The sequence below is a fragment of the Miscanthus floridulus genome, chromosome 17, assembly GCF_019320115.1.
Source record: "Miscanthus floridulus cultivar M001 chromosome 17, ASM1932011v1, whole genome shotgun sequence".
NCBI classification, from domain to species: domain Eukaryota; kingdom Viridiplantae; phylum Streptophyta; class Magnoliopsida; order Poales; family Poaceae; genus Miscanthus; species Miscanthus floridulus.
The window spans coordinates 10798188-10869689 of NC_089596.1; the positions used below are offsets into that span (position 1 = coordinate 10798188).

General features: G+C 44.5%; 4 protein-coding genes and 1 pseudogene across 5 annotated transcripts; 2 read left to right on the plus strand and 3 right to left on the minus strand.

Moving 5' to 3' along the window:
* Nucleotides 1-2391: 2391 nt before the first annotated feature.
* On the plus strand, nucleotides 2392-4501 carry LOC136515206 (uncharacterized). Its single transcript, XM_066508869.1, has 3 exons — nucleotides 2392-2446; nucleotides 3167-3865; nucleotides 4234-4501. Exons 1-2 carry the CDS (start codon nucleotides 2392-2394, stop codon nucleotides 3808-3810), a joined length of 699 nt encoding a protein of 232 aa, XP_066364966.1. The 3' UTR covers nucleotides 3811-3865; nucleotides 4234-4501.
* Nucleotides 4502-19992: 15491 nt separating this feature from the next.
* On the plus strand, nucleotides 19993-23839 carry LOC136518920 (UDP-galactose/UDP-glucose transporter 5-like). The gene is made up of 6 exons (XM_066512607.1): nucleotides 19993-20067; nucleotides 22186-22295; nucleotides 22619-22710; nucleotides 23180-23266; nucleotides 23364-23432; nucleotides 23765-23839. Exons 1-6 carry the CDS (start codon nucleotides 19994-19996, stop codon nucleotides 23837-23839), a joined length of 507 nt encoding a protein of 168 aa, XP_066368704.1. The 5' UTR covers nucleotide 19993.
* Nucleotides 23840-27013: 3174 nt separating this feature from the next.
* LOC136516525 (protein-tyrosine-phosphatase MKP1-like) lies at nucleotides 27014-31595 on the minus strand. 2 transcript variants are annotated; one of them, XR_010774081.1, is made up of 4 exons: nucleotides 31462-31595; nucleotides 29085-31370; nucleotides 27378-27544; nucleotides 27014-27263 (listed from the first exon to the last, which is right to left on the minus strand). XR_010774081.1 is itself a non-coding variant. In XM_066509932.1 (3 exons), the coding sequence occupies exons 2-3, from the start codon at nucleotides 31326-31328 to the stop codon at nucleotides 27491-27493; spliced, it is 2298 nt and encodes a 765-aa protein (XP_066366029.1). In that variant the 5' UTR covers nucleotides 31329-31370; nucleotides 31462-31595; the 3' UTR covers nucleotides 27014-27490. The 2 variants fall into 2 exon arrangements, 1 of the variants encoding a protein (XP_066366029.1); XM_066509932.1 differs by having other exon boundaries at nucleotides 27014-27544.
* A 4644-nt stretch (nucleotides 31596-36239) lies between these two features.
* On the minus strand, nucleotides 36240-48638 carry LOC136517627 (beta-hexosaminidase 1-like). Its single transcript, XM_066511251.1, has 15 exons — nucleotides 48245-48638; nucleotides 48058-48144; nucleotides 47487-47522; nucleotides 47231-47342; nucleotides 47053-47123; nucleotides 46836-46966; nucleotides 46700-46716; nucleotides 46335-46383; nucleotides 38565-38665; nucleotides 37853-37912; nucleotides 37374-37407; nucleotides 37187-37285; nucleotides 37043-37102; nucleotides 36666-36916; nucleotides 36240-36569 (listed from the first exon to the last, which is right to left on the minus strand). Exons 1-15 carry the CDS (start codon nucleotides 48590-48592, stop codon nucleotides 36394-36396), a joined length of 1632 nt encoding a protein of 543 aa, XP_066367348.1. The 5' UTR covers nucleotides 48593-48638; the 3' UTR covers nucleotides 36240-36393.
* A 2598-nt stretch (nucleotides 48639-51236) lies between these two features.
* Nucleotides 51237-54182, minus strand: LOC136516665 (11S globulin seed storage protein 2-like; annotated as a pseudogene).
* Between the last annotated feature and the right edge of the window lie 17320 nt (nucleotides 54183-71502).

Here is a 71502-nt window from a genome sequence, read left to right on the forward strand (position 1 = left end):
GTGTGGCGACGCTCCCCCTGCCTGTCCCTGCGCGGCGGCGCACCTCCCTCCCTCTTCCACCACCTCCACCAGATCTGACCCCCGCGCGGGCGGATCCGACGACGGTGGCGCACGGGGAGGCCGGATTCGGCCCCGGCGGACAGATCTGGCGCGCGACCCTCCTCTCCCAGCGCGGTGGCGCCCTGCCCTCTCCCTCTCCCAGCGTGGCGGCGCCCTCCCCCTCCCTTTCCCGGCGGTGGCGCCCTCCCCCTTCCTCTCTCGGCATGGCGGCGCTCCCCCTGCCTCTCCCTTTCTCGACGACGCTCCTCCACCCCTCCACCTGATTTGGCCCCCGCGTGGTGGCGGCCTGGGCGTGGTGGCGCGGCGTGGTGGTGGTGCGACGTGGTGGCGGTGCGGCGTGGTGGCGGCGCGGCGAGGAGAAGACGGCGGGTTGTTTTTTTTCTGAAAAATTGTTTGCCAAGTGTTTTTGGGTACTCGGCAATGTCTTTGCCGAGTGCGCGACAAAAAACACTCGGCAAACTAGCGTTTGTCGTCAAAACGTTTACGGAGTGTCGTTTGCCGAGTGAAACACTCGGCAAACCCTTTGCCGAGTGTTTTTGGTGCTTCGCCGAGTGCCCCTGACACTCGGCAAAGATCCTGTATCCGGTAGTGCATATCCAAGAGTACCCTATTTCCCTTCTCAATCCTTAGTTTTTAGCGAGATGAGAAAAAAAACCTCTCCAACAACTCCTAATCCATGCTCCTAAAATTTACGCACTTGGAAAATCCTCCCCAATCGCGCGTAACTTTGCGCGTAGTCGTGGTCGCGCGGATACTGCTTTCCCATGCGTATTGGTCGGTCAATCTAAATGTGGAAGAGTATGGGAAAGAATAAAGAGTAGGAAAGGGTTACTGATGTAAATATACGAGAGCGAAAGAATATATAAAGGTGGTTATGATAATTTAGAAATAGTATATGATTTTTTATGTAAAATTATTTTCTATATTTTAGGAGTAGATTACTGATGAAAACTCTTGGAGATAGCCTTTTTTTGCCTCCTAATATTTTTCTAGGAGTTGTAAAACTATATGTTTTTTTTTTAGGAAAAAATAAGATACTGTTGTAAGATGCACTAAGCCCGCGGGTCGTTTCCAGGCGGGAAGATTTCTGCTGGCGTGGTGCTTCGGGCCGAATGGCCGGACCATAGCACGCCCCTCATTTTTTGCCTCTTTATTTACATGCTTTGTAAATAAAAGTATTATTTCTACATGTACATGGCAGACCCTAAAGTAACTAGCTTGGTTGGCAGCACGTGCTTGTGTAACGCAACATGGGAATTGATTGATACTTATCTAAAGTGTTCAAACACCTCTGTAATTCTGGGAGGCCATGTGCGTCCAATGCGAAAGCAAATTTATTCGAACTAGAGAGGCCATACGTTTCAACTTACCTTGTGTTTGTGTGTGTTGCAAGATAAGTAGGGCCTCAAGCTTTACCTTGAATTCTTTTTTTTAGGCAATCAACTGGGGGTTGAGGGACCGACTTGAATTTTTCTCCATTGATTCGGGCTAGCCGGTGATGAACGGTGTTGGGCACCGAAATGTTTAGTACATGGTCAGTGCCCTGAGTAGCAAATAATACAGAGGAGCGAGCTTAATTCATCGAGAACAAATTGCACCAGCTATTCAAAATGTGGGTCAAGCGACGTGGGAAGCAGTGACTCCAGAGCAATGTTTACGAGTCGTCTAGTCGAACCCGGTCGTCATGGGACCGACTAGGACGATTAGTCACGATTAAACAGATGACTTGTACAAGTCGACAGTACCCATAATCGGTCACCAGGGACCGATCAAACGACTTGTAATCACTGCTCCAGAGTCTGTAGTCCTCCATGCAGGCGATGGGCACAAGTTCCAGGTTTGGAACTTCGCTTCGGAACACCACACCATGACGTACGGTTTTTCCAGAGATGCCAGCAGCATAATAGGACGAGGGTGGGGAAGAGCTGGTGAGGGACAGTGTCCGGTCTGCTAATCTGCCATAGCTGGGTCGTGTCCCAATGCGACCCATCAACAGCTTGTTCGGTTGGCTGGACTGGATCGTAGATTATTTTCTGATGGCTGGTTTGGTGTGAGAGAAAAATACTGTTCCAGTTTATAATCCACGATCGTATACGATCGTACGATCGTTTCCTGCCTGCCGTCCCGCCGTATGTGATGCAGTTCCGTAGCATCTTTTGCAATATGAGATCTCGACAGGAGTTAGTGTTTATTACTATGACACGTTACCAGTTATACCAAGCAACGCTGCCAGCTAGTAACGGTCCTAGCAGCACAGAGTTTTACTCTCAAGTTTCAGGCAAGTAGATCACAGACGATCCTGACAGGAAGTGAGTCCATGGCAGCAGGGATATGGCCCGGCCCTACAGCATGCTCTCCTCACCAGCGTTACTTGACAATTCTTCAAGTATATATCTCTAGTAGCATTGCTAATGTGCAACCTGGTTGATAGAGAAATCCACAGTACTTGATGACCTCGACAACTTGCATGGGTGTGTGATAGTGGATCCTCTCGTCATAGCATGGCAGCTATTCCGGCAACTATTGTACTGTACTGTACTGTAATATTTTCAGTAGCATGATTGTTTATCAGATCATAGCATCGATTAGTATTTCGTGGCCTAGGATCATATTTGCAGTTTGATACATGGGCAATAGTTAATTTGCCTCTTCAACCATGTGAATGTCCTGAACAGTCTCCTGAAGTGATAACAAAGTAGTTACTCGTAAGCAAGCTAATAATCTCACAGCATCGCGGCCTGTTATACACGGCCCTTGTCTCTTTGCACATCTTCCGCACTTGTCCTGCCCGTCGCCCAAGCAGTCCGAAGATGGAGCACGTTCCTGGACAGGCCTTGCCTTGCACATTTTTGGTGATGGGGTCAGGAGGTGGTGGGCGTGGTGGTGGGTAGGCAATAGTGGCAGGGTGGGTGGTGGTTCTAGGTGGCTCAGGAAGAGGACGAGGTAACGTGGTGGGGGATCGAGGAACGGGAGGAGGATGAGGAGGAGGAGCCGGCGACGTACCGTTGGCCGGGACAGGGATCCAGGTCGTGACGACCCCGGATCCCGAATCCCGTGGAGTCATATCAACGCAACGGGCTGGTTGGTGGGGAACCCGGCAGATGAGCGCGCGGCCGCCTTGTTCAGGGTTGGAAGGAGACTCGTGTTCAGCGGCACTTCGTCGAACACTTGGCGATCGTGACCCTTCTCCAACCGCCGAACAGCAATACAAACGTCATCGAGCACACCATCGACCTCGGGGCGCCAGGAGTTCAAGGCCTAGGTGGCCTCCTCGAGGTTCATCACGCGGATGTCGCGTTCGTCCTTGACGGGGTTGACGCGGAGGCGCTCCAGCTCGGACAAGCGCTGAGTGAACTCGGCGTCGCGGTCGGTGTAGCTGGCTACGAGGGTGGCGAGACGGCTCTCCACGGCGTTGATCTGAGGATCCGCCCGGGCAGCCTCCAGGTCGGCGATGCGGCGGGAGAGGTCGTCCGCGTCGGCGCCGCGGGACGTCTCCAGGGCGTCGATTGTGGTGGCGCGGGTGGTGAGGCCGCGCTCCAGGTCGGAGAACCGCCGGTTCCAGTGCTCATGCTCGTCGTCGAAGCGGCGATTCAACTACGGCAGCTTGTCGAGGATGAGTTTGAAGTTGGGCTCCATGGCACCTCTGGCTCGCTGGAAACGGGTGTAGTGGTGGTGGGGATTGGGGTCGGTGTCCAGGATGCAGAGAACGTGGAAGCTGATACCAAATTGTTAGCAATCAGCCAGGAGTGAGGGAAATTGGAAGAACTTGGAGAAGGGAGAAGAACGAGCAGCGAGCGATAGCGAGGCGAGTACTCTCTTTCCCTCTCCTAGTACATATAGTCTACTTGAGCCATTCTGGGCCGCTGAGGCTGAGCAGCGTGTTGGGCCGGACGGAGCGCTTTGGCCTGGATGCAGCAGACGTCTCGGCCTGCTCTGGCTCCTTGCTTGGTTCATCAGGTTCAGGCTCCTCGGGGGCACTGACAAACCACCAGGTATATACATGCATGCCATGTCCGTCGTCCTTGTTCTTCTCACTTGGAGCAGGTCGTTGAGCATCGATCAGCTTCACGTCCTCGAACTCGCCGTTGAGCGTGGAGCCCAGGATCGCGGCGACAACGTCTGCACATGTATATTAGCTTTCTCGGGGTCCATCACGTAGTGGCCTTCAAGCAGGCGATTGCGATGCGACTGGTTAGATCGAGCCGATTCGTCGTCTAGTGGTACGTGGAACACTGTCGTCACTAGCAGACGCCGTTGGTCTTCTTGGCGAGCACAAACTTCTTCCACGCCCGCCTCCGTCACCGACCTCTGCGTCTCGAGCCGCTCCGACTTTTTCCTGACCAGCTGTGCCGGTGGTGGAGGGGGCGGGAGCCTGGACGGGAGCGCGTCCAGCTGCTGGTAGATCACCTTCTCGATATGATGTCGAGAACGAGGCGCTCGATCGGCGAGGGTGCGGCTGAACTCCTCCCGGTCCCGGATGACGACGCGGAGCACCGTGACGTGCTAGCTGCGCGTCGGGGGGCATGGTGTAGGCCGGCACGATCCAGCCGAATCGGCGCAGCATGTCGGAGATCTCGAACTCGTCGTGCCGGCTGCGGTTTGAGGGAGAAGCCACCAGCGAGAAGCCGGCTGCATGCGGTTCTTTGATGCAGATTTATCTTCTTTTTTCATTCGGTATCTGTCAAGTTTGACAGCTTGTTCCCTTGCTGCTCCATGGATGTTCCCCGAGCAGAGATCGAGCACTGCATCTGCATGCTTCCAGTCCAAACCAGTGACAAAGCATGCATGCCTCAACTCGCTTTGCCCTTCACCTCAATTGTTACCACTGTACTTGCACTAGCGATACCGTGCATTCACAAACATGACAGGGTATACAGCCGTATATATACATGTATTAGACATGCATCTCTCTTATATAATAGGCCAACGTACGCTCTCTCCGTCCCAAATTAAATCATAGAGTTGCCCCAAGCCAAATTATTTATGACATAAAGTTAATTAGTACTCCCTTGTATAATACCATGAAATATATTTTGATAGTGTACTTATTCAGTGTCTTGGATCTTGCTATTGTTGATGCTATAATTTGGCCGGCCAGGTTTGTTGATAAATTCGGCTTTATGGCTTATATTTGTTTGTTACCCGATGAAAGCCTGAAATATATCCAAAGGCCGGGTGAATTCGTGAACAAGATAAATCGATCGATCATTAACAAGCATTTTGATTATTCTATTAGCTACTCAAGCAGCAGGATTTACGAAGAGCAGTCTTGGCGGTGTCTAACCAAGGATGCATGTGTGTCAGATCATCAGGCGCAGCAAGTTAATTATCTCCTCGGTCCAAAAATCTGCAAAGCTTTGCATGGTTTAAGGGTCAAATCAGTCATTATACAAGGAAAGATTATGCATGCACCAAGGCAATAAACAACTCTCGTAGGGATAGGGATACCATTGGCTGAAAGTACCGTTAGCTGATTTGTTATGAGAGAAAAATATTATTCGTTGGCTGAAAAAAGTATGGCTTATAAGCTAAACGAACATGACGATTATTGTTTATTACGTGGTAAACCAATTATTTGTACATAAGCATTATATTGTCTTGCTTCTGCGGTCACGTGTTGCTATTTAGTAGATGGATTGAATTAATAGACTGCACTATTGTAACATGGTAACCGAATGAACAGCTCTGTTTTGCTACACGAAATGATCTGCAGCAGCTCTATTTTTGCAGCTGAAAAAACACAACGAGCACTTATCCTATACGACTTCAACGCCGGCAGCAAGCAAGTGTTGGTCATCTGGCCCGTTCCTTGTTTGCTTTCTTCGTTCTTTCTTCACTTGCATACTCCAGCATGGAACGCCCCTGGGCTATGTTACAACTCTTAATCAAACGTGTCAACTAATTTAGATTAATTATGAATAGCATATATAATTTGGCCGATCATGACATATTTTCTAGCCAAATTACACCATCAACAGTTACCCTTTCTATAAAGTTGGTCAAACTTTATAGTGTCTCCAGGAATTTATTTATTTTGGAAGGGAGGTAGTATATTGCTGTTAAGTATCATAACTCAAGACATTCTGGATCCTTTTCCGCACCGCGTTCGCCGGCGTCTTGACTTACTACATGTGTTTTCGTGTCGGTGTTGTGTAGGAGAAGATCATGAGAGGGTTCCGTGTGGAATGGAGAAGGAGTTCGTCAGATACTCCCTTTATTTCCTTGTTTTTTGTAATCTGTAACCGCATCACACCACATCCATGCATGGTGTCTGGACACCTCTCGCATGTTACCTCTCCATCTCGTCTGGATCTGCACGCCTGTTGATTGATTTCTTTATTTGTAAAATCCTGTGCAGGCAAGTAAGAAACCCTTGGACCCTGTGGCTCCCCTACACAAATATGGCGTTGTCTCCATATATATATATATATATATATATATATATATATATATATATATATATATATAGGGAGAGGCTATTCAGTAGCCGGCTACAAAATAAGTTATTCTGTAGCCACCTCCATTTACTATAATTTTATATACTAATTTACGATAATGTCAATACATATTTACGATAGTTGGGTTACTATAACACATGGGGATATTTACCGTAACGTTATATTAAACCACTTAGTAAGGAGTTACTATAATCTCGTAAATTAACATAGTAATTATTGTAACTCAAAGTGTATATATATATATATATATATATATATATATATATATATATATATATATATATATATATATATATATATATATATATATATATATATATATAGCTGGCTATAAAATAACTTATTTTGTAGCCACTTTGAGTTACAATAATTACTATGTTAATTTACGAGATTGTAGTAACTCCTTGCTAAGTGGTTTACTATAACGTTATGATAAATATCTCCATGTGTTATAGTAACCCAACTATCGTAAATATATATTGACATTATCGTAAATTAGTATATAAAATTATCGTAAATGGAGGTGACTACAGAATAACTTATTTTATAGCTGGCTACTGAATATACTATATATATATATTGATAAAGACACTCAAAAGAGTGTCTCATATCTGATATATATCGAGGAAAACAAAGACTAGTACAGAAGATGAATAATAAGACATAAAACGACATCTGAAAAATAAGAGTACATCAAACATCAAAACGCTCGTCTTCTTCATTCGATCATCCAAAGAATATCAAAAGGAAAAAGAACTAGAACAAATGGAAAAACATATGACTATCCTTGAATTTAAAAATACATACTACATGCACATCATATTTACATCATGAAATATAGAAACTATAGAAGTAAAACATGAAAAGGAAAAACAAAAGAAAATCAATTGGTTTGAATAAAATAAAAAATAAAGAAAACTAAATTAATAAAATCTATGAAAACAAAAAAGAAAAGAGAAATAAGGAAAAATAAAATAATAGCAAACAACAATGATTCAGAGGTTCCAGTTCTAGTTGGAGGTTAATTTAATTTGATTAGGAGAGTGGAAGAGAAATCTTCAGGGAATGTTAATACATTTTGGATGAATGCCTTTAATGATTTTGTAGCTAACACTGAAATGAGAAAATTACATAGAGCTGGAGGTCAATATACATGGACCAACAAACAGATCAAGCCTATTATGGGGATGTTAGATAGAGATTTTATGTCTGCTAATTGGAAAAAATCATTTTCCTCTAGTTATTACTGCTCAGTCTGCCACTAGAATTGGATCAGACCATAATCCCCTGATCGTGGAAGCCTGCCCTGTGAGAAGTGCAAGGTCAAAGATCTTCAAATTTGAAGCAGCTTGGATCAAACAAGAGGGTTTTATCGACTGGATTCAATCTAAGTGGCCAGATAGACAGAGAAAGAGGAGTATAGATGCATGGCGGGTCATCTCTAATAAACTCAGGAGATGCTTGAGAGGTTGGAATGGAAATTGGGGTGGTGATATGAAGAAAAGAAACAGGACCTGCTTTTGTTAATTCAGTCTTTGGATGACCAGGAAGCTGATATCAGATATTTAGAGGATAGAGAGTGGGAACAAAGGTATGGATTGATGGAAGAGCTTATTGATATATACAACAAAGAAGAAGTGATGTGGCAGATTAGAGGTGGAGAGAGATGGCTGCTAGAGGGAGATGCTAACAAAGCCTATTTCCATGGTGTGGCTAATGAAAGGAAAAGGAAGTGTCTGATAAGGTCTCTACCGATTTTTTTAAATTTTTAGCCCCTTTTTTTAAAAAATATTCACACCTAGATCCTTGGACGTTTTATTTTCGTTTCTAGACCCAGAACTCGGCGCCATGATTCACGGCGCCGAGGTAACACGTCTCGGCGCCACGAGCCATGGCGCCGAGCATCAAACTCCGGGTTGACGTGGCAGACGTCGTGGCGTAGACGTGGCACCTCGACAATAGTCACCGGAACTTATATCTTTGGATCAGATGCTAAATACATAACGGCAATGTTCAATAAAATGCATATGAGAATTATTGTGCAAGATGAATGTGGTGGTCTCAGTAATGTTTTACATGTTTACATATATTTCCTTGGTAATCAAGATTAGTGCCATCTTATAGCTATATTATCTTTTCTTTTATTGATCGATAGATCTGGGGCACAATAATAATGAGAAAGAGGTATGGCGGAAAATATTACTTCTTTGCTTGACTCTGGGTTGCGCATTGTTCATTCTATAACCGGTAATTTACTTGTTTTTTTTTTCGAAAGCGTGCTTGGCACATGCTTCATTAAGAGAGGTTAGAGTTGGTACAAATATACATAGGACTCGCAAGTAATCCCTCGATTACCAACGAAATCCCACAGGCACAAACGGATAGCAAGAAAAACACGAGTGGAGACCCTCCCCCTAAAAAACGCAATGACTAAGCCTAATACAGGAAGACGGGCACATCGGTAGCCGGTGGTATAGTGAAGACCACAGAGACGACGAGGCAAGCTTCAACCTCGGCGGCAAAGCATCCGCTAGAGAACAGACCACGGTGGCAAATCATCCACCCAAGACGACGACCATCAACGCGGTTGTAAGAGACCGTGACGCCTAAGAGGGGGGGTGAATTAGGCAACTTAAAATTCTACTTCTAACTAAGGCCTCTAATTTCACCTAGTCAAAACCTATGCAGAAAAGTAATCTATCTAAATGTGCAACTATGTTTTTCAAGGTGTGTTGCTATCTCTACCGCAAAAGAGTGATGCAACCTAGGTTCCAATCCTATCAACTAGCCTATCAACTAAGCTAGGGAAGTAAAGCACACAACCAAGGTAGCAATGTAAATGCGGAAGGTAAAGATGAGGTAGAGGTGCAAACTCCCGTAGACGACTCCGGTATTTTTACCGAGGTATCGAGAAGCGCTCAAGCTTCCCCCTAGTCCTCGTTGGAGCCCCTCGCAAGGAATCCCTCGCAAGGACCAAGCTCCCGGTCGGGTAACTCCGTGGATAGCCCTGGACCTTCCCCACGCGCAAGTGAGTCTCCGGTGTGCCTTCCGGCAAGCCTCTCCCAGACCGCTCCCCGCCGTCTTCACTATCATGCTTCCGGCCAAACCACCACGGGCCTTGTTCCCTTCGGTACAAGGTGGCGACCACACCACAAACGCGGTTGGTGTGATCTCGCAAGACTACAAGTCCCTCCGGTGTACAACAATGGTGCGTGCAAGCACCAAGTGATAAGAGGTGTGCAAACCTCACTAAACACTAGGTCTAAACCTAGAGCAAACGCATAAGCGATGGTCTGATCAACCTAAGCACTTCACAAAGCACCTACGCTAATCACCTAATGAATCACTAAGCATTATGCAAGTGAAGATCGCTAAAATAGTGTATCAACAACCTTGGTATGTTTCCTCAGCTCTCCACACCTCAAATAGCCGGTTGAGGGGTCTATTTATAAGTCTCATGGAGAAAGTAGGCATTGGGGACAAAATCCAGCTTTCTGCTACTGACCGGACGCGTCGGTCGTCCCGACCGTTGAGCGCGCGCATAGAGATCGGACACACTGCCAAGTCCGGTCATCATCGATTGGACACGTCTAGTCGCATTTGCGCCACTCTGGAACCTCTCTGGACATGATCAAATGCTGCACTTTGTGCGTTCGGTCATCTAGTGCCGCTGTGTTCGGTCCTCACTGAGTTATTGCCGCAACGATAAACAGTGAAGTCATGTGTCTGGTCACTGCCTCGCTCAGCGTCGGTCACTGCTGCTGACGCCTGCTGTTGCCGAGCAACTGATCGGACGCGTCGGTCACCTTTGTGGAGCTTGTTTCTTCGCAATCTTGCGTCCGGCTTGGTTCTCATCTTCGTACTTGGACTTTGCTTGATATCTTAGGACTTCTCTTGTGCTTCTAGGGTCTTGCTTATGGTGTTGATCGTGGGATCATCATGTCGCCTTCGTCCAAGTCACGTCTTGCACCCTATTGAACTACAAAACAATTACTTATAAATTCATTAATCCAATTTGGTTGTGTTGGTCATCAAACACCAAAATCCAAAGTAAATGGGCCTAGGGTCCATTTTCCTTATAATCTCCTCCTTTTTGGTGATTGATGACATCACGACCAAAGCAAGCAAATAATAAAAATTTTGGAATTTAAAAACTATTTACTTGCTAGGATGCAATGCAAAGGGCAAGGTTATATGATGCTAAAAGATACCATATGTAAACATCTTTGAAAACTTATCTTGCCCTTGCAAATGTCCACATGTGGCATTATGGATTTAAGCCTCTCCCTAACTCCATAATCCACTATCCTCACTTTCTTGGACCATTACCACTTGTAAATTATTATGATAAGGCTTGCTTTTAGTCCTACAAATTCTCCCCCTTTGGAATCAAACACCGAAAAGGAAGACATTAGTAGCACAAGGGAGGGTCAAACTTTGTGATCCTTTGTATGTGGAGTGGAATAGGTCACAAAATTTGACTCTCACATTACATAGACTAAGCTCTCCCTAAATATATGCATACATATGATGGAGAATGTAGTATATGCATAATTGGCAAATTAATGCTCAAGGGAGGTTAATCTATATAATTTTGAAGAAAGCATATAAATACCAAAGTAAAATCAACATGATGATATCGGTTTAGAAATACCACATATGGAAACCAATTTGATTTATACCACTTGCAATAGGTGGTGGATATTTGAAGTATGATGCTTAACTCCAGGGACTCCATTTTCCTTGCAATGAGACTACTACACACATGATAAGCTTGAAAAGGTGTTAGTCTCAAAGCATCCAACTTGTAGAGTAACCTCCCCCTATATTTGTGCACACAAGTATGGAATACTTGTAGAAGACATGCACATTGATTTTAGAATAAAAAATACCACTTAAAAGATGACATCACATGAATGTGAGAATCGTTTTCGAAAGTGATATTCGGGAGAAATTATCTATAATTTGGACTTTGGCACATATTAGATGAACAATTGTAAAACAAGCTATGTGTCATGCTCCTAAATAATTTAAACCATGTAGGTTTGCTCCAAGGGTTAAGAGTAAAACCGAGCAAGCCTACCATAAGATGTACCTAGTGTATGCAAGACAAAAGATTAAACATGCAAATGCAAACCTAGGCATGAAAAGAAACTAGATGCTAATTGAAATTGCAAGAAATTAAATCTAGTTACATAACATGGAAAGGGGAATTTGGGTCCATAGTATTCACTAACCCACTTGGCAATTACCTTGTCCATAATGATGCACCCCATGAAATACACCTATACTTTGCCAAGTCTCTAAATTCCCCGAAGTCCATCGGACTTCTCACTTCCCTTTTAGGATCTAAACCTTCTTGGTGCTCTTCATGTTGGAAATTATATCCTTTGGCACCCAAATACGTTTGGCCCCATTGTTGGCTTGCTTGTTCACCTTGATAGCCACCACCTTGTCATTTTTCTTCTTCTTCAAGAGATAAGGTGTGGAGGCCTTTTTGCCCACCTTGTTGGTGTAGGTGTTGGAGAGCTTGCTTGTTTCCTTTTTGTTTTTCTCTTTCTTCTTAGCTCCTCCCCCATTCTTCACCTTGCACTCATAGGAGTTGTGGTCTTCCTTGTGGCACACGTAGCAAACCATAGTTTATCCTTCATCAAACTTCTTCACTCCCTTAATGATGTTATCTTGATGATGTTGGGCTTGCTCTATTTTGCCTTTTACTTGAGTCAAGTCCTTGGTAAGGCGAGCCACTTCTTGCTTGAGTTGCTCATTCTCCATTGCAACCTCTTGTGTGCATGTATCTACAACAACTTTTTCAACACAAACTTGGTTGCACAAAGATGAGTCTAAACATAAATCATTGCAAGAAGTAGAAGCATCCTTTTTAGACATGTCAAAGATAGAACTTTTCTTTTTAGGTGCCTTGGTGAGGGTTGTACCGATGGCTTCAAGATTAGCAACTTTATTAGTTAGCTCATCACAATATTTGCACATGGTTTTTATTTTAGCAAGCAAACTTTTATAAACATCTTGTGAGCTAGCTAACTTTTATTTTAATTTTTAATTTTTCTTTACAAGTTGCTCATCATTGATCGTGCATGCATTTGTTGTTGCACTAGCCTCAAGTTGTTCAATTTTATTAGATAGTTCAATATTGATATTAGCAAATGTCTCATATTGTTCAAGCAAGGTTTTATATGCTTCTTGTGAACTATCTAGCTTTTCTTGCAATATTTTTAGCTTCTTTTGTTGGCTAGTTCAAGCCTTAGCATATTTAAGATTTTCTTGCACAAGTTCATTAAGAGAAGGCATTTCATCATCACTATCACTCTCACTGGAGGATGAGCTTTCATTACCTTGTGCCATAAGGCACACACGAGAAGAGCTTGATGATGAGTGCTTATGGCCTCGCCTCTTATGATGGTCTTCTTTTTCACTTGAAGAATCATCCCATGACCTTATTGATGTGAGGGATTTTTCCTTGCACGCCTTCTTCTTTGTCTTAGGTGTGAGCTTGTTTGGACAAACTTCCACAAAGTGCCCCAACTCGCCTCATCCATAGCATCATTTCTTTCTTTGCTCATTTCTTTGATTAGTGAAGATGAAATCTTGAATTTGGATGGGCACACCCTTGACATTGAGCCTTTGGATCATCTTCTCCACCTTGTTGATAACTTTGATTGATTCTTCATCAAGGTCAGAGGTGGAGGAAGAAGATTGATCATCATCACTTGAATCTACATCATCATCATCATCATCATCATCATCCTCATCTTCTTTTTCATCTTCACTTGAGGAGCTTGAGCTTGAGCTTGTCTCAACTTGATTGCCCTTCATCTTCTTTTTCTCACTACATGCGAGAGCTTTGCCTTTGCTTGATGATGAGGCTTCTTCTTGACCCATCTTCCGTGACATTTCATATGCTACTATCTTGCCAATGATTATGGCCAGGATCATGGTGCTCAAGTCCTCCATGTTGTGAAGGATGGTGATGATGCTTGCATATTTCTTTTGTGGTAGCACGGAGATGATCTTCCTCATGATGTTCGCATCATCTAGCTTCGTTAATCCTATTGTCTGGAGCTCATTGATAATTAGATTCAAACGAGAATACATAACACAAACAAGCTCATCATCATTCATTTTAAAGAAATCATAATTTTGTTTAGCTAGACAATATTTTTGCTCACGGACATTAGTTGTGCCGTCATGGAGCTCTTGGAGTTTTAACCAAATTTCATGTGCCATATTTAAAGTGAACACTTAGTTAAACACATCCATGCTAAAAGATTCAAACAAGCAATTTTTAGCTCTAGCATTGAAATGAATTTATTTTTCTTCACTCTTTGTGGGTTTATCGAGAATCTTAATAGGTTTCATCTCATCACGAGTGACTCTCCAAATACCTAAATCTATCGCCTCAAGGTGACAAGCTATTCTAGCTTTATAGTAGGGGAAGTTAGTGACATCAAAGTACAGAGGCCTAGAGGTATCTATCCCAACCACTCTAAATAACGTCGGCTCAACGACGGTGAAGCCAAAGGTCCAAATTGAGCCAACCTAGCTTCGATACCACTTGTAAGGGACCGTGATGCCTAAGAGGGGTGGTGTTGACAGAATATTGTCGTCAGTCCACTGAGGGGTATCCCGTGATGGTAGATTTGTCGGTGGGGGTGCACGTAATCAGGAACCGGATGGTGACACAAGGCGCAAAGACAACGATTTAGATAGGTTTGGGCCATCTGATCGACGTAATACCCTACGTTCTATGTCTTTGGTGTATTGTATTGAGATGTAGTAGATAGATCTTATCCGCTATGGGACCCCTGCCTCTCCTTATATAGTCTGGAGGGACAGGGTTACAAGTAAAGTATCCTATTTGGTACTATACAATAGCTTGCAGTGCACACCAAGCAGCGTCGTGCATGCCTTAATCTTGTGGGTCGGGCCACCTCTGATGGTGCGGCCCATATCTTGTCTTGAGGATACCGAGGGGCATACCCCCATAGCTAGTCCCCGAGCCTGACAGTAGGTGACGTAGTCGCATGGTGCTAGGGTCAGAAAGTAGAAGAGCAGCCGAGCAGGCAGCCAGTCCTTGGGCGTAGCCTCGAGATGAGAACAAGCACATTCACTGCAAGGTGAAGTGTGCCCACTTAGTCCCTGAGCCCACTGGAAGATGAAGAATGAATCTTGTAGCAGGGTCAAAGAAAAAGAAGTCTGAAAGCTTGCTAACATCGTCTGATATGCGCGTATCAAGACCCCAGACGTGCTGCCCAAGATCAGCACCCTGATCCGAACATCATGGAGCAGCTTAGCACACCGATGAGACGTAGCAAGATTTAAGGAGAGAGGAGTCCCCGGCGTCGCCAACGATGTCCGAGCACCAAAGAGCGAGGAGTCCCCGGCATCGCTGGCGATGTCCGAGCACCAAGGAGCGAGGAGTCCCCGACGTTGATGGCGATATCCGACCACCGAGGAGCGAGGAGTCCCCGGCGTCGCTGGCGATGTTCGAGCAGCGAAGAGTCCTCGACGTCGCTGGCGATGACCGAGCACTGAGGAGCGAGGAGTCCCTGGTGTCGCCGGCGATGACCGAGCACCGAGGAGCGAGGAGTCCCTGGCGTAGGCAGCGATGTTCGAGCACCGAGGAGCGAGGAGTCCCCAGCGTCGCTGGCGATGACCGAGCACCGAGGAGCGAGGAGTCCTCGACGTTGTCGGTGATGATCGAGCACCGAGGAGCGAGGAGTCCCCGGTGTCGTTGGCAATGACTGAGCACCGAGGAGCGAGGAGTCCCTGGCGTAGGTGGCGATGTCCGAGCACTAAGGAGCGAGGAGTACCCGGTGAAGCTGGCGATGTCCGAGCATTGAGGAGCGAGGAGTCCCCGACGTCGCTAGCAATGACCGAGCATCGAGGAGCGCCTAGCGTAGGTGGCGATGTCCGAGCACCGAGGAGTCCTCGGCGTAGGCGGTGAGGTCCAAGCACCAAGGAGTCCCCAGCGTAGGCGGCGAGGTCCGAGCACTGACATAGCTGACGACATCCGTGCGGTGAAGTGTGCCCACTTAGTCCTCGAGCACGAAGTATTCGTGTGCCGAGGAGTAACCGGCGTAGCTGGCGATGAAGCATGAGCGACGAACAGTCTGGTCAACTGGTCGGCGGCGAAGTGAGCATTAAGTAGAAGCGACCAGTGAACAGTTCGATCAACTGGTCGGCGACAGAGTCCTTGAACCAAGTAGTCCGACCAGTTGATTGGTGGAGAAGTCCGAGCACCAGGTGTTCCAATCACCTAGACAATGATCCTGCAATACAAACATGTAGAACGGGTAGTACAAGATGTAAAAATAAATGAACTCTGGAGAAAAATCAGCAATGGTGATGAAACGGTGTATGCAGTTCAACGATCAGTTGGCGTGAAAATATATTTATGTTTAATATAAACCGCCCGAACAGTTAATGTGTAGCTGAGTCTCCAGCCCTAGCTAGCACGTTAACCATAACGCGGGGCGCGGAGCCCGTGCACGTGTAGGAAGAACGAAGCGTCGCTAAGGAGCCATTGCCGACCACCCATAACGCAGAGGGCAGACGCTCGTGCACGTGTAGGGAGGAGCCGGAGACAGGACCGTCTCTGGAGGCGTCTGAGCATCAACATGACTGTTCAAGGGTTCAGAAAATCGTTTGGAGATCAAATATGGAGAAAATAGTTTGGAGAAACATTATGGCGATATACGAAGATTGGAGAATATTTAGAAAAATATTAAAGCGTGACTTAGCTTTGGATGGAGCATCTGGTCGGCGGCATATGGTGTTATCTGGTTGGTGTTGAGGGCGAGCAGCTGGCGGGCGGTGAGTTGTTGGTGAAGATGACCTCGGAGGTGGTTCCGAGATCGGATCTGCTGTCGCAGGGGCTGGTGTAGCCAGCGATGAATCATCATCGTGGACCAACATGGATCTCCATGAGATTTACGATGAGAACGCGTTGTTGATTTGAGGTCTATCTGGCTCGCCATGGGATCAAGCGCACACCCCTACCTGGCGTGCTAACTGTTGACAGAATATCGTCGGTAGTCCACCGAGGGGTATCCCGCGATGGTAGATTTGTCGGTGGGGGTGCGCGTAATCAGGAACCAGATGGTGACACAAGGCGCAGAGACAACGATTTAGACAGGTTCGGGCCATCTGATCGACGTAATACCCTACGTCCTATGTCTTTGATGTATTGTATTGAGATGTAGTAGATAGATCTTGTCCGCTAGAGGACCCCTGTCTCTCCTTATATAGTCTAGAGGGACAGGGTTACAAGTAAAGTATCCTATTTGGTACTATACAATAGCTTGTGGTGCACGCCGAGCAGCGCCGTGCACGCCTTGATCTTGTGGGCCGGGCCACCTCTGATGGTGCGGCCCATGTCTTGTCTTGAGGATATCGGGGGGCATACCCCACAGGTGGTGAATTAGGCAACTTAAAATTCTACTTCTAACTAAGGCCTCTAATTTCACCTAGTCAAAACCTATGCAGGAACATAATCTATCTAAATGTGCAACTACGGTTTTGCTAGGTGTGTTGCTATCTCTACCGTAAAAGAGTGATGCAACCTAGGTTCTAATCCTATCAACTAGACTATCAACTAAGCTAGGGAAGTAAAGCACACAACCAAGGTAGCAATGTAAATGCGGAAGGTAAAGATGAGGTAGAGGTGCAAACTCCCGTAGACGACTCTGGTATTTTTACCGAGGTATCGAGAAGCGCTCAAGCTTCCCCCTAGTCCTCGTTGGAGCCCCTCGTAAGGAATCCCTCGCAAGGGCCAAGCTCCTGGTCGGGTAACTCCGTGGATAGCCCCGGATCTTCCCCACACGCAAGTGGGTCTCCCGTGTGCCTTCCGACAAGCCTCTTCCAGACCGCTCCCTGCCGTCTTCACTATCAAGCTTCCGATTGAACCGTCGCGGGCCTTGTTCCCTTCAGTACACGGTGGCGGCCACACCACAAACGTGGTTGGTGTGATCTTGCAAGACTACAAGCCCCTCCGATGTACAACAATGGTGCGTGCAAGCATCAAGTGATATGAGGTGTGCAAACCTCACTAAATACTAGGCCTAAACCTAGAGCAAATGCATAAGCGGTGGTCTAATCAACCTAAGCACTTCGCAAAGCACCCATGCTAATCACCTAATGAATCACTAAGCACTATACAAGTGGAGATCACTAAAATAGTGTATCAACAACCTTGGTATATTTTCTCAGCTCTCCACACCTCAAATGGCTGGTTGATGGGGTCTATTTATAAGTCCCATGGAGAAAATAGTCATTAGGGATGAAACCCAGCTTTCTGCTACTGATCGGACGTTGCTGTCGTCCTGACCAGACACGTCCGGTCGTCCCGACCGTTGAGCACGCGCGTAGAGATCGGACGCACTGCCTAGTCCGGTCATCATCGACCGGACGCGTCCGGTTGCATTTGCGCCGCTCTGGAACCTCTCTAGACATGATCGGACGCTGCACTTTGTGCATGCGGTCATCTAGTGCCGCTGCGTCCGGTCCTCACTGAGTTGTTGCCGTGACGATGAACAGTGAAGTCCGTGCATCTGGTCACTGCTGCTGATGCCTACTATTGCTGAGCAACTGATCGGACGCGTCCGGTCCTCATATGGCTGCGTCCGGTCACCTCTGTGAAGCTCGTTTCTTCGCGATTTTACATCCAGCTTGGTTCTCATCTTCGTGCTTGGACCTTGCTTGATATCTCGGGTCTTCTCTTGTGCTTCTAGGGTCTTGGTTATGGTGTTAATCGTGGGATCAACATGTCGCCTTCGTCCAAGTCATGTCTTGCACCCTGGTGAACTACAAAATAATTACTTGTAAATTTATTAGTCCAATTTGAGTGTGTTGGTCATCAAACACCAAAATCCAAAGTAAATGGGCCTAGGGTCCATTTTCCTTACAGCGGCAAAGCATCCATGGATGGAGGACTATCACTCTCACAGCAGCAAAGCATCTGCCTGAGAGGAGAGACCGAAGCGACATCGGCGGCAAGGCAACCGCCCGAGCAACATGACGGCAAAGCATCCGTCCAAGAATAGCAATAGCGATAGCGGTAAAGCATCCACTATAGAGAGCAAACGACTGCGGCAACACCAACCAACTACTGGACAAACCGAAGCGAAGGGTAGAATGAAGCACAATCAGACTTAGCACAAGAAGCAATTCCAGGCAGGGAAGCAGGAGCAAGGGCACGACAGCAGGAGCGCTCCAACGATGTCTTCAAGAAGGGTACTAACATCCCCAAACGCCATCATCGTTGACAGGAGCGCACGGGGATTTTCATCCCAGAAACCAATCCCAGCGACCCAAACCGTGAGGACAAGCTTCAACGACGCCTTCAGGAAGGAGAATGACACAGCCTACGCCACCACCGTCAGCCCATAGCAAGAAGTCGAGCAGGGTAGATACCCAAGCATAGTAGTCGACATTGTGGGTCAGGGATGGGGGACGCCACCGTGCCAAGTGACTCCAGCCGGTGAGCAGTGAGCCACGACTCTAGCCGCTGCCTGATCTCCAACACGCCGACGCATGTCGACGCAGGCTCCCAGATCGACCGTCCACTGCCGGCCGCCGGCCGTCGTGCATAGGAGGCAGCGGTGCCCACAACCAGAGGAGGATGGAATATATGGTTGGAAGGGCACCGGAAGGCTGGGGCTCCGGCCACCCCTGCAGCAAGCCCACTGGGGGAGGCAACCACGGCACCGGCACTGCCCTCCGCAAGCTAGGCGCCCAGCCAGCAGGCTAGCGCCGGCCAACACCAGGGCAGGCAGAACCACACGCGCACCTCCGCCGCACAGGGCAGATCCGGTGAGAGGGAGGGCGGATCCTGCTCCGGGGGGGGTGGCGGTCTGGCTCGCCGGCCGGCCAACCCGCCGGAGATGCTCGAGGTAGGGCAGGGTGGAGGAGGGGTGGGGATGGGGGGAGGAGGAGGAGGAGGAGTGGGGATGCGACGGGAGCCCTTTTTTCGGTCCGTCGCGGCGGCCGGAGAAGAGCCGGGAGGGGGGGTGGGGCGCTGGTGCGGCGGCGGCTGACCGCCCGAGTTGCCCCGCGGGGGCGCTCAGGGGAGAGAGCTGGCTTAACTCTCTCCTCTTCACTATTTAGCATCGCGTGCTTGCATTCCAGTATGAATTGTCTACTACTATAGAAAAAGAATCGGAGAGCACATAGCTGTTTCAATTACTATCAATCTTGCATTGCATTTCAAGTAGAACAGGCATAGCACAAATGTTAGGGCTGAACTAGTTGCAGGATGGAGATAGGATTTTATCTTCCAAAAATATATTAGTTGGTTAGCATATCTTCCAAGAATTCTAGCTTAGAAGAATTACGATTTGTCTCAAAGACAACATATACATCTATATACTTGATATGCACCAATTCTTCTGCCAAAACAGTTGGGTATTTTCTGAAGCTATTCATTTTCCTTCTGTCCTTCACTCATGCAGGCATCGATGGATGTGAGTCCATTTAATAAAGGCAGAGAAAGCACTATTTGGGCTGTTTCACTCATGCTCGGTTATCTTGGGTATGACTCTCTGCTGCTTCTTTCCATGCTAAAGAAAACAACAAATAACATTTAAAGTCCTGATGCAGCTCATGAAATCCTGTAATAACTCAGATTTCTGCATCTTTACGATTTCTGGTAACCTGTTTCTATTTTCCATTAGGTGATGTTATGATGCTACTACTCTTTTATATATATATATATATATATATACGGTAAGGCTATTCTGCAACTGGCTACAGAATAACTTATTCTATGGCCATCTTGATTTACGATAATATTTATACCAATTTACGATAATGACAATACACATTTACGATACAATGGTTACTATAATTCAAAATGATACTTACAATAATGTTATAGTAAATCACTTATGAGGGAGTTACCATAATCTCGTAAATTAGTATAGTAATTATCGTAACTCAAAGTGGCCACAGAAAAACTTATTCTACGGCCAGCTACAGAATAGTACGTGTGTATATATATATATATATATATATATATATATATATATATATATATATATATATATATATATATATATATATATAATGTCGCCCGGGGGTCCCCACCTGTATATATTTCAGTTTGGCCCCAATGGACTGAAATCAAACGGTTTCATTTTACATCATAGTTGAGATTTATTGCTAAGAAACTTAAAACTTATTACATTTTAGATTGATTAGCACCAAAGCCTTGGTTCATGATTACTGTAAACAGTGAACACCAGACATTACCTGTGCTTCTTGTGTCCACCGGCAGCCTGTAGCTCCAAAGTTGCGCTTCATTGCTGCATAAACTGAGGAAGCGTCTCATTGCCATCGCTTCCCTTTGGAATACAAGGTCATTCCTTCTGTTCCATAAGAGCCAGCAACATAGGGTGACAAAAAGGCATCAAAGTGTGCTGCCGCTGCCGGGATGTTTTCAGGGCGTGCAAGCATGTGAATATCCTCCACAGAGCAGAGTTGATGTTGTTTGTCTGAAGCTGGAGCAGCTCCCAGAAGACCTTTGCAAAGGGGCACCCAAACATGATGCGCCATGCCGTTTCGATCTCTTGTGAGCAGACTTCACATGTATCATTGTCAGTTATCTTTTTCTTGAATAAATTCTCTTTGGCCTGAATTCTGTTGTTGAGCAAGAGCCAAGCAAAGAATTGGACTCTGGGCAGAGCACGGCTTCCCCCAAATAAATCTGGCTCGAGCATCCTGCTCTGCTGCTGTCCTGACTTGAGCAGTTTGTAGAGTATCGATGTGTGGAGCTTGCCATCCTTTGCGATGAAAGGCCGATTTCTCAGGGAGCGGGTCCTCGCAGCCCAGCCCAAAACTCCCACTGAACCTAACGCAGCCCCTGCCGCGTCCGCGTCGCCGTCGCACCCCGTCCCCGAGCCGAGCGGCGTCGCGACCCACAAGTAGCCCATGCGCGGCCGGCCGGCACGCCCTCCGGCGCTCCTGCTGCTTGCTACAGCCTTCACTGCTGCGTCGTAAGTAGTTTTTTACTCTGAATTTTATTTAGATAGCTGAATATATCAGCTTCAACGGTGTAACATTGAGGGCCTCTTTGGCACGACTTATGTCGGCTTCGGCTTCGTCTATTTTGCACAAATCGAGGCACTGTAGCGTGAAGCCGTTTTGTAAGTCGGGGTTAAAATGAACTAGAAGCCGAAAAAAGCCAGTTTTTCTGGCTTCACCGGTGAAGCCGTTTTGGATGAGCCGTGCCAAAGGGGGCTTGAGTTATATTAAAATCCGCCAGCCTGGATCTCTTAAACAGACGAATAATGTATGGCAAGATTTCTAGCCTTCTATTATTTAGCGCCCCCTGCCTCCGCCACTGATTGGCAGCTATCTTAGACACTAATACATGTATAGGTATGACTGCATGAAGGATTAGAAAAATGGCTACAGAGAGATACCTGATTTAATTTCAAAAGTTTTCTACCGTATGATTTGGTGTATTCCAGTAAAATACTTGAAATTTTCCCAATATAAGGACTTGTACTACTATTAGTATCTGTATAGATCATACAGAGAACTAGTGGCTGATAAACTCACAGGGTTTTTACTTTCTTTCAGTCATGTTTGACACTATAGAACCTACCTAATCTGACCCCATGTACGTTCTTGTGTTCTCGATGTCCAGTTTTGATGGGTTCACAAGCACGTTCCAAGATAAACTCTTCAAAGGGTATGACATGGAAATACACAACCAAATATTCTACACGACGGTGTGCTCTTGTCTTCTTTTCTTTTTTTGACAGAACTGGAGGGGCCATAGCCCCTACAGAATTTTATTAACCATTAATTAAACCAAAAGTCCAAAGAAAGAATACAGTAAGCCAGAGCCAGAGCGAGTTCAGACAGTTAAGAAACAAAGAAAGTTTGAGTGGTATGAATTATGATCTATGTGCTACAACCAAAGTTTAACTTAATTTTGTACTAGGTCCAATATGCTGAAATTGGATTAGTAGTTCTGGACTTCCACCAGTTCTACCATTTTTTTTGCTACACTATATCAACCTTATTACCGGTTGTGATGATTGTGCTTGCACATCTCTTATACTTTTCCCTTTTTACAGGGCTGATTCTCCAGAATCATCTGATTCCAACTTTAGATTTTATGTTTCGTCACCCAGATTGCTTCTATGATGTTCTAATCCTGTCCAGCGTAAGACTTACCTCCTCATCTTTTAACATGCACTGTTGCTTGCTCCCTGTTTCGAAATGTGCCAGTTCAGAATGTAAAGCAAAGTCCACTTGAGCATAGATGTAAGTGTTAGATGCAGGGTTAGCATGACGAACAGAAACGAAATAAATATGTAGATAAATAGACATTGTGAAATTTTCAGTAGTGAAAAAGATATCTATGAAACATAACTCTTTTGGATGATGTCAAATGTTTTGGTTTTCCTCTCCTGTGCCTACAAAGCGAAGCTACTTTTTTTTTTTTAAATACCTAAGGTAGCTTATCCTTTTGGTGTGGGATTTACATTGTTCCGTTCGCTGGTCTGAAACTAGCTGAAAAACACTGTTCCGGCTGAATTGTTGTGAGAGAAAAACACTGTTCCGGCTAAAAAAAGAAGCCGAACAAGCCGAATATGAGGTAAGCCGAACAAGGCCATTATATACTATTGCAGATTGCAACAGCTAGTCAGTTCTTCATATCCTACACCATTCGAACATTTGGGGCTCTCACGTTTGCTACCATAATGACAACTAGACAGGTGGATATTGACATCCTCAGTGAGATAATTCTCGCATACATAACATTCCATCTCTTTTTTTCTTACAATTGTTGTCCTTGTCCATACATTATTGTAGCTGGTGAGTATATTGCTTTCCTGCATCTGGTTTGTACATCCTCTGAGCTGGATGCAGTGGGTTGGCGCAGTAAGGGTGTGTTTGTTTGTAAAGTCACCTCATGCTTCATGAGGTGATGCATCATGAGTTCATTCCATGAATTTTGGTGGAATCAACCCATTCCTCGTGCATATACTAATTATTAGCTTATGAGGAATGAGGTGGTGATGGATTAAACTCATTCCATTTCATAAACCAAATACAAAAAGTGAGGAGTGAGAAGAAGATGGACCACCTCATTCCTCAAACCAAACACACCATAAGTCATCATCTACCTCTGTCTCAGCAGTCACCTACTCACCTCAAAGTATCACCTGCTTCTGCTTCAACCATGATTAACAAGAGACGTTTCTTTTTACCAGGCCATTGTGTTCGGAGCCCTATACACAAAGAGCTTCCTGAGGAGTAAACCACAGAAGCCAGTGGTGGCAAGCTAGCCACGTGGTTCTAGCCCGAATCCTGTTAACAATAGTTGACAATTGATGACATCATAACATAGGAAACAATGGACTTGTTGCAGATACGAACGGATATCACTGAAATCACATTTGTTTTCATATTTCTGTCCGGATTCGGATTCGAATACGGATAGTGTCAACCATGCCGGATAGGATACGATTAGATATCGACATCATAAATATACGATTTGAGTACTCGGATACGGATACGGTGTCGGATGTTGAATATCCGGACTCGGATACGAACAGATCTGAACCCCTCTAAACGGATTCGGTCTCGAATACGGTCGGAAAATATCCGTACCGTTTTCACCCCTTGCAGTACCGGGATGAAGTCTCTGTGTCTGAGACCAATGGCACCATGGCGGCATGGTGAGGTAACTGGACAGATAGGTTCGAAATGTAGCTGTGTTACTGCTCCTGACCTGGAGGTGATGAAGGTGGTCCTTTTTTTTCTTTTGGAAGAATCAAGGTGGTCCTAGTGTTTGTTTAGTACTATCCAGATACCAATTGTTCAGGCAGCCCAGACTGTGTTAAGTGAGTTGGGTTACCAATTTTGTAGCTCAGGCCGTCGTTCTCCGTTAACCTGTATCACAACAGTTTCATCATAGAACAAAGTATTTTTAGTCCGTAGAAAGATTTTATACCCTCGACATAAGCATCGTGTATATTTGTCTGTTTTCATTTTTATTATTTTATATATACAATTTTGTCAAGGAGTCCTACTTAGGGATGAAAACGGTACGGATATTTTCCGACCGTATTCGAAACCGAATCCGTTTAGAGGAGTTAAGATCTGTCCGTATCCGAGTCCGGATATTCAACATCCGATACCGTATCCGTATCCGAATACTGAAATCGCATATTTATGATGTTGATATCCAATCGTATCCTATCCGACATAATTGACACTATCCGTATTCGAATCCGAATCCGGACAGAAATATGAAAACAAATGTAATATCGATGATATCCATCCGTATCCGATCCGTTTTCATCCCCAGTCCTACTCCATTCATTACCTGTAACTTATTTTAATTAAAATATTCGTATATTATAGGGCCCAAATTTCTGAACACAACTCTACGTGCCTGCCGTTTGGATCTACTAAAATAAAAATCAGTTTTGATTAACACATTTTGTTACTTATTAGGTTAGTCAGGAAAAAGTGATTTAGGTCAGATCGGATATTCTGGATTGCACCGTTTGGATTTTTTTTTAATTAAGCATATTTTTTAGGATTTTGCTACAATTTCGGGCGTGGTGGTTTCTACTTCCTAACTGGAAGTTGCCTACTTATACGGAAACCAATCACGGGTGAATCCCCTACATCTAGTAGGTCTTCCAAGCAAAGAAGCCGATCCGGCGGCGGCGGGATGGCAGCCTACGAAGAGGAGGACGACGACGGCTACTTCGTCGTTGCTGCGGCGTACGAGGACGACGACGACGGCGACGGCTTCGTCATTGCGGCGTCCGAGGAAGAAGACGACGAATACATCAAGGTGATCACCACGTTCGTGCCGCCGCCATTGCCATTGCCACCATCAGCATCATCGCACGTCTGCGCCGCAGCGATCGTTCCGTCGTCGCCGGCACTGTACGGCTTTGATGCGGAGGAACAGATCAGTCCACCTTCGTCGCCGGCAACTCATCGCGTCGACGCGTACGTTCACGACGCCGCCGCTCTGTGGCAGCAGGATGGCGTGGCCGTCGACGCAGCCCCAGCGGCGCAGCAGGCTCCTACACATCCTGTCGTTTTTCGTTTTCGTCATCGAAAGATGGACGTCGTCGAGACCATGGACGACGACGGCGAGGTGACCGACGAGGCCGAGGAGGATGAGGACGACTACATGTACCAAGGGTACTACGACCTCGCCGACCGTGGAAGGGCGCGTCACGTGAAGCGCAGCAGCGGCAGGAGGGGCCGGACCAAGAAGGCGTCCACGATGGGGCGGCCGCGCGGCGACGTCCGCATCGCACAATGCTCCGGCAATCTTTAGGCAAGGGGAATGAATAAAGAAGCCTAGCTAGTCTATTGCTCTGCAAAGTGCAATGGTATGGTATTCGAATTATGTATGGTCAAAGTTTAATGTACTACAAGTCAATTGGTCAGAAGATCTTTATTTGGTCTGCTATATAAAATGTTTTTACTTCAAGTTAGAATTATATATATGGTTCAGTTATGTTTTCTTTCTTTCTTTGTACTACAAGTTAATTGGTCAGAAGATCTTTATTTGGTCTGCTATATAAAATGTTTTTACTTCAAGTTAGAATTATATATATGATTCAGTTATGTTTTCTTTCTTTCTTTCTTTTTGAGACAGAAGCAGGTATAAAACATCATCGTTGTACACGAGTCCTAAGACAAAAGCACTAGTTATGTGTGTTTTTGTTATTGTTTTTGTTGCTTGCAAAGTGTGCCAAGTTAAACAAGTCAACTTTTGTCTACTTTGACCAATTTTGCCTTCCATTTCGTTAACCTTCAAAGTTTCTTCTTAGGCCATTTTATTTCATTTGGTTGGCCAAATCTTGAGCCAAAATTTGTCCACGCTAAAATTTTGGATTGGCTAAAAGGCGGCACATATTTGGTAGCAAAACAAACGTATGGAATCAATCATAACAACTATGTAGTTAGTAATGAATCAATCGTAACGATTACATTACGTGGCTAGCAATGAATCAATCATAACAATTACGTAGTTAAACTGTGACAGCTGTGACTTATCCTACAGTCACAAACAAGAACATCACAATGAAATAAAAACGAGTGCAAGCTCTGACATGAGTCTTGTTATCCGGCTTCTACCCACAAGAACATCACAATGAAATAAAATATGAGTGCTAGGATAACCTACAAAGACATTAAGGCATATCAATCACATCAATCGGCATGAAGACATAAATGCATGAGTGCAAGGATAACCTACAAAGACATCAAGGCATATCAATCACAGCAATCGGTATGAAGACATCAATGCATATCACAGTAATCGGTATGAAGACATCAATGCATATCACAGCCCTTTAAAAAAATGCATATCATAGTAATCCGGTATGAGTTTTCACTGACAGCAGAGCAACGCGCAAAAAACAAGATTACCAGCTACGAACTGAGTTCTGATGTTATAAACTGCAGAAAAACAGAAGATTGGCAGCTAACAACTGAGTTCTATATAGTTTAAAAGTTATATGACCAATGGAGCCATTTATAAGCCAAGAGGATTACAAATCTGTTCCTTTCAAAGATGTACAAGAATGTTTAGGCTAAAAGTAACTGTTGACACACCATCTCCCAGTATCTGAGCTTACATTACAGGGGAGCGGATAATATACACCCAATTGGCCGATTGCGCCTACACCATGAGTGTTAATTCACAATGGTTACAACGCCCATGGCAGCCTCCTGCCATTTGGACAAAAGATAGATCATGAGGCGCAGTTGCCGATCCATCGCTTCTACTAAAATGGAATCTGTTTGTAGCCTATTATGTTCAAGGGAATGGTAGTGGCTTTATACCTCGCTGACAATCATCAGTAGTGACTGATGCTGGAGGGCATGCCTTCGTTGAATGATAATTTGTGGCTGAGTTTGTTAAGCAACTACAATATCCTGATAGCTACCGCCTACAGTTAACTAACATTCAGTAGTTCCAAAAGATTCTCAGTTTCATGCTCCTTGAAAACCTGTATTGTTAAAACCCAACAAGAGTTAGTAATAAAATTCATAAATTGTCAAGCAGAATAAAGGTGAAATGGCAACAAGTAATATTGTACGGCACATGGGAATGTTCAGACACATCACACTCGTGCTCAAGGAAAAAAAGACAAGTTACACAGGTCTGCATCCGCATAAAAATCATCAGAATTTTAGCCAAACATCTTCAAACAAGCCAGTAACAAGTGATACCAAGCAGGATTGCAGGGTTCAAGATAGAAGCCAAGGCTGTGGATTCAATCACTGCCATGGGTAGCTGGAGCATGCTTTCTGTTGTGAGCAAGGGATTCCATGAGAAATGCCAACCAAATCACTATTACTATCAGTATGATTAGTTGGAGCCTGGAGTAACACACGGCAAAAACAAATCTATGACGAGTTGAAGTTCTGCTGATGTGCGCAAACAGACAAACAGCAAACAGGACGGACATGACAAAAACTAATAGCTAGAATGGGTCAAGGAGTGGTCTCTAGGGACTAATAATCATTATTCCAGTATTCTCAACTAGAACCGAGTCAACCTGACACTAAATAATTCCTGTTTACTAGTCAACCAAACAACATCAGATGCCATAGGTCCTTGACTATATAGGCATGCCAGATTACAAAAAATAAGGATAAGTGATCTACGATAACAATATACTCAACAACATATCATTACCAGTCAAACTTGTCTGCGCTGTAAAGTATACATATCAGGTACAGAAGCCAAGCTCACAGGGCCTTTTCCTGCCTAAGACAGACTAATATTCTATCCAATCTTGTCACTGATACATGAAAATAACCAAAGTTGTTCTCTGATAATTGATTTCGACCTTTTTATCAGTCACTGGTTGAACCAAACAATTCTAAATTCAAAGTTTAGAACATTAAGAACTATTGGCACTCTGGCAGATGTTTATGTAGTATATAAAATGACATCTATAGAAGAACAATTACCATTGTACGAAAGTGAACGAACAATAAAATACAGATAGAGTTCATTGGTAAATTTCCAGATGCTAATAGATCATTATCCTTTGGTCACAGAAATTCAATCATGTATCAACTTCCATAAGTTTAGGATAACTGAAGGAATCCTAGAAACATATATCTGTAATGCGACATGAATTGATTGGCCTTATGTATCGTCTTTTGACACATCAGACATCACTAGCAGGATATATAATCCAATCTTTTCTAGATGACCAAACATCGATGTTACAAACTAACAATCTATGTTGACTAATATCAATAACTGAAAAGGGTGGGAAGAATCTAAGATAGGTAGGTGAAGCATGTGGGCCTCGTATAACACTGAAGTTTACAGGAGTTTGCTATTTCAGTTTCAGTTGCAATGTTTATACTATTTGAGTGCTGCTACCACTAAAAGAGTCATCATCCAAAGCAAGAAATCAGTGAACTCCTAAATTTAAGTTCCAAACTGTTTATACAGCTTGAATGGTAGCTAAAAGCTCAGAAGGAGAACAAAGTGCAGAGAAGTAGAGGTGGTGCACAGTATGCACATACCTTGACAGGAAGAGCATCGCTGAGGCCTTTTCGATGAAGAAAATCACCAGTGACCTGTTGCCAATCAACAGCATCAACATTCTTGCTGCTTTCATTTTCCCCTCCTACCCATACATACACCATTTTCACTGCTTCTCTTCTGATGGCATTAGATGTAACAAAAATCAAAACCGACTTTGGGTCAAGATCCTTGCGTGCAAATGTAGTTAGCTTTTCCATGCTGGGCCACTGGTAGACTAACAGTTGTGCATTACTGCAAGCTTCTGAGTTACTGTCAGTACGCTCAGTTAATCTAGTTTCAGAATGCGAGCTTGAACTATTACCAGTGCATTTTTCTGAGCAAAAATCACCAGTCAGCTGTTTAACACCATTTGTACTACTCTTATCTGAGGCCTCCTCAGTCCTGCGAATACTAGACGGTACCCTTGGCGGCAATACAAGATCCTTTTGGAGAGATGGTAGCTTTAGAAGTGTGAAACCTCCTCTTCTTTCTGCTATAGAAGAGGTCTTGGAAGGAGAGCGTATTGATTCCAGGCCAGAAGGCTTCGAAGCTCCCTCATTAGATGATTGAGAAAGGGGAGACCTGGACGATGGCACCAAGGCATGAGGCAGATTAGATGAAGCAGGCGAGAGGCCAAATGATGGTGGGGAGCTAGTTGTAGGTGATAAGGAGGGTGAGTCTGAACTATACTTCGAGCTGACACTTGAATCCGATGACAAGGAGCTTGGAGAAAGGAAAGGAGGTGAGGTTGATGCTTCAGCAGCCAGGTGCTGTACACGGTCTACCCGTGGATCAAAATCCCTGATTAGAGCAGAATCTGAATAAACACGAACTAGCGACCTGGAGATAAACTTGTGCCTCAGTAAACTCCAGCTACTTTCTCTAGCGGGAAGATGGGTCTCGTCCCCAGCACCAGAAGTTGAGAACGCTGGAACCACTCCCCCGGTGATTGCTTTGAAGACGAGCTCAAAATCAGCGTCATAAGACTCAATTCTCCGGCTTCCTGGGTTACTCTTGGATGCTGAATTGATCTGGTCCTTGCTAATCTTTGTATTACTATCTGAATTAGGCGGCGTACTTGAAAATGCATCCCAAAACTCCTGTGGCTCCAAACCTTCTCTTACAACCTTGATGTGCCCCTGCACCTTCTCATACCTCACTACCTGAAACGCAGCAGCTTTTGCATCCTTTTCCATTACCGGATCACACTTCATTCCAACCCAGACATAGATGGACGACAGAACATGTACAATGAACGCGCCTCTAGAATCCAGGGCGGCAGGGGATGGGTCATTGAGCATTTTGGGCACTAAATGCAGAGGGGCATACTGGGAGTGAGGCGCCATGCGGTACATCCTGAGCACTGAATTTGGGGACAACGGAATCGCATGCACACGCTTCTGGCACTGGAGAAGCTGGCAGGCAAAGCCCATGTTTGGATTCGCAATCCCCCGGGCAGCCTTGACAAACTGGAAGGCGTCATCGAAGCTCTGGCCTTCCCTCCACATCAAGTAGGCGATGACCAGAGACGTCGAGCGCGACACCCCCTGGCAGCAATGCACAAAGACACGGCCGCCCTGCTCCCTCACATCCTCAAAGTAATCAAACACGTCGTAGAGGATGCTGGTGATGTCCTCGGTGGGGCTGTCCTGCAGCCAGAGCGTGCGGTAGACGAGGTCGGACTTGAAGTACTCCGGGCAGACGAAGCCCACGCAGTTGAGGACGTGGGTGATGCCGTTCTTCCTCAGGATGTCGCGGTTCTTGGCGACAGCGTCGCCACCGAGGTAGACATGTTCGGCGACCTTGGAGCACTCCTTGTCGAAGAAGGCGATCTGGTCCTTGCGTCCCTGCGAGCGGAGCGAGGAGAGGTCGAGCCGGAGCCCCTCCCCGGGCTTGGCGGAGGAGGGCCTGGAGGCGCCTGGCGTGGTGGGGTTGGGCCACTCGCCGACGTCGTCGGACCCGGCGTTGGGCCACTCGTCCAGGCTGCGGCGGGTGATGGCGAGCGGCTGCAGCGGCGGGAGGCAGGACCGCGCCTTGGAGCTCATCGACCGCGGGGTGAGCGGCGGCGGCGGTGGCGGGATGCGCCGCGACTGCCCGCCCCCGCCCCCGCCACCTGCCGCCCCGGCCCCGCCCGCGGCGTCCGGCGGCGGTGCCGGCTCCCTCGGCTCGGACCAGGACACGGAGCGCCAGAACTTGCGGCCCCCGGTCCCGGCCGGCGCCGGGCCGTCGTCGGGGGTCGCCATGGGCCGGCCACGAATCGGTGCCTCCCCAGGCGGCGACGGACGCTGCGCGGAGACGGGAGCACGGGCTTTAGGCCATTTCCGTGCCACGGGACCCCAAAAAAAAATCCTCAAAAAAAATGGGGGGAATCCGCACCTGATCCGCCCGCGGCGGCAAATCCGGCCCGGGCGCGGCGGTCCGCGGCGGATCGGGGCGGGCGCGGGCCACCAGATCGGGAGATCGGCGCGCCACCAGTTGGTCGCCCTCCTCTCGAACGACGGGGAGGGGAGCGGAGCGGAGGGGAAGCAGTGGCCCTAGTGGGTGAGGATTTTCAGGAGGCGCCGGGGCGATCAGGGCCGTTGGATGCGCTTCGGGATCCGTGCGGGAGGGATCCGACGGGTGGCTGCGCGGTGGGCCCCGGGTTTGACGGGGGTGGTGTTGACTGGTCTCGCTGCAGCGGCTGGTCGAGGAAGGCAGGAGGAAAGAAGACTGCGTGTCATGTCCCCCCAAAAATGTTAGGTGCACCTGCTCTTTGGACACTTTGCGAAACAAGATCGTGGATGGTTTTGTGCCGGGGGAGACGGGGATGGTTTCCGATAGGTTAAGATATTCCGTGTCGCGGATCATGGGTGTTTTGCGACGATTTGGACGCTGTAGGTTATTGATTGCGGTGTCGATACCTAGATGATGAAGTTAAGGAAATGCTTTTTTTGTCTGAGTTTCGCATGTCATAAAGGTTCGGTTCTAGTGAGCAAGAATCGACAAAAATTTTCTTGTGTTTCGAAGGTGCCCGGAGAGATAGCGAAGCTTGTTGCATATGGGGAGTCGGGTTTTTTTTTTTTTTGGTGTGTTGTGACGCTAGCTTTATTCAGTCTATGAGTTGGTTGGTTTTTAATAGATCAATGATATGGTTATTTGCTAGGATTTGAATGCTCTAGGTTATTGATTACGATTCGACAACCAAGCAGTTAATTTATGGGCACCATACAAGAGTCGCATGAGAAAGTTTAGCTTCGGTGAGAATCGACAAAAACTCTTACGCATCAATGGTTGCCTCAAAAGGGGATGAAACTTGCTACATATCGAGAACGGATTGGTGTGTCATGACGTCATCTTATATTGGTAGAGCAAGGACATGATTGGTTGGTTAGTTTCGGGACACCGATAAAATGACGGAGGTGTACATAAAGTTAAAGTTAAGAGTTAAGACAAACTTTGACCTTAAAGGAAAAGAGTGATGGCACTTGATGTGTGCTCCTATTACAAAAAAAGGGGATTCCATTTGCTAAAAAATGTCATGGGAATATTAGGTGCGCGACAATTTTGTTTGCTCCTGTGGTCATGCTGTTGGGTACTCCTTGCCTAATCTTTTTGTATAGTGAATGGCCATCAAGGTGTAGACTTACGCTGTTGCCCTTGTCGCCTTGTGTGATAAAGGGGTATTAAGAATCCGGTCTACTGCTACTCTCGCCGCAGTTTCAGGAAATTCGCAGAGGACGACGGTCCAACTCAAAATAAGCACTTTATTTTTCTTTTATCTTAACGAACTGTGGTATAAACGCAGAGTCTCACGTATACCAGATGAATTCCCCGTGCGTTGCCACGGGATTTAGACATAAAATTACAGTATGAAGGATAAAATACTAAAGAGATAGATTATTCTGTCAAACTATTTTTTAGAAATGTGAAGTCAAAAATCTGCCTACATGCGTGAAAAATTACCATACGCTCTTACAGACAGGATTCTTTTCCTTAGTTCTTAGGCATATGTAATTTGACATAGTCGGACTCAAACATAGATCTATCTGTATCTAAACTTTTGGTGTGTGTGTGTATATATATTCAGTAGCCAGCTACAAAATAAGTTATTTTGTAGCCACTTCCATTTACGATGATTTTATATACTAATTTACGATAATGTCAATACATATTTACGATAGTTGGGTTACTATAACACATGGGGATATTTATCATAACGTTATAGTAAACCACTTAGTAAGAAGTTACTATAATCTCGTAAATTAACATAGTAATTATCGTAACTCAAAGTGGCTACAGAATAACTTATTTGGTAGCCAGCTATAGGGTAGTAGTTATATATATATATATATATATATATATATATATATATATATATATATATATATATATATATATATATATATATATATATATATATATGATGAAACTGAAACATGAAAAATTTAGAGAAGCGTTGTAAAAAAAACTATTGCAATATTTTTTAGTTGCTTGTGCTACCTCCTACAGTACCTGTACCAGAGAAAAAAGATGGTGAAAGTGACATATTGGTACCACGGAGCAGGAAGCTTAGGTGATTAGGACATCAAAAAGAGAAGGGGAAAAATGGAAACCAGGCATGCATAGTGTGCACTGGTGTTAACATACAAAAATTTAACAAAGAGGGAGTTCAATAGTCTTCCTCTCAACCTCCTCATTTGCTTGGTTCTGAACTTGAATGGATGGTTGGGCTGGTATGGCCTGAGTTGCAACGAAAAGGTGTTTAATGCATTAATTAATCCAGCATGACAAAAGATGTTTGTTCGGTCCCAATTGGAGGGGTCTCGGTGGAAACAAATGTGGGGAAAGGAGATGGAGAGACAACCGATGACGCGATGTGGTGCAAGATATATCATGTAGTAGAGTTTTACTTTATAAGAGATATCTGTTGTTTGTTTTCGAATACTATGTGACGTTTCAAACAGCTTATTAGTTCATAGAATACTTATTTCTTTCTAAAACCCAGATTTGAGCCAAGTCAAATTTAATCAGATTTAACTAGGATTATTATTTAATGTAAATAGATCTACTGCTAAAATATATTTCATAATCAATCTAACTGTATTGTAAAAGTTACTACTTTTTTATGAATTTAGCTAAATTGATAACTGTTTGACTACTCTATCATGAAAAATGAGTAGCATTTTTTTTCCTAGAATAGAGTACTACCGTCATATTTTTCCGCACTACTTCAGCAGTGCTTTTCAGTGAAGAAACAATATTTTTTTCTCTTATAACAAATCAGCATTAACATGTGGCAACCAAATTTTAGCGAAACATGATAACTTTGTCAGAATCTCCCCGTTCAAATCTTGTAATTTCAGTAACAGATCAAATCAAATATTTGTTGACATATATGCCATGTTCGCTTCTCATATAATCCGTCTTTTTCAGCTTATTTTTTTTAGTCGTAACAGTATTTTTCTCTCGTAACGAATCAGCTAGAAGAGTGTTTTGTTTTTTTTACACTCATCCTCCGCCGGCTCATCGCATCCCAGCCGATAGCGGGTACGCGTCAGCGTCACAACAGTGGCATCGGGTCCAAGAAATCAGTGGCTAAAAGTTACTTCGCTGACCGGGAAGTTACCAGTCCAAGTAGTCTGCAGCGGCACGTCGGCACGTACAACCGCAACATCACACAAACATACATAGGCAAAATTAAAAAACTTGTACTCGCTCCGTCCCAAATTATAATCCAAAAATCTTAAAGAGTAAAAGTATCTCAAGTTTGATTAAAATTATATAATAAGATAGTAACATTTATGATATCAACCAAGTTCTTCATTAATTATATTTTCATAATATCACCATGTTCGTTTGTTGGTTTCAGTCTGGCTTATTCAACTAGCCAACCGTGTTTTTCTCTCACGGAAAACCAGCACAAGCACCAACCAGCGAACAGGTATCTATTTGATGTCATAAATCTTTGTAATTCTTTCTATATTTTTTTATCAAAGTTGAGATGTTTTAATTTGGGATTGAGGGAGGAATACGTATTTACAGGTATCCACAAGTATGCCTCGCCGACACGTCACATCACATTCCCAATCCCGCAGGTAGGAAACGAACAACATGGAATGGAATGGAAGCACACATCAGATTCAAAGATGGAGAACACTCCAGCCAGTCTGCCTCAGCGTCACTGTCCACAAGTCTTCGGTTCCAACACAAAGTTTCACACATCTTTTCAGTGAAATTCAGCAGAGTTCAGGGCAGGGCATAGGAGAGGGGGGCTAATTTTTTACTATTTGACTCTTTTTTCAAAGAAAATTTATGTTTGACTCCTGAAAGACTTAAACTCATCTTTTCAGAGACGTGTTACCTCGGCGCCAAGACTCATGGCGCCGACTCCCAGGGTCCAAAGATGAGTTTAAGTCTCTCAGGGGGGCCAAACGTAAATTTTCTTCGAAAAAAAACCAAATAGTAAAAAATTAGGGGGAGGGGGAATAGTATGCCATGCTTCACCTGCACTGCACTGCCCACCAGTCACCACAGGTTCAGAAGCAGCCAAACATGGCAGTGGATATAGAGCAGAAGGCCACAGAGATGTATAAATGGCCAATGAGGGTAACATGGGAAGGACAGTGACCACGTTGTCAAATCATGGATTAATTAAACTTAGAAGATTCGTCTCGCAAATTAGTCACAAGTTATGCAATTAGTTTCGTAATTAGTCTATTTAATACTTCATGCATGTGTCCAAATATTCGATGTGACAGGAATTTTAGGAGGTGGCTAAAGAACCAAACGGGCCACCATTCTCATCGCTCAAGCACAACAGGCGGTCGCAAATTACACGCGCCATTAATGCGCAGCTTGCACCAGCAGGTTTCAGGTCAAGACCAAACTCAGGAAAGGATGGCGTCCGACAGCGACGGCTTCCCCAAAAATCCAAATGCAGTCGAGCAAGCAAGGCACAAGGCAGCAATTGAAATATCCACACTGAGATCACTGCTCTCTTACCAGTTCAAATGAGCCTTGCCCAATTGTCCAGTTGCTGAACCTGGTTCAGATACACGTGGAATTCAATGACAAGGCTGTTAAAGGTGCCTGGGTTTTACTGTTATACCGATGACCGGCTTCTCCCCGGTCAGATTTGAATGGTGTGTTTTATTTGAGTTTGGGAATCGAACATAGAGACGAATTGTATAGATCCTTTTTGTGAATGACAAACAGATATGGTACAGTGCAAGGGACAACATCAGGTTCTCTGTTCAATTGTTCAAAGTATGGCAGGTGTATAGATGAAGGCAGAGCACCTCGTGGATACCTTCGCTCTGAAGGTCCTGCTTACTGAACAAAGCATGAACCTGGGCCGATTGGAGGCCTCCGAGCATAGTAGTTTGTGACTGGAGCCGCAGCAATGCCACGGTGATTCAGCAGGCATCTGAAATAGTGTAGCCGTGACAGGACGGTTGTTTCTACGTCTTGGGCAGTTATGGTCTCCAATTGACTCCACAGACGCTCTACAGTAATTGCAATGGCGACAAGTGAGTCCTTATGGAAAGAATGGAGGTAGAAAACCAATTGCGGTTCACACTTCCATGATGTGTCTCTCGTACCTGCTGCAGCAGCTGCTCGGGGCCATATTGTTTGTAGAACATCGGAGGTGTCTGCTGTCTCACCCCACATGCAAACTTCCCCACCAAGTACTAGCTTTTGCTGGTCTTTGTCACTGATCCCATCGAGTGGCTCGCCACTGTATACATCTTCCCAGGGAACATCAAGATGATCAAGGTACCAGACACCTTGATTGCTCATTATACATCTGAAACCCTTTGCCACAACCTTAGGGCAGACTCCAGGCCCCAGCCTGAAGTGTTTCATAAGTTAAACTTATTTAGCACTACGCATCGGTCACTAGTTTGGATATGGAAGATATGATTGCCAAGAAATGAAAGAAACAGGTTGTGTAGCATAAAATAGATAAATGATTTACCAATTGTGCACCACTGTCAGAGGATTGAGATTTTCTTGGAATGAATTGAAGGTTTCTTCCCTGCAGGCGCAAGTCAAAATTAAAGCTCATCATCTTCCCTTCAAACTCCAAAGTTCTAAGTAAACAAGGATATAAGGAACAGACCAATTCACAGGAATCCAGTTTAGCTTAATTGCCAACTCTTGGGCCTTCAGAACAAAGTATTTGTAAGCATCCTTTGTAGTCATGTTGTGCTCATTAAGCCTGGAATTGGGGATGTTAAACAATTAAATAGAAGGGCATATATGAATAAATCATGGATTAAACCTAGTTGTTGGATAAGATTCCATACCACTGCCTCACATGAGGTGTTGTGTTCCAGCACCCTGTCATAGATATTAGAATGAGTCTGGGAAAAACTTCAGGAGAAACAAAGAGGCACTCCAACACTAAATATTTATATATCACCATATATTTAGGCACGATAATGTTCCTGTATCAGTGACAATTATGCTCAACAGACAAAACATGGAGAAAAATTACACAAGATCCATTTGAGCATCAGAAGTAATATGGCACTTACTATCATTTTTGGTCATCAATAGAAAAAGATATACCTATGAAGGTGGTATGAATCACTCTGTTCAGAGTGTTTCTGAAAAATAGAATGGAAGTTGAAGTTGAAGTTGAAATTGATACAACAGAGCAAACAGAAATGATAGTATGTCATGGCAAAAAAAAAACACTATTAGAGACCCATATAACAACCTTCCTTAAAACAGAGTCTTAAACACTTATTTCGAAGTTAATCTGCAACAGAAATCAGCTAACCTGTATATACTTCATCACCACCCAAGTGAAACAGCCCGAATGGAAAGATTTTCCTCATATCTGAGAAGATAAAAAGGTCCACAATGATGAATCAATTTGTTATAATGCACAAATTGGTATATACAAAAGTCAGCAGAGAAATTATTATGGATCATTATCAATATTTGGTGCAGAAGTTTTGTACAGGATGATGGTCCAACTGTCACTGGATGATATTTTGTGCACATTGATTGCTTGCACATGCTTCTAAAGCAATCCAAGAGTTCAGTCCAATCTAAGAAATAAAAATGTATAGTTTCCCACTATGTTTTATGGAAGGCAGATCACGGATTTCTAAATAATAGATCTTTGATGTAACGATTGGCTAATTATTTAAGTCCATTTTATTAGCTGTGGAAGAGAATATTTCAGCAAAACACAACCCAATATTGAGTTGGTTAGTTCATATTTGTAATGATTTGTGGAACATCATTTCTAGATAAAAGTACTAAGTGCAATTTGGAAAAGAAACTCATATGCTCGATGAAATGAACTTGTATAGGGGCTCACACATCCACATGCCACATTGCATAATTTCAATGTATTCTTTTCACTTTCTTAAAAAAAAGCATATGGCGTGAAAATAATATGAAGTGGATGAGTACTTGTCCGATTAGTATTCAAGTCCTCATCGACTTAACTAGATTGAGAAAGAAGTGTGAAAGAAACTAACCAGACAAAATTCCAGAAATTACTTCAAACGTGAAATTACTAGAGACATCTAATGGCTCTGTACAATTGGGAGAAGGCCAGAGCTTTGGGTATCCATTTCCCCTGCAAAATGTAAATTTGTGAATAAACTTTCAAGATCAAATAATGGAGAAAAGCCGCATAACCATTGTAAATGTTTGGATGCCTATGTTAGGATTGATCTCCCACCAGTTAGGCCCAACGGCCTAATTGGGCCTTGTCCTCGCGCCCTGATCAGGGGCGCCCAACCCTACATGGTTGGTGGGCCCCCGTCGCACAGCGCTATAAAGGAAAGGTGGGGGCCGGGGCTCGCAGTACGAGGTTCACCGCGCCGCCAGTCACCCCACCGATATCCTATCCCTAGACCCGATCTTGAGAAGGGGACGCTGCCAGCGACGGGAAGCACCACCGACGCCGGCAACGCCACCCGACGCTCACGCCGCCACCGAGGACGCCACAGCGCCACTCCCTCTCCACCGAACGTCGCTGCCGGCGCGCAGATGGCGTCCGTCAACGAAACCCCGGCCGGAGCTTCGACAACTACGGCATTTCGATGGTTTGCTAACCTATCACCCCTCTCTCTATCTCTCTGTGAATCCCGAACATCTATTACTACTATGCTAAGTATCCCGATCCGATGAATATACCTAAAACGAAATCTAACAATGGTACCGGAGCCACGGTTCGACAAGAAATCAGATCGGGCTAAGTGAAACCGACCGATCTGATGCAGGATCGGGAAAGAAAGTAGAAAACCGAACCCTAAGACCTAACCCTAATTCCCCAAATCAAAATCTGAAGAAGGGATTGAAGAAGGGAAAAGGGGAGGGTCGGATTCTGAGAACCCTAGACGCAAATCCGAAAGAGAGAAAAAGGGGAAGAAGAAGAAGAAGGGTCGAACCCTAACCCTAATCCCATTTTTTCCATTCGGATGAACGAAAAGAAAGAAATAAAAGGCAAAGAAAACGAATCGGCAAGAACAAACCCTAACCCGAATCGGCAAGAACAAACCCTAAACCTAACCCTAGTTTTTTCCCCATTCGGATAAACCCGAAAAGAACAACTCAAAGAAAGAAAGGGGAAAGAAGGGGTAGGGTTAGGGTGCGTCGGATGAACTTTCACCGGCGCGGAAGAAGAAGAGCCGAACCGGTTTTTTCGCCTGGCGCCGGGAGAAGAAGCCGAGCCGGGGCGCGGGCTCGCCGGGCTCGGCCAAGGGAGCGCCGCGGCCTAGGCCGCTCGACGGCGGCGTGCTCACCCGTTGGGGAGCACGCGCGCCGGCGAGGGGGCCGGCGACGGCGCAAAGGACCGCTCGCTCGTCGTTGTTTCGCTCTCGGTTGCGGCTCGCTGCTGCGGCTGAAGAGAGATGAGAGAGAGCGGCGAAGAAGAGAGAGAAAGGGAAGGGCCGAATGGCTAGGGTTTCCAGGGCGCCGGCCACGGCGACGCTTTTGATCCGCGCGAAACGGCCGCTCGGCCGTCGGATCGAGACGAACGCTCGAGATGCACTGGGCCAACTCGAGGCCCAGGCGGGAGTGCGCTGCCGAGGCGCTTTGCCGGCCCAGGCCCAGGTTGCGGCCTGGGTGCGGCCTGGGCGAGACGCGCGGACGCGGGGCTGTCTTGGGCCGCTGCAGCGCGCGCTGCTGGCTGGGCCGAGCCGGTTTTCAGCGCGTTTTGGGCCGCGCTGGGCTGAAATGAAAGAAGGAAGAAAAATGAAATTTTGTTATAATTTTCCAGGAGTAATTTAAATGCATATTTTGATGAATTTGAATGATTTTGATACAATTTTCTGTGCAAATTTTATCCAACGATATTTTGCCTCAGAAAACAATGAATTTTTTAGTGCTTCTGGAAAATAATAACTATGAAAAGATTATTAATGTTTCCGCTGTGCATGATAATTATTGTTCTCTTTGATTAAATTTGAACCAACGGGATAATTTAATTTTAAGAGAAATGAATTTCTGATAATTTTGATGCGATTATGATACTGTTATTTTCTGACCAACGTTGTTAATAACAATATTATAATTTTTGATCCATGAGAAATTGTGCATTAATTTTACTTCTGCCCAACGGTGATGTAAAATGTTTTGCATGGATGAATTATAAGTTTTAATTTGACCAACGTTGAGTTAAAGCATGAAATTTTACGTATAAATGTTTCTTACTTACTCTGGTGTGATTTCAGGAGGCAAATGCATTGTGAACATTGCCAACATCCCGACACTCAACGGAACCAATCACCGTGTGTGGCGGGAGAAGTATGAATTGGAACTTGCGTTGGGAGAGGTCGATTTTGCCATCACCTCACCGTGTCCTACTGAGTCAGAGGACCCGGTGAGAGGTGACAATGAATCTGACGCTGATTTCGCTTCTCGAAAGCGTGATCATGCTGAAATAAGAATGAAATATGACCTTGAACATAGGCAATGGACTCTCTCCAACCGCAAGTGCCTGTTGGTAGCCAAAGCCACCATAGAAGAACAGATAAGGGGCTCAATCCCTGAATGTGCTACTGCCAAAGAATATCTTGAGAAAATCAAGAGTCAGTTTACTGGGTCTACCAAGGCCACAGCAAGTTCACTGATTAAGAAGCTTGTGAATGAGAAATTCACTGGTGGTAGCATAAGAGAGCACATTTTGAAGATGAACACTACGGCATCTAAGCTAAAAGAAATGAATTTAAAGGAGGAGGATTTCCTGATTCATTTGATTTTTGCTTCTTTGCCAAAAGAATATGACACCTTCATTGTGAACTATAATATGCAGCCTGAAAGATGGGGCATAGAAAGACTCATCTCAATATGTGCTCAAGAAGAGGAGAGGATAAAGTCCTCACAAGGTGAATCTGCTCATTTTGTGAAGGACAACAAAAGAAAGAACTTTAATGGCAAGAATTCTAAACCACAAGGGAAACCTAAGTGGGATAAGACCTCTTCCTCCAGTTCACAGGGAAAGAAACCCTAGGATTCTGAGAATCAGCAGTATGGTGGAGCTGAAAAAGATCAGTGCAAGCACTGCTTCAAGAAGGGACACTACAAGAGGGATTGTCCAGACTTCCTGAAATCTCTGCTAAAGAAAGGTGATGAATTTATTACATTTGTAGATGAATCCCTGTATTTATGTTATGATAAATCCACTTGGTGGGTTGATTCAGGAGCAACTACTCATGTTGCAAATTCTTTACAGGGGTTAAGTGGGACGAGAACCTTGCAAAGAGGAGAAAGAACGATTAAAGTTGCAAATGGACTGCAAGCCAATGTTGAAGCCATTGGAGATTTTTCTTTAGAATTGAATAATGGTTTTGTACTTAGACTTAAAGAAGTACTTTATGTTCCCTCTTTGCGTAGAAATTTGATAAGTGTTTCGAAACTTGATGATGATGAATTGATTGCCATTTTGGTGATGGCAAGTGTAAGATACTGGTTAATAATAAATGTGTTGGTCTTGCCTTCCGACAAGACAAGCTTTATTTATTATCTCTTGCTGAGAATGCGAACAATGTATGTGATGAGAATGTGAATGATTCCCCATTCTACGGATGTAACTAAGAAGCGGAAGAGAATTGATACTGTCTCTTCGAAATTATGGCATTGTCGCTTGGGCCATATTTCGAGGGGGAGAATGGAACGATTGGTTAAGGAATCAATTCTCCCGCACTTAGAATTTTCAGATTTAGAGCAATGTATTGATTGCATCAAAGGAAAGTATGTCAAGAAAATTAAGAAAGATGCCAAACGAAGCACAGGAATTTTAGAAATAATCCACACAGATATATGTGGTCCTTTTCCTTATGAAAAGTGTGGATGGTTATGACTCGTTTATAACATTCACAGACGACTACTCTCGTTATGGCAATATTTATCCAATTAAAGAAAGATCGGAAGCATTGGATAAATTCAAAATATTTAAAGCTGAAGTTGAAAATCAGCACAATAAGAAAATCAAGATAGTACGATCAGACCGAGGTGGAGAGTACTATGGGCGACATACCCCATATGGCCAAATTCCTGGACCATTCGCAAGGTTCCTACAGGAAAATGGCATAGTTGCTCAGTACTCCACACCGGGGGAGCCTCAGCAGAATGGAGTGGCTGAAAGACGTAACCGTACCTTAATGGATATGGTAAGAAGCATGATGAGTTACTCCACATTACCGATTAGTTTATGGATGGAGGCACTGAAAACCGCCATTCACATACTTAATCGAGTACCAAGTAAATCGGTGCCTAAAACACCGTATGAATTATGGACAGGAAGGGAACCCTCACTTAACCATTTGCGTGTGTGGGGCTGTCCAGCTGAGGCAAAAGTGTTTAACCCAAACATAGGAAAGTTAGACTCCAAGACAGTCAGCTGCCATTTTATTGGCTATCCAGAAAGATCGAAAGGATATCGCTTCTATTGTCCTGACAGACATACGAAGATTGTAGAAACAAGACACGCTGTGTTCTTGGAGGACAACATGATCAGGGGGAGCATGGTAGCACGAGAAATCAGCCTACAGGAGAAGCGGGTACATGTACCCACTCCGATGGTTGAAGAACCATTCTTCACGCTACCTGCTGCTGTTGCACCGACAGTGCAGGACACTGTAGTGCCAACACCTGTTGCAAGTTCTCCCGTGGCGACAATGAATGAACATGAGGAACCTATCCTTGAGGAGCCTATCCTTGAGGAACCTATAGAACCAAATGTTGCACATGAGGAAGAACAACAACAGCCCAATGTGGAACAAGTGCCGGAGGCACCTAGAAGGTCTCAAAGAATAAGAAGATCAGCTATTACTGATGACTATGAAGTTTATGAAACAGAAGAATGTCAGATGGGGGATGATCCCACCTCATTTGAAGAAGCCATGAGAAGCGACCACTCATCAAAGTGGCTTAAGGCCATGGAAGATGAATTGAAATCAATGAGTACCAATAAAGTTTGGGACTTAGAAAATATTCCTAAAGGAGCCAAAACAGTAGGCTGTAAATGGGTCTACAAAACGAAATATGACTCCCAAGGGAATATAGAAAGATTTAAAGCGCGACTTGTGGCGAAAGGCTTCACGCAAAGAGAAGGGATTGATTACAATGAGACGTTTTCTCCAGTCTCATGTAAAGATTCCTTCAGAATTATAATGGCACTTGTAGCCCACTATGATTTGGAGTTGCATCAAATGGATGTAAAGACGGCTTTCCTAAACGGGGATTTGGAAGAAAATGTTTATATGGCACAACCGAAAGGTTTTGTCGTAAAAGGAAAGGAAAATATGGGATGCCGCCTAAAGAAATCAATCTACGGATTGAAGCAAGCTTCAAGACAGTGGTATTTGAAGTTTGATAGAATCGATAAAAGGTTTTGGGTTTGAAGAAAATGTTGAGGACAATTGCGTTTATGCAAAGTTCAGGAATGGAAAGTACATATTCCTAATTTTGTATGTAGGATGATATCTTGCTTGCTAGTAGTGATATCAATCTACTAATGGAAACGAAGAAATTCTTGTCCTCAAACTTTGATATGAAAGATCTCGGTGAGGCCTCGTTCGTTTTGGGAATAGAGATTCACCGAGACAGGAGAAAAGGGGTTCTAGGATTATCGCAAAAGGCATACATAGAAAAGGTCCTGAAGAAATTTAGTATGCATGCGTGCAGTCCTTCACCTGCTCCTATAGTCAAGGGACGATAGATTTGGGGAACATCAGTGTCCCAAGAACCAATATGAAATTGACCGAATGAAAGCAGGTACCGTATGCTTCAGCTGTTGGAAGGTTTACAATATGCTCAAGTGTGTACACGCCCTGACTTAGCTTTTGTTACCGGGTTACTTGGCAGATATCAAAAGAATCCAGGAATTGAACATTGAAATTAGTGAAGAAAGTCCTGCGTTATTTGCAGGGTACGAAAGGCCTCATGCTTACGTATAGAAGATCTGATTCCCTGCAGATAGAGGGGTATTCAGATTCTGATTATGCGGGAGACGAAAGAAAATCCACGTCAGGATATGTATTTACTCTCGCAGGAGGGGCTATATCGTGGAAAAGCTCCAAACAAACCGTAACTACATCCTCGACAATGTATGCCGAGTTTGTAGCATGCTATGAGGCAACGGGACCAGGTGAATTGGCTGAAGAAATTCATACCCGGATTGAAAGTGATTGATGATATAAATGAACCACTGAGATTGTATTGTGATAACAATCCAGCGGTACAGTATGCTCACAACAATAGGTCAAGTGGTGCTGCCAAACACATTGACATAAAGTACTATGTTGTGAAAGATAAAGTTCGGGATCATATAATAAATCTTGAGCATATAAGTACAGAGAAAATGCTCGCGGATCCGCTCACAAAGGGCTTACCACCCAACGTGTTCAGAGAACACGTAGCCGGCATGGGTTTAAGGGAAAGCCTATGATTCCCGAACATACGAAGGGCCCAAAGAAAGTTTACATTTCAAAACGGAGAAGTGTATTATGGCTGTTAGTCCTAACGGCACTAATTGCTGTGACGATGGGACAGTTCTATACACTAATCTGTGATGAAATAGGATGGAAGCAAGATAAATATGAATTGAAAGTTTTGAGTATGAAATTAAAGAACGAAGAATAGATGAGAGATCAAGGGGGAGAATGTTAGGATTGATCTCCCACCAGTTAGGCCCAACGGCCTAACTGGGCCTTGTCCTCGCGCCCTGATCGGGGGCGCCCAACCCTACATGGTTGGTGGGCCCCTGTCGCACAGCGCTATAAAGGAAAGGTGGGGGCCGGGGCTCGCAGTACGAGGTTCACCGCGCCGCCAGTCACCCCACCGATATCCTATCCCTAGACCCGATCTTGAGAAGGGGCGCTGCCAGCGACGGAAAGCACCACCGACGCCGGCAACGCCACCCGACGCGCACGCCGCCACCGAGGACGCCACAGCGCCGACTCCCTCTCCACCGAACGTCGCTGCCAGCGCGCAGATGGCGTCCGTCAACGAAACCCCGGCCGGAGCTTCGACAACTACGGCATTTGATGGTTTGCAACCTATCACCCCTTTCTCTCTGTCTCTCTATGATCCCGAACATCTATTACTACTATGCCAAGTATCCCGATCTGATGAATATACCTAAAACGAATCCTAACAGCCTAATCATATAATGTAGTTAGAAATATGTGGACAAGTATGCATTATTTTCAGTTGAAATGTAAATCAACGGATCAAAATCAAATAAGGGGAATTATGTTGATTTGTTGATGTGGGTACCGTAGGACATATGCTGTACCCTGGTGGCCAGGAACAAAAAAACTGGACCTGCGAGGGTATGACCACCCCCAGGCATTACATTAAGAAGAAGACCTTCTCACGCAGGCCCCGAAAACCCCCGAACCCCTGCCCCACCCTTACACAGCGGCACCGTCGCCTTGTGAGAACGGGCCGATCCTTAGACCTGTGCTTTGGCGTGGGACAGACGAGGGGATTTTTTTAACCCCAACCTGAAATTCGCTCCCACGGGGAGTCGAACCCAGGACCTGAGGAGTGCCGCCGGGACGCTCTAACCAGTTGGACTAGAGGCCCTTTGGCGTGGCCAGGAACAACTAACTGCTTGATCAATCAATACTTGTAACACTAAGTGACGCCATGAAATAACAACCATTAATTTCTTCAATTGTGCAGGAGATAACTAAGTCGCACTTAACAAAGCAACTGGCAAAAATCTACACTGGAACAGAGGGAGAAGTCACTGTCTCTCTGAACATCATATGAAAAGCTACATGCAAACTTACCATGATTTTGCATGACCAGGCACGTCAATTTCTGCCATGACATTGATACCTGTGAAGAGTATAGTACTAGTAAGGATGATATTAGATAATGCAGTGATATATGTAAAGATGCTATGCTAATTTACCCTCCCTCCCTCTTTTTCTCTTTCTTCTCCTAGTACAGTTTGTTTCTCCCTTTTTTTTCCTTTGCTTTGTACAGCACTTTTTCCTTACTTATATGTCTATATTTTACCACAGTGGACAAAAAAAACTATGACTTGTAATTTCTACTGAAATAGTTATATAATATAGTCAATTAGATCGAAGATAATATATGCATGGATATTGTATGTCTGCACTCTGAAGTAGCAAGTGACCGAAAGTACCTCTTTTCTTAGCGTAGCTTTACCGTGTCGAAGTATGGGACAAGATATGGAAGCAATTAGAGAACATCAGTCAGCAAAAGAACTAAGATGAGAAAATAAAAAGCTAATGCTAAAGTGGAATGATATAATGACATACTTGACAATATCATGTGCATCTTCCACGGTGTAGCGCTCCCATTTGGAGTATGAACCTTTCCAAAGGTTTGGATATGTTGGCACCTCCAATGGAAAGGATTGCTCATCGATGATATGCCAATGAAGAACGTTCTACTGAACACAACTCCAGGTTTCAGTACATGGGAGTTCTGTTAGTGGTAGCATAACAAGCACGATTCAAAAGACGGTAGTATTACCAGCTTAGCAAACGACATAGAGTCGATCACTTGCTTAATAACATCGACTGGAAGATAATGCCGTGAGGTGTCTGCAATACATGCGATAGAAGCAAGATTAATCATTTCACACTTTACGTTTTGTTTCTTGTGGATAACTCATAGTGATTTTAGTACAAGCATTAAGCTACATTTTTACCTAGGAGCAGCCCACGAAAAGCAAAGCGGGGCTCATCTTGAATATGCCATGGGGCATTCCGCACTTCAACATTTTTGGTATCATAGTTGAAAACACAAAGTTGACTGAATGTCTGCCAATCAATTAAATAAGTAATGTTTATGTGCATGCTCCAAAATCTTAAAACATCAAACCATGTTTACAATCAGCAGGTTTAAAAGTAAAAGCTGAATAAATTTGAAAACGAAAAGGTGTCATTTGCACACTGAGTTGGTACCTCCAGTCCACGAATAGCTCCATATATTGTGTTTGCCTACAAGTACAGATAAAGTACGGCTTCAGTCACAACATCGAAGCACATAAAAGTGAAAACCAAATAACTTTGCAAACCAAGCATATGCTTGGTAAAAAAAAGAAGAAGATCAATACAAATGCAAGTATGTCATCGTGTGTGCACTCCATCATAGGACTAGTTCCTATGGATAAGAAAGACAGCTTAGACTAAAATCATGCCCTCATACTACTTGCACAAGATATTAAGTGGTCGGTATGCCAGTGATGCTTAATAGTTTATCTCAACTGCCTTATAAGCTTCAATCACTAACCATTATTTAGTCCATTCTGGTGAAAAAAAAACTCAACTACTAGAACAATTCCAGATTTCTCGTGAAAAGCACCAACAACGCGAAGGAGTAACATCCGAAAACAATGGAGAACTATTAACTGTACAGTCAACTCCAAAAGCCGCACAATTCGCAGCCGATCGAGGAGGCAGGGAGCACAGCTGTAGTGAATTGAACAAAAGCTACAGAGCAGAACCGTGGGGCGAAGAGGCCAGACGACCAGACCTCAATGATTGCTCCTCCGACGATGGAATTGACGCCGCCCGCCGCCCCCACGTAGATAGCGTAGCTCTCATCCACCCCCAGCGCCAACTACATACACGGAACCAAAAAAAAAAAATCGTCAGACCCGCTCGTGCACTGACTGACTGATTCAAACGAAAGCAGCCAGCAAGCAAGCTACACTACGCACCGTGTCGTTGGCGGAGTTGACGACGATGGTGAGCCTGGTGACGTCGTACCGTGCCCCGCGCGGGCGCGCGGCGTGCGCCCACGGCGCGAACACGAGGCCCCGGTACCGCTGGAACGCCTCCGCCAAGGCCGGGGAGCGGCCGCCGGGGCCCTGCGGGTCGAGCGCGAGGTCCGGGTCCACCGTCAGGGTCCGGGACCCGGACGAGACGCTCTTGGGCAGCGGCCAGAGGTAGACGGGCTCTCCAGCGGTGGACGCGTTCGCGGCCGGCGACGCGTGGCGCCGCGCGCCGGCGGCGGCGCCGGCGAGGAGGAGGGCGGAGAGGAGGTAAGCGGGGAGGTTGGGGGGCATTTTGGGAAGGTTGGATACAATTTTAATGTGCTGACGGAGTGATGGTTTTCAGTGATTTGGATACGAGAGAGAATCGCGGGGATCAAATTTATATACGTGGCCAAACAACTCGAGCGTTTTTCGTAGAGGTCCTCAATGTTTTCACATATATCGTCATAATGTTTAGGTCCCATTGGACTTGGAGTGGACACTTTGGAGTGAAGTGCTAATGTCTGTTAAAAGAAAGTTTGCAAGAAGAGGAAAGAAATTAAGAGTAATCATGTTCTAAGAGTAGAACCTCCTTACACTAAGTTGTTTTTTTAAGATCCAAAACCTGCTGGCTTACACCAGTTGTTTTTTCGAGGATCTAGAGCCAGCTTTAAAAATTAGTATTTATGTAAGTACAAGGACACTATGTAGACGGAACAAGCCGTGTGTCATCTTCTACTCTTGGCGGCATACTCCCTGTGCTTCAAATTATAAACTGTTTTGACTTTTTTAATGTATTGTTTTTACTATGTGTTTAGAGATAGTGTATATGAATATATTTAAGTGCATAGTAAAAGTGGTGTATATAAAAAAAATCTTATAATTTAGAATAGAGAGAGTACCTCCTAGAGGTTGTTAGTGAAGGTCACAATGACTTGGATCCGTCACAACGGCTTAATAGTCGCAAGCATGAGAGGGAGTAAGATCAAAAGGGGACTAATAAATGCAATCTTTGCACACTAAGGTAGGGGATGTTGCACATAATGTTTGTCTAAACACTAAACAATTGATCGTCCGTAAATAACAGACCATACGATCGTTGTAAAAGAGGGCCGTTCGAAGGGACACGGTTGGCCATCCTACAACGTTTAAAACAGGCCGAACATCCATTTAGGCAAAAGGTGGGAAAAAAAGATAGAACAATTTAGTATGAAAGACGGAGGTTTATACATACGTCGGGGATTGTTTGCTACTAGCTTGGTATGGACACACGGGGTTCATACAATCAGCCTGTTCGCTGGTTGGTATCTGGATTGGTTGGTATCTGGATTGGCTGGTGCTGGTTTTTTATGAGAGAAAACACTGTTGGCTGGTTGAATAAGTCTAGCTAAAACCAACAAGCGAACATGATGAATGCAGCATGTGTAACAAAGTTTGCCTCGTACAGGGTAGGTCGAGTGCAAAACTGCAAATACAGACCGTGTAGGGGGGTTTTCTGTGTACGTGCAAGGTGTTGTTCGTTTCGTTAAAATTTAGCTTATGCTAATTTGTTACGAGACACTGAAAAATACGACAGAAATAGTGCAACAGAAGAGAACCATAGATGCGACTGCGACGTACAGATGCATAACGCAACGGGGCTCTCGCTCAACCGCTCTCACGAGGGACCGGCGGCACCGCGAGGCAGCATACGATATGATATGGATCAGCGCGCATGGGTCCCACCTTCCAGGGACGTAACTTAACAAGGAGAGACCAAGTGCTCCCGTTATGCAATTATTATATTTTTTTGCACTCCTCTTATGTTTCAAGTGACTGAATTTTAAGATAATTTTAGACAACACTAGTATAAATAAATTGTTACTTTTATGATTTGTTACTTATCTTTGTGTCATATAACATATCAAAATTTGTCCTAATTATAGAAACAATTATATATTGTTAATTGTCTTTGTGCCAATACAGATTAGCTTTTGTAGAGTTTGTGGTTTTGTCTAATGAGTTTTTTAATCGTAGATTAGAATCGAAAATTGCAGATTATGCTTACAGAAAATTACAACGAACTAAAGCTACAATTTTAACATAAAATATACAATAACCATCGTAATTCAAACGCCCTGAATTTTAGCAAGTCTCAATGTTTTTAGGAAATTATTATTATTAGCAAAGGCCAATTGTTGTCGACTTGCAGTTGCAGCGAGTCCATCTGTTTCGGGACCTATGACTGAGAGAAAAATATTATAGACTGCCAATTGCCAACGTAGCTTCCCTTGGTTGCTGCAAATTTGTTTCGCCGTTCAATGCATACGTACATTTTGTTCGTCCTTGTCTGGACCTTGCAGTACAAACCAAGGTTTGTGGTGCATCCTTTGGAGTGAAGACGGCCTTAGCTTAGCTAGAGTGGACAGACAACGACAGGTAGGTGGCCTGCAGCTGTGGAAATTATACTCTGACGAGTGTTGAGCTAGAAGAAGACACTTTACTCTAATACTCCTAGTTATTCTTGTAAAAGAAATACTAGTGTGCAGAACATTTTTTCAATTTTTAAACCAAAACCATGCAGAACATTTTCAATTTTATACTCCTAGTTTTTCTTGTAAAAAAATAGTGTTCAGAACATTTTCAATTTTTAAACCAAAAACCATGGAGGTTGTTTAGCTCATCCGGACCCGTTGCGCGGTCAAGCAACTCGTTGGTTTTCGCTACCAGCCTGCTGCCGGAAATCGCGTGCCGTCAGTTGGGCCTCTCTAAGACCAAACATCCTTAAGCATTCGGCTAAAGGCCCAAACAGGCCCAGAGCGTAATGTCCCCCCTTGCACGGAAAAAATAAAAGCAGGTAATTTTTTTAAAAAAAAGCAGTATAATGTCAAAAATAATAAAAAAAGTAGTAGTTTCTCAAAAAGAAAGAAAAAACAGTAATAATAATAACAAATAAACATAGGACAAACACAGAGAGAGACGATAATTAACCACCACAATAATAATGATTAACAAAAGCGTGCATGAGAGATCGTATTCATCTCCGAAGCAGTTTGCCGTTCAATGACGGGACCCCTTCTCTAATACCCTGACTTGACGACGCTAAGACTACTGACCGACGCACTGAACGACTGAAGAGGCTGCAAGCCGCCGCCGACGACCACTCTCTTTATTAACCACGACCTGACGACGATGACACCGAGACTCTCCTAACTCTCCTCCCCGTGGGGCGTGGGCGTGGGCGTCCGGCTTCCGGCTGCTGCTTCAGTGGGAGCTGGGAGGCGCGAAGAAGATCTCCGAGTCGAGCCTCTTGGAGCGGAACAGCTGCTCCATCTCCGGCGTGGTGTTGAACGACGCCTGCAGCACCTCCAGCCGAGATGGCCTTCCACACCGACGTCTTCCCCGCCAGGTGGCTGAAGATCGGGCTGCAATGTCGTTTCCAAACAAACATCCAGTCAATTTCCAGTACAATTCGCAGGCAAGCTCATCGAAGACGAACAATGCACTTACTTCGGGGTGGTGATGATGGAGAACCACTCCATCCCGGACGCGTCGGCGATCTTGGAGACGACGTGGAACCGAGGCACGATGAAGAGCACCCCACCCTCAGCTCGGGTCTCCAGGACGCGCTTCCCGTCAGGCCCGACCACCTGGACCCTCCCGCTGCCACGCACGATGTACGTGACCTGGTACGCTGAGTCGCACGAGAAGCCCGGGGAGCACATGGAGTGCGCGTCGATGCGGACCAGGTCGGCGCCCAGCCCGACGTCCTTCACCAGCGGGAGGTTCGCCGTGTTGAGCACCACCACGCGGCCTCCGCCGGGGATGTCCACGTCCAGCGGCGCCTCCAGGCAGTTGAGCGCCATGCCCTCGCGATCCTTGGCCGAGCCCGCCGGCAGCGCGATGGAGGTCTTCACGATGCCGGAGGCCGGCTGGCTCGACACCAGCTTCGCGGCGTCGGACTCCGGCAGGTCCCATGCGCGGGACACGAACTCCGTGGTCAGGCCCGTGAAGATGCCTGTGGAGCCAGTGAGCTGGAAGTTCGGTGAACTGGCCCGGCTTGTGGCCCTTGGAGGTGTCGCCGAGGAAGAGGACGGTCAGGTCGGACGACGCGGTGGGGGCGTTGTGCCACCATGTCAGGACGCCGAAGGGGAGAGCGAGGGCGTCGCCTTCCTTCACGGCCACCACCTTCTCCTTGGTCGCCTCCGGCAGGACGATGCCGCAGGTGCCAGTGCCTGCAGTTCGGTTCAAGCATCAGATCAGATATGCTATGTATCAATCAGAACCAGAGAACATGAGGAATTCATTCACTGCAACGAAGGGTTTACAAAACAGAGAACAGCTAATTGAGATGCCACTGGAAAATTCAACTACAGCGATGCCATTGCAGCTCGATCACGACCCCTACTTAAACTAAGACTTCACGATCATCAATCAAACTAGTAACGACTTGCCACAACAGTAGACAATGCAATTCGAATTTTTATATAAACAAATTAATTCACAACAGTAGACCATGCAATTCGAATTTTTTAAACAAATTAATTCGAGATTCTGATTGACGAATATAATCCATTAGATTAGATAATAAGAAAGCAGCTACAAAGTGATGCCATCGCATTCGCATGGTGATAAAACTGTGAACATGAATGACTCAATCAGGAATTCGTTCACTGCAATGAAGGGTTTTCAGAACAGAGAACAACTAATGAAGCTAGTATAGACAAACTAACACAACGAATTAGTGAGATGGCACTGGAAAAAGTCAACTGCAGCGCGATCACGACCCCTACTCTTCACGATCAATCAAACTAGTAACGACTTGCCACAACAGCAGACCATTCAATTCGAAATTTTCTAGACAAATCAATTCGAGATCTGATGCACGAATATAACCCATTAGATTAGATTATAACAAACTGATGCCATCGCAATGATGATAAAATTGCGAACAGGAATGACTCAATTCTCTTCTCCATAGTACGTTACCAATCTGAAACCCACAACCATGCAAACCAAATTGGAAGCATCCAACCACGTCGACATCACAGTTTAGTCCACAAACTAGATGATGTCCACCCCCTTACCCCCACCTCCAAGCCCACCCCACGATTCCAAACTAAAACAGAGGGATCCGTGTAATGTCAAAATTACGAACACATGATTGCAAAATTACGAACGAGTGATGCGGTAACAAATTACTTTTCAACCACTACTGACACATCCCACCACCACCTCCTAATCTAAATCTAATCTAACCTGTCCAAATAAATTCAAATCCAATCGCAACACAAGGCACACGTCAGCGTCAGCAACATACTGAACCTGCCCTGCTGTAAGATGCTGCAAGAGGTAGGTAAGAGCAGAGGAGGCGATCGATCAGACCTTGGAGGACGTAAGCGACCTTGGCGGAGTCGGAGTAGCTGGGGAGCGCGAGGCCACCGGCGGCGAGCGAGAGCTTGGCGGCGCCGATGGAGGCGACGCCGAGCATGGGCAGGTCGGCGGGGCTCCACTCGTAGTAGGCGCCGCCGTCGCCGCCGTACGCCTTCCTGGGCTGCTTGGGGATCAGATCCACCGCCGCCATCGCTGGAAGTGGAAGAAGGCTGGGTCGACGAGCGGAAGTGGTGGACTGGTGGTGACGGGGGTGGTGATCGGGATCGGAGGCTTTGGTGTTTGTGAGATGGAGGAGGCCTATTTATAGCGGGATCGGATGGCGGCGAGTAACCGCGGCTGATCCGAGATTAACGGGCAGATTAGGGAGTTTATCCTCTCCCTCCTCATCCTGTAAAAACGGGTGCTTGTGCTTATCCTCCACGCACGGGCGGGCTGCTTAACAACAGCTTTCCCCCTCCCCTACGGCGATGGCGCTGCACCTGGCAGCGCGGCGCGGAGCTCGCTGGCTCGCGGGGCACGTGTTCCCTTCGACAACCCGTTGCGTGGAGAAGGAGCGCTGCGCTGCGCTGCGATACAAGGTCTGGCTTGCGTCACACGACGGCGGGCGTTCCCAACCAAATCTTTCTGGTCGAATTCGAATTTGAGCTCGCTAATAACAAAATGATAAGGTTCATTATCCGTCATATAAGAATGATTAACTTTCTTGTTCTGATGACGAATCATTATTAGCACGAAGACGAACCCATCCGATTAGACAGTTTGGAATATGTTCTCCACGATTAACTCTTTTATTTGTTTTTCGAAGTTAAGTTATATAAATGTCTACAAACGTCGCCATCGCAGTACCACAACGGAGACAGCACGAGGGAATGTATCGTGCGCATGACAACCAACAGATAATGCGCTCTTACTTTGCACCAAACCATTTTCATTAACACGCACTAAAAAAAAAGATACCACGTCAGAAATATGCCCACATAACCTGCTGCTTCCAGGCGATCACAAATCCACTATCTACTCTTATCAAGCCAGCCGACTTTGGCCGATGAGGGTGTCCACGTTAGTGAAAAAAATTTACAGCGTCCGATCGTCTTTCCATGGTCCAAATTTATCCCACCGTTTTTACAGTATAACAGTTCAGCTGGTTCGGACAAAAAAAAGGAAAAAAAACTCCCTCGTCCTCTCCACCGAAGCCTCAAGGGCCGCATCCTCACGCTGCTTTCTGCCCTCGCGTCCACCGCGCCGCCCTCCAAGGCCGTCACCGTGGAGCTCCGCGTCCGCCTCTCCGACCCCCAGAGCAGCACGTAGGCCTGTGTGGACGGTCCCCGGTGCCGACGCCACGTCGACCTAGGGTTTCGACGCGGAACTGGCCCCAGCCCTGGCTCAGCCGGCGTGCCGGCGCGGGTGGTCGCGCTCCACGGCCGGCTCACCGTGCGGCGTGCTATCGGGCCGGCGGCGCCCCCAGTTTGCTGTGCCCTTGCTCCGGCGCCTCCCAGCGCCGCCCCCATCGCCCCTCCGCCGCTGCTGAGCGCCTCTTCGTGGACATGGCCTAATCGACGACTACATAACCAGGTAGCCGCATCAATTCCTGATTTATCCGTCCATACTGAATTAGCTTCAACATCTTATTTCTTCTAATATTAAATTTAGGATAAAATAAATACTGACAGCATTTCGCTCCGTCAAAATTTTACCTTCATGTATTCTATGGTTGTTGCCCCAAGGTAAGCCCCTGCTCTCCGAGGTCTTACTGACCAACCATATTCGATTATTTTGTTTCTAAATTCTTCTTGACACATGCATATTTGTCGTGTTGGCTTCTTGTCTTTTTAGATCTATGATTCAGTGTGCTTTAAATTGACACGTGCATATATCCTGTGCCAGTTTTTTTGCTTTTTTGTATGATTTAGTGTGCTTTGCATGGAGAAATATTGATGTTGTCGCATCACCTAAAAAACTCTTACCAGTTTCCCTCTTTTTTGGTGTAGCGGAGTAATAACCTAAGAATAAGATACTAGGCCATTGATATTTGGCAAGTTCATCCTAAAGCAAATTTCTCGATCTATTTAGAGAGTAAGTTCTGTCATATTGTTCTCACATCGATTAAAACTCTTATCAGTTTCCTTCTACTTTTGGTGTAGTGGAGTAAAATTGAGTACCCAAGAATAAGATACTCAACAATCATCAATATAAGTACTATGCATCCCTTCTTAGTTTAAAGAATTGTTGGCAACTAACTTTCATATGGACTCAGTTCTGTCAGGATTGTTCTACAACAGATATCCTATTTAGATCAATACGTTTTATGGTTCGAATTTTGATACCTATATTATCTGATTAGATGTACCTAATATTGGAGATCTTTCCTATAATTGTGGTGCCTTAATTAACATGTTCGCTAAGAAAATTGATTTTTCATGAGATTAAATTGGAAGCATTATATTGATTTCCTAATTTAGTCCAGGACACGTAAAAAAATTAGGGACCATCAAAGGGAGGTGTCCCAATCTGTTATGGGAGTTGGGAATTCTCTTATGTTACCTGCTTGATCCAATGATGTTGTTTACACCACACCATTGTATATTCTGGTACCTACATTCGCTAATTACTTCTGCCTATTATTGGAGTTTTTTTTGTTCAGTTAAACTTCCTGCTCATCCAGTTAACTGCTGAGCTAACAAACATGGTGTCAGATCTTGTTTATCCCAATCCATTGTTGAAAGCTCTAGTTTAGTTTTGGTTAATTGATGAAACCATAAGTGCTAACCTAGTTTATCAAAGTAATTATGAGATAGGTAGCACTACTCCAAGTGATGAAGCAATGTCAAAGATCATGACGATGGTGATGGCATGGTGATGATCAAATGCTTGAATTTGGAAAAGAAGAAAGAGAAAAACAAAAGGCTCAAGGCAAAGGTATAAATAGTAGGAGCCATTTTGTTTCTGTGATCAAGACACTTAGCGAGTGTGATCACATTTAGGTTAGATAGTTGTTCTATTAAGAGGGGTAAAACTCGTATTGAAATGCGGTTATCAAAGTGCCACTAGAAGCTCTAACTCATTGCATATGCATTTAGGATCTAGTGGAGTGCTAACACCCTTGAAAGTATTTGTAAAAATATGCTAACACATGTGCACAAGGTGATACACTTGGTAGTTGGCACATTTGAGCAAGGGTTAGAAACTTCACCGGCAGAGTGTCTGCCCGTAGAGTGTAAACAGTCCGACGGTGCCACCGGCGCCCTATATAGAAAAGATAGGGGTTCATAGAGTGACCAGACGCTGGTGGTGCGGTGACCGAACGCTGGGTTCAGAGTTCGGTCAGTGACAGCAGTAAGCACACGATCTCGGTCTTGTGACTGGACGCTGGCGTGTAAACTGACCGGACACTCATGGTCTGAGTCCGGTCAGTGCTGACGTACGTTGACGTGAGGCACATAGAGGAAACGTTGAGTGACCAGACACTGGGTGAGTCCGGTCGAGCATGACCGGACGCGTTCGGTCGTGAAATTTCGCGTTTGGAACCTTACTGGAAATGACCGGACGCTGGGGTCCTACGTCCGGTCACTTTCTAACTGACGCGTCCGGTCATCACTTGACTGTTAAGATCGGGCGATCGGCGTTTGAAGCCGATGACACATGGCAAGCATCGGGTGACCGGACGCTGGGGTCATGCGTCCGGTCGAACTGACCGGAGCGTCCGGTCACCCCGTGTTGTGCCCAGTGAAGGGGCACAACGGCTCTATTTCGTGGGGGCTTCTATTTAAGCCCCATGGCCGGCTCAAGCTCACTCTCTTAGCCATTTGCATTGACATAGCAACCTTGTGAGCTTAGCCAAAGCCCTCCCACTCATCTCCATCATTGTTTCATCATCATTGTGAGATTAGGAGAGAATCCAAGCGCATTGCTTGAGTGATTGCATCTAGTGGCACTTGGCATTCGTGTTTCGCTGCGGGATTCACTTGTTACTCTTGGTGGTTGCCGCCACCTAGATGGCTTGGAGCAGCGAGGATCGTTGAGCGGAGGTTGATGATTGTCTCTGGCTCCGATCGTGGTGATTGTGAGGGGTCTTTTGCCTTCCCCGGCAGAGAGCCGAAAGGTAACTCTAGTGGATTGCTCATGTCATTGAGTTACCTCACTTGTGGGTAGGTTGTTGCGGTGTCCAATTGTGTGGACGAGGTTCATGCAACACCTCTTAGCCGCCAAACCACCAAGTGTTGGTCAACACAACGGGGACTAGCGTGCCGGCAAACACGTGAACCTCAAGAGAAAAATTGGTTGTCTCTTGCCCTTTGGTATTCTCCCGGTGATTGGTTTAGTATTCATCTTGTGATTGGTTCACTCCTCTACACGGCGGTATAATCACCCTACTCACTCATTTATATTCTTGCAAACTAGTTGTGGCAAGCTCTTTAGTGTAATTAGAATTGAGAGCTTGTTTTGTTATTTTAAGTTCATCTAGTGGAGCTCTTTAGAGTAGCAAGATTGAGAGCTCTTAGTGAGTAGTAACATTGCAAGTTGTGTGCCTAGTAATCATTGCAACTAGAATTGTTGGATAGGTGGCTTGCAACCCTTGTAGAGCTAGAGCAAGTTTGCATTTCGCTATTTGTCATACTAATAAAATTGCTCTAGTTGATTTGTAGATTTTTTAAATAGGCTATTCACCCCTCATCTAGCCATATTAGGACCTTTCAAGTGATATCAGAGCCGTGGTCACCATTTGATTGAAGGCTTAACAACCTCGGTGTCAAATTATGGCTCAAGTTATGTTCAACCATGTGGGGGGTAAACCACTGTTCTTTGATGGCACATGCTATGATTATTAGAAGAAAAAGATGAGGATATATCTTGGTTCAATCAATGATCAAGTATGGGAGATGACTGAAAATGACTATGCTATCTGAAAGGATCAAGATGCCCAAGAGGGGGGGGGGGGGGTGAATTGGGCTAATTCTAAATTTCTTTGCAATAATTAAATCCAACGGTTAGCCCAATTAACCCCTTGTGACTAGGAAGTGTTTCTAATGTTCTACCGTACAAAAAGTCTTGCAACCTAAGTTCTAATCCTACTCTAGCATGGCAATTCTATGAATGTAAAGACAAGTATTGAATTGCTCAAAGTAAATGCTCAAAGCAAAGAGAGAAGGAGGAACGCGGTGATGTTTTGTCGAGGTATCAGAGAGTCGCCACTCCCCACTAGTCCTCGTTGGAGCACCCACGCAAGGGTGTAGCTCCCCCTTGATCCGCGCAAGGATCAAGTGCTCTCTATGGGTTGATTCTTTGACACTCCATCGCGGTGAATCACCCACAACCACTCACAACTTGAGTTGGGTCATCCATAAGCTCCGCCGGATGATCACCAAGCTCCCAATCACCACCAAGCCATCTAGGTGATGGCGGTCACCAAGAGTAACAAGCACGAACTCTCACTTGACCACAACAAGCCTAATGAGAAGGGTGGATGCATACTTTGCTACTCTTGATCTCACTAATGAGGGCTCTCTTTGGAATTCTCAAATCTCAATCACCTCACTAGGACCTTGCTCTTCTTGGCACTCTCAAAGGTGTTTCTCAGCTGTTGAAATGAGCAAAAGTACCCCCACACACGAATGGAGGAAGTATTTATAACATGGGCTAAAAAATGAACCGTTATGTGCCTCTGCGGGGTGACCGGACGCTCCGATCATGTTGACCAGACGTACCGGTCAGTTCACCCCGGTCAGTATCATGCTTGCCGGCTTGACATGCACTACAAAGCTTGTCCTTATCAAACTTCACATCCTTCAACCCTCTCACCAAATCATTCTTCATTACCTTCTTGAGTGAGCTCATCCCAACATGAGCAAGTCTTCTATGCCATAGCCACCCAAGTGTTGTTTTGGTGAATAGGCAAGTCTTCAAATTTGCATCTTCGGAGATAAAATCCACTAGATATAGGTTGTTGTATCTAAATCCTTTGAATATCACTTGATCATCATCCTTCTTAGATACAACAACTTCCTTCTCGGTGAACAAGCATTGGAAGCCAAGATCACATAATTGTCCAACGGATAGCAAGTTGAAGCTCAATGAAGCAACATATAGCATATTTGAGATAGAATGATCATTTGATATTGCCACTTTGCCCAATCCTTTAACCTTGCCCTTTGAATTATCTTCAAATGTGATTCTTTCTTGTCCATCTACTTCTTCATCTAGTGAGGTGAACATACGAGGATCACCGGTCATATGTTGTGTGCAACCACTATCAATAACCCAATGACTTCCACCAGTCTTGTAGTTCACCTACACATAAGAGATCAAGCTTTAGGAACCCAAACTTGTTGAGGGCCCTTCACCTTCTCAATAAGTGACTTTGCAACCTAAATTTTCTTTGGCCTATTCTTGTTGGGAAGTCCTAAGAACATGACTTTCATTTTCCCACTAGAATCCTTTCTAAGCATGTAGTGAGCATTGAAGGTAAAAGGTCTAGCATGCTTGGGCAAGGGTTGTGGTGGTGGAGTTTGGCATTCATGGGCAAAGTGACCTTCTTGTCCACACTCAAAATATCTCTTTGGCTTTGGCTTTGACTTTGTGTTGTTGTTGAGCTTTAGCCTTCTTCTCTTGGTTTGCCAAATACCCAATGCCACTTCTATCCATCTTCATGACGGTGTTCATAAGTAGCTCACTTTGTAGATACTTGCCTCTTGCGAACTTGCTCAATCCAATCTTGAGATGTTCTTTCTCCAATTTGAGCTTCTTGTTTTCTTCCTTAAGAGCATCATTATTTTCCTCTTCCTTGAGCTTCTTGTTCTCTTCTTTGAGCTTCTCATTCTCAAGGATCAAGTCACCATCATGATCAAGAGTTTCTTGCACAATAGTGTTGTGGCTTTTGATCTCTTCAAGATCTTTCTTGAGTTTTTCATTATCATTCTTGAGCTTGACAAACTCATCATAATCATTGGCCTCAATCACTTGCTTGCCCTTGCTACTAGAACTTTGTTCAATGCTCTCAATGATCAAATTATCACATGATGTAGCTATATCAATCTTAACAACATCGTTAGTAGCATTATGTGGCTCATTGGATACGAATTCTTGAGCAATAACAAGATTATCATGATTGATCTTTAGAGTTGTATATTCTTCTTTTAGCTTGTTATGGCTAGTGATGAGCTCATTGTGTATCCTCTCAAGTTTATCATGTTTATCTCTAAGCTCTTTCTTAGAAGATTTGAGCTCCCTGAGTTTGGATGATATAGCATCATTTGCTTCTCTAAGCTCAATACTAGCCTTTTCCGCCATATCATATTTTGCCAAAAGTGAATCATTCTTAGCTTCTAGCTTTTCATTCTTAGCTCTAGTCTTTATAATGATCTTGGTGTATTGTTTTAGCAATCTAGCAAGATCATTATAAGAAGGTGATTCATATTCATCATCATCACTATCGCTATCATCATTACTAGCATGTTCATCACCACTACTATCATCATCATTTGATACCTTGCGTTCACCTTTGGCCATAAGGCATAGGTGTGTAGAGGATGATGGCGATGGTGGTGGTGAAGATGATGAAGAGTCAATAACAATGGCGGCCACCTTCTCGTTGTCACTATCATCATCGAATGAGCCACTAGATGAATCGATGTCCATGAGCCAATCACCGATGATGTATGCCTTTCCACTCTTCTTCTTCTTGTGGAAGTCTTTCTTCTTGCTATCTCTCTTCTTATATGGCTTGTTTTTCTTCTTCTCATCTTCTTCTTCATTACTTGAGTCATCTTTCTTGCCCTTGTACTTGTTCTTGAACTTGTCTTTCTTAGGCTTGGTGCATTGGTGTGCTAGATGACTAAGTTCTCCACAATTGTAGCAATCCATCTTGGAGATTGGCTTCCTTCTAGAGCTAGTGAAGAACTTCTTCTTCTTGCCATCGAACTTGATGCCACTCTTGTTGAGCTTCTTTAGTATCTTGGCGGTTTTTCTCATCATGAGAGCAAGACTTGCATCATCAACTTTATCATCACTTGAGCTCTCATACTCAAGTCTTGCTTTACCCTTCTCTTGGCTAGCTTTGTATGCTAAGTCCTTTTCTTTCTTCTTTGTAGAGGATGAGCCATCTTGAGGTGTGATGTGCATGTACATCTCATGAGCATTGATCTTTCCCAAGATTTGTGTCGGTGTAGCGGTGGAAAGATCACCTTGATGAAGCACGGTCACAATATGCCCATATTTGTCAATGGGGAGGACACTCAAGATCTTTCTTACAACATCGGATGGTTGCATTTGAGTGAGTCTAAGCCCATTGACTTCCTCTACAAGAACATTCAAGCGTGAATACATTTTATTAGCACATTCTTTAGGAAGCATCTCAAAGGAGTTAAGCTTTTTCATGACAAGATGATAGCGCTCCTCACGCTCACTCTTTGTTCCCTTATGGAGCGCACAAACGTCCGACCATAGTGCATGGGCGTCTTTGTGGTTCCTCACCTAGTTGAACACTTCTTTGCAAAGATCTCTAAAGATGGTGTTTCGAGCCTTTGCATTCCATTTCTCATAATTCACCTCATCGCCTTGTAGGTTTGTAGCATCCTGAGGTTTTGGGAAGCCTTGTGAGGCGGCTCTAAGTATTCCAACATCTAGAGCTTCTAAGTACGCCTCCATGCGAATTTTCTAATATGGAAAATCATCCCCCTCAAAGATAAGAGGAGGTCCATCCCCTTGAGACATCTTTCTCTAGGCAGTTAAGCCTAAATACATGAGCACGACAATTGAAAGGATCAAGATGCCCAAGAGGGGGGTGAATTGAGCTAATTCTAAATTTCTTTGCAATAATTAAATCCAATGGTTACCCAATTAACCCCTTGTGCCTAGAAAGTGTTTCTAATGTTCTACCGCACAAAAAGTCTTACAACATAAGTTTCAATCCTACTCTAGCATGGCAATTCTATGAATGTAAAGACAAGTATTGAATTGCTCAAAGTAAATGCTCAAAGTAAAGAGAGAAGGAGGAACGCGACGATGTTTTGCCAAGGTATCGGAGAGTCGCCACTCCCCACTAGTCCTCGTTGGAGCACCCGCTCAAGGGTGTAGCCCCCCCTTGATCCGTGCAAGGATCAAGTGCTCTTTATGGGTTGATTCTTTGACACTCCGTCGCGGTGAATCACCCACAACCGCTCACAACTTGAGTTGGGTCATCCACAAGCTCTGTCGGATGATCACCAAGCTCTTAATCACCACCAAACCATCTAGGTGATGGTGATCACCAAGAGTAACAAGCATGAACTCTCACTTGACCACAATAAGCCTAATGAGAAGGGTGGATGCACACTTTGCTACTCTTGATCTCACTAATGAGGGCTCTCTTTGGGATTCTCAAATCTCAATCACCTTACTAGGACCTTGCTCTTCTTGGCACTCTTAAAGGTGTTTCTCAGCTATTGAAAAGAGCAAAAGTACCCCCACACATGAATGAAGGAAGTATTTATAACATGGGCTAAAAAACGAACCGTTATGTGCCTCTATGGGGTGACCGGATGCTCCGGTCATGTTGACCGGACACACCAGTCAGTTCACCCTGAATTCTAGTGATCAAATGGTGACTAGACGGTGGATAGCATCCAGTCATCACTGACCGGATGCGTCCAGTCGTGATTTTCTCTCTCTGGAACCTTACTGGAGTCGACCGGACGCTGGCCCTACTTCACCTCTCAGCATCCGGTCACTTCTAGATGACTTCACCTTGATCAAATGAACTGACCGGACTCTGCGCCAGCGTCCGGTCACACCAAAGCTAGCGTCTGATCAGTATTTGACCCTCCATTCACTTCCAATTTTTGATCATACGTGAATGAAGTTTGCTCCAATAGATCTAAGGGCTTTTTAGGAGCTACCTAGTGCTAGGTTTAGCAAGTGTGCACCACACCTAACCCACTAGACTCACCTAGGTCAAGCTACCCATCCATAACCCCCTTAATAGTATGACCAAAAGAAAAACAAAGTCCTAAACTACTTTAAGTGTCTTTTCAACACTAAACGACACTTAGAACTAGTCCATTCTTAACCTTGTCGTCCATCATTTGAAAACCGAAATGATTTCCATCGTAGGGGCATGACCACCATGATAGCCCAATCGATCTCCATTACCATGACCTAACTTAATTGCCTCTGCAAAACACACGTTAGTCATAGTAATCACATATTGTCAGTAATCACCGAAACCCAACTAGGGGCCTAGATGCTTTCACTATCATTGATCTCGATGACCCCACCAACCAAGACAAGACCAACAAGCAATGCAATACAATGGCTCTCAACACCATATACAATGCCATTGATTCCAAGGTGTTTGAGCAAATCAAGGATTGTGAAAGAGCAAATGAGGTGTGGAGGAGATTGGAGGAAACATATGAGGGCACACCGGCGGTGAAGAGTGCTAAGTTGTACATTCTCAAGGATAAGTTGACAAGCTTCAAGATGAAAGAAGATGAGAGCATTCTGGAAATGTTCATCGGTTGCAAGTGATTGTAAATGACTTGAAGGCCTTGGGAGAGAAGATCATGGATGATGATTCTCTCATCGGTTCTTGATGTGCTTACCTCCAAGATTTGAGATGTTGAGATTGCTTATTATAAGAGGAGGATTGAAGGATATTACCCCTAACCAAGTACTAGGTGATGTCATGACCCAAGAGACATACCATGTGGAAAGGGAGGGGGGTGACAAGGATGACAAGAAGGAAGAAGAAGAAAAGAAGAAGAAGAGTATAGCATTCAAGGCTAGCTCATCATCATCCAAGAACAAGGGCAAGTCCAAGAAAGAATCAAGTGATTATGATGATCTTAGTGATATTGATGATGAGGCTATGGCCCTCTTTGTACGCAAGATGGGAAAATTCATGAAGAAGAAGGGCTATGGTGCAAGAAAGAGAAAAGATCACACCAAAAGCAAAGAATATGTGAGAAGATGCTACAATTGCAAGAGTCCCGATCACATTGTAGTAAATTGTCCCTACAATAGTGACAATGATGAGGATGAGAAGAAGAAGCACAAGAAGGATAAGAAAGAAAAGAAGGAGAAGAAGGAGAAGAGAATGACCTTCCAAAAGAAGAATAAGGGTGGAGGCTATGTGGTCACTTGGGATAGTGACGGCTCTTCGGATAGTGATGACTCTAGTGATGATGGCAAGAAATCTGTCAAGAAAGCACTAGCAAGCATCGCCATCAACAACAAGCCCTCCATCTTCAACACTCCTTCGACATGCCTCATGGCAAAACCTACCAAGGTAAAATATGATGTGAGTGATGATGATGAATGTGAAAGTGATGCTTGTAGGAGTGATGATGATGATGAGGAGTACTCCAAGGAGGAGCTCATGGACATGTGTGAGCAAGTGCATACTTGCTTTGAGATGAAGAGAAAGGAGTGTAATGAATTGAACAAGAAAGTCAAATTTCTCGAGTAATCCCTTGATGAGCTCAATGCCACTTATGAGAGGCTAATGGAAGCCCATGAGAAGCTTGGCAAAGATCACTCTAAGCTTGAGAAAGCTCACTCCTCTCTCATCGAGCAAGTCAAAGAGGAAGCCAAGAAGGAGCAAGTGATTGTATCATGTAATGTGGGACTAACATGTGATCTTATTGATGAATCTTTTTATAAGCCCATTATAGTTGCTCCCACTAACACTTCTTGTAGCACTACTACTTCTACTTTACCTTTGAGTGATGGTCTCACTTGTGATGCCTTATTAATGGTGGAAAATGAGACCCTCAAGAAGGAGGTGAATGAGCTCACTCGTGCCTTAGGCAATGCCTATGGTGGAGATGCCCGCTTGCTAAAGTGCTTGGATAGCCAAAGGTTTTCTCTCAATAAAGAGGGATTAGGCTATACCCCCAAGAAAGGCAAGGTGGCCTTTGTCACTCCCAAAGTTAACTTTGTGAAGGGCAATGGTCGATTTTGCAATAGATGCAAGCAAGTTGGGCATGTAGAGCAATATTGCAAGATTAACAAGAATAAGCTACCTATTGTATCCTCAATTAAATTTGATTCTTGTTACATGCTTATTAAGGGTGCCAATGGTGTGAAGGCTAAGTTCATTGGTACACCAATTGTGGACCTAAAGAAGAAGGCCATTTGGGTACCAAAGACCTTGGTAACTAACCTTCAAGGACCCAAGCAAGTTTGGGTACCTAAAAAGAATTGATCTTCTTTTGTAGGTCAATTATAAAGCCGAAGGAAGGCATTGGGTGCTTGATAGTGGGTGCACACAACACATGACCGGTGATCCAAGAATGTTCAATTCAATCAATGAAAATAAGAGCAATGGGATTAATAGTATCATATTTGGTGACAATGGCAAAGGCAAGGTCAAAGGGCTTGGTAAGATTGCAATATCCAATGACTTGAGCATTTCCAATGTGCTACTAATAGAGAGCTTGAACTTCAACCTTTTGTCAGTAGCTCAATTGTGTGATCTTGGTTTCAAGTGCATATTTGGTGTGGATGATGTAGAGATTATAAGTGTAGATGGCTCTAACTTGATATTTAAAGGATTTAGATATGAAAATCTATACTTGGTTGATTTCAATGCTAGAGAAGCTCAATTGACAACATGTTTGATCACTAAGTCTAGCATGGGTTGGTTATGGCATAGAAGGCTTGGTCATGTTGGAATGAAACAATTGAACAAGTTGATTAAATATGACTTAGTTAGAGGCTTGAAAGATGTCATATTTGAGAAGGATAAGCTATGTAGTGCATGTCAAGCAGGAAAACAAGTTGGTAACACACATCCTAAGAAGAGCATGATGAGCACATATAAGGTATTTGAGTTGATGCACATGGACTTGGTTGGACCAACCACATACACAAGTATTGGTGGAAATAAATATAGATTTGTGATTGTGGATGATTTCACTAGATACACATGGGTATTCTTTCTTATTGACAAGAGTGATGTGTTTGCAACATTCAAATCATTTGTCAAGGGCATTCACAATGAGTTTGAAACAACCATCAAGAAAGTTAGAAGTGACAATGGTAGTGAATTCAAGAACACTAGAATTAATGAGTTGTGTGATGAATTTGGAATTAGACATCAATTCTCGACCAAGTACACTCCTCAATCAAATGGCTTAGTTGAAAGGAAGAATAGAACTTTGATTGACATGGTAAGATCAATGTTGAGTGAGTACAATGTGAGTCATTCATTTTGGGCTGAAGCAATCAACATGGCTTGCTATTATAGCAACCGACTCTATTGTCACCCCATGATGGAGAAGACACCTTATGAGCTTTTGAATGGAAGAAAGCCCAACATAGCATACTTTCAGATTTTTGGTTGTAAATGCTACATATTAACGAAAGGCACTAGATTGAGCAAGTTTGAAAAGAAATGTGATGAAGGTTTCTTGCTTGGTTACTCCACTACTAGCAAGGCATATAGAGTTTGGAATTTAGCTAGTGGTACTCTTGAGGAGGTTCATGATGTGGAGTTTGATGAAACAAATGGTTTCCAAGAGGAAGATGAGAATCTAGATGATGTAAGAGGCACTCAATTGGTCAATGCAATGAAGAACATGGACATTGGTGATATAAGGCCTAGAGAGGTGATTGATGTTGAAGATGATAAGAATCAAGTGCTCTCTAACACAAATGTGTAAGCTAGTGGTTCTCATGATCAAGTTCAAGCGAGTACTAGTGATGACAAAGTGCAAGATCAACAACAAGTGGCTAGTTCATCATCTCAACCAAGTGATCTATCAAATGCAAGCAATCAAGTGCAAGTGCTTCAACCAACCAATGTTGTAAGAGATCATCCCTTGGACACTATCATTGGTGATATTTCAAGAGGTGTGCAAACTAGATCAAGATGGGGTAGTAATAAGGAACAAAGCAAGATTAGTGGCTCAAGGTTACACTTAAGTTGAAGGTCTTGACTTTGGAGAAACATATGCCCTGGGATTGGAAGCAATTAGGATCTTGATAGCCTATACTTGTGCCCACAACATCAAGTTGTACCAAATGGATGTGAAGAGTGCATTTCTCAATGGGTACATCAATGAGCTTGTGTATGTTGAGCAACCTCTTAGTTTTGAAGATGAGAAGAAACCCAACTATGTTTACAAGTTGAGAAAGGCTTTGTATGGATTAAAATAAGCACCTAGAGCATGGTATGAGAGATTGAGAGATTTCCTACTCTCTAAGGGATTCAAGATAGGAAAGGTTGACACCACTCTTTTTACCAAGAAGCTTAGAAATGACTTATTTGTAATGCAAATCTATGTTGATGATATCATTTTTGGGTCAACAAATCAAAATTTTTATGAGGAGTTTGGCAAGATGATGGCAAGTGAGTTTGAGATGTCCATGATTGGAGAGCTTAACTACTTCCTTGGTCTTCAAATCAAGCAAATGAAGAATGGCACATTTGTGAGTCAAGGCAAGTATATCAAGGACATGCTCAAGAAGTTTGGAATGGATAATAATAAAGCTATCAGTACACCAATGGGGACAAGTGGAAGCTTGGATAGTGATGCTAGTGGCAACATGGTGGATCAAAAGATGTATCGGTCTATGATTGGAAGCCTACTCTATGTGACCACATCAAGGCCAGATGTGATGTTTAGTGTATGCATGTGTGCTAGATTCCAAGCCTCACCAAGAGAAAGTCATTCGAAAGCAACAGAGAGAATATTGAGGTACTTATAGCATACACAAAATGTTGGATTGTGGTATCCCAAAGGAGCAAGATTTGAGTTGATTGGATATTCGGACTTCGATTATGCGGGATGCAAAGTTGAGAGAAAGAGCACATCGGGCACATGTCAACTATTGGGAAGATCACTTGTGTCTTGGTCATCAAAGAAGCAAAATACTGTAGCACTTTCAACCGCCGAAGTGGAGTACATTTCGGCCGGTAGTTGTTGTACTCAATTACTTTGGATGAAGGCTACTTTGAGTGACTTTGGAATTAAATTCAAGCAAGTGCCATTGCTATGTGACAATGAGAGTGCCATAAAGCTCACCAACAACCCGGTTCAACATTCAAGAACAAAGCATATTGATGTCCGCCATCATTTCATAAGATATCACCAACAAAAAGGGGACATTTACATTGAGAGTGTGGGCACCGAAGATCAACTTGCCGATCTCTTCACCAAGCCACTTGATGAAAAGAGGTTTTGCAAGCTAATGAATGAATTGAACATACTTGACTTCTCCAATATGTGTTGATGCACCCCCCACTTATATGACATGCCTCTCCTTCGAGCAATCCAAGGTAAAAGTTGATTGGTATAGCATACATCCTTTCTAAGGACATGTTTAGTGCATCTAGACATTTTTCACATTTGAATAAGCTCATTCATGAAAATCAAATGAATTTGATGCTTGTATGGTACTACTATTGCTTGTATGCTTAAAATGATCTAGTGGTAGCATATGACATGTTTGTGGACTTGTAAACCTAGTGTTTGATCTAGAAAATAAGCTATAAGTGTTTAACTCAACATGGTACAAGATAACCCTTATTTGGAGGTGTGAAGAAGCTTGTCCTTGGATCAAACCGAGTTAAATATCTTTTGCAAGTAATCTAGATTGAACCAAATTGGGAAAATGATCCTCATTTCATATGGTTTCACTCCAACCTATCTATAATTTTAGCTCACCTTTTGTGCTAATTGTTGACAAAGGGGAGAGAAATTCACAAAGATAGTAAGATAGGAGAAGCAAACAAATGAAATGACATTGTAAGGGAAAAAATAAAAAAATGCACATAAGTAGGGGGAGCAAGCTCATAAACTTGTATGTTGTATTTTGATGTGCATTTCATATATTTGCTTGCATAGCATAAGTTTTAAATTTCAATATCCATGCTTGTGTGGTGTATGCTAGTTATATGCTTTAATGGTGAAATGAAAAACTAGCATGCATAGGCTAAAGTAACTAGACTTATGTTCATTTTATAGAAACTAGACCCTTTTTTTGTAATGTTGATCTCATGGGGTATTCTAGTTTTTGTGTATATATAGTTACTAATGGTGCTAAGGATGGTATATTGGTGCACTCCGATTGGTATCACGCTTCAAAGGTCCATCTCTTATACCTTAGCATCACACGGTAGAAATTGTCTCCTATATTTCCTATCTAAGCATATGTGCAAGCTATAATCCAAACTCTTAGCACATATGTAGGGGGAGCAATTGCTACCATTTGGGATTCATAAAACTTGTCCATATCCTTTACACATGGTAAATATGCTTGGGCAAGCAACATGGATTCAATTAAATTTTAACTCATATCTTTGTGAAAGGGTTGTCATCAATTACCAAAAAGCGGGAGATTGAAAGCTCTAGTTTGGTTTTGGTTAATTGATGAAACCCTAAGTGCTAACCTAGTTTATCAAAGTAATTATGAGATAAGTAGCACTACTCCAAGTGATGAAGCAATGACGAAGATCATGACGATGGTGATGGCATGGTGATGATCAAATGCTTGAACTTGGAAAAGAAGAAAGAGAAAAACAAAAGGCTCAAGTGTAAGGTTGAGATGGCGGACTAGGGGGGGTGAATAGTCTTTTATAAAATTAACTACGTCGGCTAACTGAAACAAGTGCGGAATTAAGACTGTCAGTCTAGCCAAGACTACACCCCTCTATCTATGTTCTCTAGCACCTTCCAAAGATACTAATTAAGCAACAAAGATGCCATGCTAGCTAGAGCTTACCTAACCAATTCTAGAAGCAATGTCACATAAACCTATGCCACTAGTACTTTAAGCAACAAGGGAGCTCCTACACATGCTAGTAAGCAAAAGCACAAAGCCACCTAATGCTTACTAACAATGCTCAATAACAAGGCAACCAATACCAAATTAGAGAGCACAATTACTTAGCTACACAAACTAAGCAATGTGACTAATAAGGTTACACAAACCAAATTAGCAACGCAAGGGAGCTACTTCTATGCTACACAAGCAAGAAGGTAACTAGTAAGCTACACAAGCTAACTAATTACAAAAGCAACTACACAAGCATAATGTATGCAAAAGTAATTACAAGCTTGTGTAACGAGGATGCAAACCAATGGGAAGAACAAGGTTGACACGGTGATTTTTCTCCCAAGGTTCACGTGTTTGCCAACACGCTAGTCCCCGTTGTGTCGACCGCTCACTTGGTGGTTCGGCGGCTAATTGGCATCACCCGCCAAGCCCGCACATCGGGCACTGCAAGAACCTACCCCGAAAGTGAGGATAGCTCAATGACATGCTCAACTAGAGTTGCTCTTCGCGGCTCCCGTGGGGCGAGCACAATGCCCCTCACAAAGCTCTTCTCCGGAGCACCGCGTAAGCTTCTTGCAGGCTTCAACGGAGACCACCACCAAGCCATCTAGGAGGTGGCAACCTCCAAGGGTAACAAGCACCACCGGCTTGCAACTCGATCACATAGTGCCACTCAATGCAACCTCATGATGTAATCGCACTAGAATCGCTCTCTCACACAATCGAATGATCACTATCAAGTATATGTGAGATGGAGGGCTCCCAAGCACTCACAAGCATGGACACAAAGTCCCCTAAGGTGCTCCACCCTAGCCATGGCCGAGACCACCTTCTATTTATAGCCCCATGGGCTAAACTAGCCATTACCCCTTCACTAGGCAAAACTCGAGACGACCAGATGCTCCGGTCGTATCGACCGGATGCAGGACCTCAACGTCCGGTCAACGGATGCTTGCCACATGTCACCTCCATTCAACCTCAGTCACTTGATCTCAACGGTCAAGTGATGACCAGACGCAGCTGCACAAACTGACCGGACGTAGCAACCACAGCGTCCGGTCATTTCTAGTAAGGTACTAGTCGCGACCGGACGT

Coding starts and splice junctions, on each gene's coding strand:
- LOC136516525 (XM_066509932.1), bottom strand. CDS start 31,328: ATGGCGACCCCCGACGACGGCCCGGCGCCGGCCGGGACCGGGGGCCGC. Junction 27,545..29,084: donor GCGATGCTCTTCCTGTCAAG/GTATGTGCATAC, acceptor TTAACAATACAG/GTTTTCAAGGAGCATGAAAC.
- LOC136518920 (XM_066512607.1), top strand. CDS start 19,994: ATGGATGTGAGTCCATTTAATAAAGGCAGAGAAAGCACTATTTGGGCT. Junction 20,068..22,185: donor CTCATGCTCGGTTATCTTGG/GTATGACTCTCT, acceptor CTCGATGTCCAG/TTTTGATGGGTTCACAAGCA. Junction 22,711..23,179: donor ATGTTCTAATCCTGTCCAGC/GTAAGACTTACC, acceptor ATACTATTGCAG/ATTGCAACAGCTAGTCAGTT.
- LOC136515206 (XM_066508869.1), top strand. CDS start 2,392: ATGGCCCGGCCCTACAGCATGCTCTCCTCACCAGCGTTACTTGACAAT. Junction 2,447..3,166: donor GTTACTTGACAATTCTTCAA/GTATATATCTCT, acceptor CCGGCAGATGAG/CGCGCGGCCGCCTTGTTCAG.
- LOC136517627 (XM_066511251.1), bottom strand. CDS start 48,592: ATGCCCCCCAACCTCCCCGCTTACCTCCTCTCCGCCCTCCTCCTCGCC. Junction 37,913..38,564: donor AATTTCTGGAATTTTGTCTG/GTTAGTTTCTTT, acceptor TTATCTTCTCAG/ATATGAGGAAAATCTTTCCA. Junction 36,570..36,665: donor CCGAGCAGCTGCTGCAGCAG/GTACGAGAGACA, acceptor CAATTACTGTAG/AGCGTCTGTGGAGTCAATTG.